Source organism: Salarias fasciatus, chromosome 5 (assembly GCF_902148845.1).
Source record: "Salarias fasciatus chromosome 5, fSalaFa1.1, whole genome shotgun sequence".
NCBI classification, from domain to species: Eukaryota; Metazoa; Chordata; class Actinopteri; order Blenniiformes; family Blenniidae; genus Salarias; species Salarias fasciatus.
In genome coordinates this window covers 14,770,033-14,835,806 of record NC_043749.1, presented here as the reverse complement: position 1 = coordinate 14,835,806, position 65,774 = coordinate 14,770,033, and the positions used below count along the sequence as shown (strand labels likewise).

The following is a 65,774-nucleotide window of genomic DNA, read 5'->3' as shown; positions in this document are numbered from 1 at the left end:
TCAGGCTCCATCACTACTGCTCTCCTTCAAGCAGCTCCACCAACTCTCTCTCTCTCTCTCTCTCTCTCTCTCTCTCTCTCTCTCTCTCTCTCTCTCTCTCTCTCTCTCTCTCTCACACAAACGCACACACACACACACACACATTCAAATGGACACACTATGCTCATAGACATGCAAAAGCACCAATTGTTGCATGATTGCACACGATGTGCTGCAGTAATGACCAGGTTTTATGTGCATGTTTGTCTCTAGATATTACACAGAAAGTCACATGCGTTCATTTTAAAGATGGATTTAAAACACTTTCTGAGCTGTGTTGCCATTCTGTGAAAGTATGAATAATAAAAATAAAAAAAATAGATTTTTGAAACCTATTCAGGCCAGAAAAAATCAGCCACTGAGCCCAAGACTGGAAAGAAAATAGCAGTTTTGCAGCTTGTGAGCCTGAGAGAACAGCTCATGTAGATTTATTGCAATCTGATTTAAAAAGAGCTGCAGAAAGTCGGGGAGGGAGGGTGTGAGTGGGTGATGCGGAGGGATAAAGGACATGGAGTAAAAACTAAGTGCATTCATGGAGCACTGAAAAAACACAACAGCTGTTCAATGTGAACTGTTGTCAAAAAAAAAAAAACCCTCCCGTCTTTATTGAGTCAACATATGACAATCCCTTTAGAGATTTTCCAACACATAACATTTACACTGGACCTGCACCAAAGCTGTGATAAGAGCCAAAGACCTGCCGAGCGCCATTTCACTTACACTTGGATTATAAACCATTTGTCACAGTGCACTTTGTAGGGTTTTTTTTTTTTTTTCAGAGGAAAACATTACTCAGACTTATCATTACTGTATGGATGTTTTAAAATTAGAATAATCCCAAAATGAGACGTATAGAGCGGGCGGGCAGATCAGAGCAGAGGGTGGCTGCAGACTGCTGCGCTGAGCCAAATGGCAACTATGGTCCCCGAGGGACTCTGCACCCTCTGTGTGTGTTTTCTCTTAATTTTCAGTCATTTTGAACTGCTTTGCACTTTTCTCCAGGGGACCAGTGGCTGGGCTGGGAAGGAGCAGACAGATGCAGCATTTGAACACAATCACACTAAAATGCACAAACAACACAGACGTGAAACACATCAGCTGATCCAGGTGGATGAGCACTCAAACATGAAATGGTTGTTTCCACCACCTTCACCACCAATCACTGGGGCTCGCAGGGAAATTGTCAGGACAACAAAACCAGGTCAATAAAGGTGGGCAGTGAACTTGTTTTGTTTTTTTTTTTTGATTGCAGGTTGTGCAAATCAAACTTAAGTTTCTGAATGATCATGGGAATCGGTATGACCACCAGCGTCTGGTTTCACTGTGATGCTTCTCCCCGCTCATCATTCATGAGCTGCTTTCATGACAGAACAAACAAGCAAAAAATAAGAGCAAATTCCTCTTAAGTACAAAAATTTACCTCAAATTTCTGTCTATAACCATCACAACCACTCTCAAATCTCACCGATTTACACCTTGAGGCATTTTTTTCTCTCCATGCGACAGTTTAAAGAAACAAGAAAATAAAAAAGAAAAATAGAAAAACAGCTATTGGAAACCAACACACACACACACACACACACACACACACACACACACACACATTCATCCATAAGTGAATAATTCAAGACGATTGCAGAAGATACCATTATCCCAGGTAAGCTGATACCTCGCCGTTGCCTCTCTACCTCTCAACAAAAGCCTCTGCATCATGTTCGATTGCTGATCAGCCCGTCAGAGAGGAATATGTGTATTTTCTACTCTTGATTAACGAGGACATCGAGGTGAAGCTGACATTTCAGTCAGCTACTTCGCTCTTTCCAGGTAAGATTTTCACAGCACTAATACTGGCGAATCCAGCTGGCTGAATATTGCTGAACTGTGCTCACGATGTTGTTTGAGCAAATGATAAGACTTCAGCTGTGACTGTGTTAATGCTGTTCTGTCCATAGATATAAGAAATTGAAATACATCTTAACTACACCCTATCTGAAGCACCTACACTTTTATCTAAGAATGCAAAATCAGCTGCTGTTTTGTTCAACCTGTTCCAAGAGTTTCCAGTGCATCAGAGCCATGGAATGAAATCCAGTGTGGTGTTTTTAAAGGGGTCTCTCAAAGGTGAAAGCTCTCAGTTGGTAATTACTTTTTTATAAGTGTGGGATTAAATGTGTAGAGGTACGCATGACAGATGTACAGCTGCTTCTTGATACTGCTGCTTTAGTGACAGTTTACTCTAAAAATCCATTTCGGCTTCACTTGTACAAGAGTTTAAGTGTAATGCCACAAAATGAATGACAGCATTTGAGATGAAAGGTTAATGAGATGACCTGGCGACACACTGAAAGATACAAAAGGAACAGGCCCATGTACACAAAGGAGAAGGAATGCTATAACCATTTTTAGAAAGAGAGAATTATGAGTATGCATGTGCGCATCAAACCCGTCATTTTGTCCCATTTCATGTGAAACATTTCAGAATTTGCTCACTTTAAGGGAGGGACTTTAAGTGAAGCAAGATCTTTGTTACACTTGGATCAGCTGACGTGGTGTTGACTTACTGTCTCATTATGAAGACATGCTAGCTGTCCGAGAAGGATGAGTTTTCAACAACTCTGGCAAGACAACCGTGACCACCATCACAGCTAACATAAGTCATGGACAGAGCAGCGAAATTACAATTAGATCCTCCAAATACAATGAAGAGATGGGCTGTACCAGTGAGATCTGAGTCATTTTAATTCAGGAGCTACATCAAGCCAAACTTGAACTCAGGAGGGCTGGATGACAAAAAACCTGTCTAGAATATGAAGTTAATTCATTTTAAAATCTGCATTAAATCTACCGTCTATTTACAGCATGTAGAAAACCTGAAAGCTGAAATGACTCCTGGTGCAGTTAACAGTGAAACTCTACGATGTAGAGTGAACTGTGTCACAACTAAAACTGCTACAAGTGACTTGACTCTGCGCTTCTTGTCCTCTTCACCATGACCTTTCTCTTGACCATTTCTACCACTTTCACTACACGTTTTCACAAATTTCCCCTCCCAGCATGGAACCGATGTTGAATGAAGCAAATAAGGTTCACCTTGAAATCAGGACCCCTGTTCAATGGCAGCCGCCGATCAGATTTGCGCCACTATAACATCACAATTCCCAGTGGACATAACAGGAACAGCAAATATCTACTATAACTGTGGTTTCTTTTATTCTTTGGTAATTATATAGAACGTTTTCAGTTAACAGCTACATTGTAATTTTAACACAATACCTGAGGGCAGTGTTCCCCCACAGGCAAAACAGTTTGACATCACAGAGTTTTACAGATGAGTGTGGTTAATGTGGTGACTTTAAACACCTGATTTTACACTGTGCTGGTGGTTTCTTGAGAGTTAATGCTAGCCTTTCAATACAAGTACAGCAGGTTTCTCCAAACATGTGTGGACTGTGAGTGGAGTCATAAATATAAGCCCGCTGTTGATGGGAGATGAAGGGATCACAGATTGCTTTGATTCGATGGTGTGAAATGTTGAGGCCCCGTACAGTCTACCTGCAAAGTAAACTCATTTTTTCCCGCACAGCTATCATTAAAACAAAATTTATCCAGAGCACATCTTAACCGGTTATACCGTTTGAGTTATAACTTCTCACTGCTGAGGCTGCCATTGTTTGCTTTCAGTCTTGTGTTTTGCAGAGAGAAGAAAATTGTTTTGGTGTACCCATTGCAACAAAACTCCAGATTTTCAATCGCAAAAACACTTTTACGGGCTAAAACATGTTTTTTTTCTGTCTAGTACTGCATGACTGTGAATTCATTCATAGGTTTGAGAATTTGTATTAAAATAAACTCGACATATTTAGACACATATTTGCACTTTGTACCATTAAGTCAATCATTGTACTATATCATTCTCTCTCTCTCTCTCCTGTCCTGTATATATATCCTCCTGAAAAGAGCCTAAATGTAGTTTTGTTGCTCTGATCATGACTCACATTTGCTGTGATGGTAATCATGGCTGTCCTGCCAGCTAGCGCGTCTTCGTAATGAGACAGTGAGTCAACAGCACCTCAGCTGATCCAGGTGTAACGAAGACATCGCTCCAATTAAAGCTGCTTCGTCAAGGCGAGCAAATTCTGAAATGTTACATATGCATGGAGATAAAATCGCTGTGCTAGTCACACATTTTAAAGCGTCCTGTTCTTTTGTGTCCTCGCCCATGAGGTTTAATTCCTTGGTTGTGCAGTGGATTCTAGTTTCATGTAATTTTTTAAATTTTTTTATTTTTTGCTTCATCCTTCTCAAAGCAACAGTCAATAAAATTGGGATGTTTTATAAATTAAAAAAAAAAATTGCAGTAAGAAATATTTTAAACTAACAGATTTTTTTAGGCTATAAATGGTCAATTTCTTTGGGCTTTTAAGTCTCTAAGACTTTAAATTTGCTGCCACGACTTGTAGTGCACTGTTCTGTGATGAGTGTGCTGCTGGAGGTGGTCCTGATCAGTCAGTACAAGCTAAGTTCGAAAACACTATTCAGAATGGACCTCTGGACGGACTGCATCTCTTTCCTAATGAATGCTTTATTTACGAGCCACAGAAAGGTTAATGGGCCGCGCAGTGGTGCGGTGGCTTGCACTCTCACCACAGCTAGAATGTCATGGGTTCAAATAGTGGCTGGGTCTTTCAATATGGAGTTTGCATGTTATCACTGTGTGCACATGGGCTTCATGAGTCCAAACATATGCATGCGTGGTTATCCGTCTTCTGTATTTGCCCTGTGATGGAATGATGACCGGTCCTCATGGTCAGGACTGGCTCAGTAATGTGGTATAGAAGATGAATGGATGGATGGAGAACACCTAATACCTGAGTTTTGTGAGATTATATCATCTATAGCCTGCTTTAATTATTTGTAGAAAAAAGGCAATAAATTATTGATGCATTATATTGACATCAAACCATGGAAAGACAATAACTAGCTGAAAATTTTGATCATCCATTAAAAAGAAGCCGTTTCAATATTTCTATACACAGCAGTTACGAAGATCTGAACTTAAAGCCACATTTATAGTCAGCATATTATTAAATAATGTAATCAGGCTTTGTCTGTGACTCTGTCCCACAACTTGTGTGAATAAGAGCTCAGAGGGATAACTTGACCTTTGCGTGGTCAATGGGCGCTGGATGTGATATTACATTTGAAAGGTGTCACTTGTTATTAAAGAAGCATGAGCAGGTGATGCTGGGCTCTGGGTGTGTGGTGTGTGTGTGTGTGTGTGTGTGTGTGTGTGTGTGTGTGTGTGTGTGTGTGTGCAGCAGCAGCAGCAGGAGGAGAGTGAGGGCCAGAAGGAGGGGAGCTCGCTCTCTCATGTTCTCTCGTTTCACTGTTGACTGGCGCCGTGACGATAAGCAGGCAGCGGACGGGCTGAGGCTGAGGCTGAGGATGAGGATGAGGATGAGGATGAGGATGAGGATGCTCTGTGGTCTGGTGCGCACTCTCCTCCTGTCTCCAGCTCCCCGCGATCATCACCACGGAGGAGCTCCATGAAGGCACAGCCTCGGTGTGTGTCTCCTCGCTCCTCGGAGCCGCTGCAGTTTGAGCCGGACCTGCCTGCTGGGTTTTTTTGTTTGGGTGTTTTGTTTTTTTCTGTCTCTCCCTGCGAAGCTCCGGATCCGTGTTACCGAGCGGAGAGGACCGCGGCTGAATTATAAAGTCTTCGGGAAATAAGGTACATGGCATGCACGGTGCACGGTGCGGGTTTCTGCTCCACAAAACTGAAGTTAGCCTCTTAGCATAGCTGCCCCCCCTCCTCCCCCCCTCCCAATCAATGCTGATGCATTTTCTGCATTATGCGAGCGGACGGCAGCTAATAATAATAATAATAATAATAGCCACTTTGCCGTCGGAGGGCTGAGAGCGGATCGACGCCGCTGTCAGGGGCTAAAGACAGAGCCGACGGCGGACTCGGACTCGGACCTGGGCTCCGGTCATGTGCGCCGTCCGTCCGGTGCATTGAGCCCCCCCGAGCGCGAGGCTGATTGAGGTTCGCTGTAACAGCAGCTGCTGGAGCCGGGCTGCGGGGACCATCTGACGGCGGTGCGATGCTCAGCTTTCACTCCTGGCGCCCGGAGTCAGCCTGTCAGTCCACAGCGGGGTTTTTTTCCTCTCGTGTTGGGGGGACTGAGCGTCTTACCTTGGTGCCGTCCAAGGAGAAACACGAGGACGCTTAATGATGGTTAATTTGTCACGAATCGCTCGTGGAAATGTCAGTTTTCATTGTCATCAGTGGGGAAAACGGTCGACGGTGTCGACGCAGCAGTGAAATTAATATTCCCGGAAAAAAAAAAAAGAAAAGAGAAAAGCAGGGTCTCTTGGTGCGCATTGTTCACTCTGAGCTTTTCGCTCGAGCTCTGGCTACATTAGCACAAAAGAGAGGCAGAGCTGGCAGTCTCAATTCTCCCCAATCCAGACCCCCCTGCATGACAATGACACCTATGCAACATTTTCTGTGCAATCAGGAGATGAATTCGTCTTGGGAGCGTGACAGCAATGTGACCTTTTCTCTTTCTTCCTCTGCGGGGCCTGCTGGCAGTTCAAGGACTTACACAACTGATGTGACCAAGTGATGGCTGAGGATGGGAGATCTAAACCCACATGCTTCTTTTGGTGCATTCTGGCTCATCCCGAGTGTCATCTGCTTTTGTGTTTGGCCTTGGTTTTACCTGGAACTAGACTTTGCTTATCTGAGATGATCCGGTCTGCCATATTTGTTGTTTTGAAAGGTGGTCAGCAGCATTCTGGCGTTTCAGCTTTCACTCCTCTGTCTCCTGTAAATGGTTTTGAAATGTTGAGTCTTTACCTAGATTGGATATTTTCTGGCGTCAAGTAAACTGATGTCTAAATGAAACACTTAAGAGGTAAACAAGGGCATTATATACAGAGCACCATATGAGCACCCAGTGTGTTGAATAGTTATTAACGCCACAAGGATAGTCATGCACTGTCTCATGTACAATGTTGGAATTTAAATTCCACTACAATAAGCTAAGCTTTTAGAAATGATCAATCGTTAAAAGAAATAGAAAGACAAGAGGGGAAACAGTGCAGTTGTGGAGAATCACATCAGTGATCATGATGTAAATATAGCATGCTCACTTCATCATTACTGGAAGGATAATAGGGATGAAAGATCAAGGACTGAAAATAGCTTCATCAGACTTGGAGGTGACTCTCAGTACAGCGGGAACATTCTAACCAGGTGATCTCTGAGGTCTGATGACTGTGTCCATCACATGTGAGGAAGCAGGGCCATTTAGGGTTTAGTAGACTGAGTGAGGAACTTTAAAATATTCTAATGTGCGCCGGGGCTGTTTTAAAGGCCACGTCTAATGTGACCAGCTCTCACTTAAAAGCAACATCAATTTTCTTTTTACCGTTGGACAAAATGTCAGAAACACTGGTGACATGTCTTCTCACCTCTTTCTTTCAGAGGCAAATTATGCCAGCAGCATCGGCATCGCTCGCCCTGGTGACGTGCCAGCTCGCCGGTCAGACTCCTCCGTCCTCCTCTCGTCTCCCCGTCTGCCCGGGCAGATCCATGCTGCTGGATGCTCCTCACAGAGCCACGCCCGCACCATGAGCGCCAACGGGCCTGCCCCAGACCCCGCCTCCGCCGCCGCTCCCGAAGCGCCCCCCGCCACAGCCCCGGCCCCGGCCCCCGCTCCGGCCCCGGCCCCAGCGCCGGCCCCCGCGGCGGCGGCGCCCGCCCCCGCCGCCCCGCCGCCCCGCCTGCCCCGGCGACCACCACCACCATCCCGGCAGGTGCGTTGGCACAGAAGAAGCGGCAGCAGTATGCCAAAAGCAAGAAGCAGGGCAGCAACGCCAACAGCAGGCCGCCCAGGGCTCTGTTCTGCCTCAACCTCAACAACCCCATACGCAGGGCCTGCATCAGCCTGGTGGAGTGGAAGTATCCTTCTCTGTGGTCCGCGCTTCACGCATCGCGTGATCAGGCCTCGATCGTTGAGATAATGTGATTAATGAGATCGTCCAGATCTTTCTATGGTACCCAAATGGAAAGTAGGCTCCACAGAGGTCTGTGTGGTTGGTGGATGAAACGCTGTGATTTCACTGTTCTAACCATCATTTCAACCTTTCATGATTTTTAATTAAAAAAACAAATTGATGCATTGTTTACAGAAATCCAAACTGACCGCATCTCTCAGTCGTGAAAATATTCATCATTAGTTGCAGCTCTGCCTGTTCGCAGCTGTTGTCTGTTTTCCAGTGTTGCATGTTGTGACTGTCCCATGTTATAATGACGACGACGATGATGATGATGATGATGATGATGATGATGCAAGCTTCAAAAGAGAGCGGAGCAGCCCAAACACAATGAATTAATCAGTTTCTCGCAGAAACAGATGCTCTCATCACGAAACCCGTCAGATGTTACGACATGCAAATACGATCTCTCTAAGAACTGCACTTATTACCATTGCATTCTGGGTAATGTGGATTTCGCTATATCAGACATGTTGCAAATCATTCTGATTAGGAGCGGCAGTTAAGAAAAGCTGCATGCAGCTCTGAAATAGGAACACCTGGAACACCTTTTCAGTTTACGTTCTGCTTCTGAGCAGTTTTAAATTACAGCTCTGTGATAGGTTTCATTTACACCTGTAAAAATGTGAAAATGAGTCAGTTATTATGTATTTTTCAGCTTCCATTTTCTTTTTTTGCTTTGTGCTTATTTGCTTTCTTTGTATGTCCTTGAAAAGTGTTTGTCCATCAAGGAGCACACTGGCGACGTGTCCTGGTGGTGAAGGCCTCCATGAGCCAACACCAGGGACTGTAACATCCAGTCCTTTCGCTGAATCTGAACCAGCTGAGGCAAATTACATCTCCGAGTACCAGTCCATAGGCATGCAGAAGTCTGAATTCAAGAAAAGTACTCAGTACTTTGCAGATAAACCAAAACTAAAATCAATAAAATCGCACATATGGCGAGTGCTGTGCGTGTTAAAAACAAGTAATTAAATAATAATTCAGTCTGAAGATGTTAAATTCTTTATTACTTACACCTTTATGTAATTATGTCATAGCGGGGGATTTGACATGGATTTTTCATCCGTAGTTTATTATTCATGATTGCTTATTTGTGTCATTTTCTTTTGAGTTCTCCTTAACGTCTTCCCTCAGGCCATTTGATATCTTTATATTAATTGCTATTTTTGCCAACTGTATGGCCTTAGCTGTCTACGTCCCCTTCCCCGAAGATGATTCCAACTCTACAAACCACGACCTGGTGAGTGCAACGTCATCTTTATATTTTGAATTTCTGTGGCGGCTCTTGTATCAGTCCGGTTTCAGTCATTCACTGACTTCTACTGTCTGGCTTTTTCAGTTCAGAGGCTTTATCATGTCTATTACTTAATAAGATATTCCTATATATTTACATTTTTGCCCTTTTTTTTGACGAAGAGAAGCAGGATTATCTCATCTGATGGCTGTTGTCATCTTGTTTTCTTAGCCTTCGTTCATTTCTATTATTGTGATGAGTTCCCAAAATGCATCACACAGAGTGTTGTCACCTAATAATCCTCCTTCTCTTGATAAAGTCTGATAACATCACTCTTCTCAGAAGACGCCGTGAGCGATGTTGCTTTGATAAACCCAGTGTTGCACACGGCGCCGTGTCTTCGCCGATAACGCGGAGCTGAAATATGCGCCGCACCGACAACGAGAAACACTTCTACTCTCGCTCCCGTGGCGCTTTATCATGTCATAGTTTTCTGGGCAGGGGTTTTTTTATTCCGCCTTCTATTTTTAGAATCTTCTCGTCATTGCACCACTCCATGCACCTTGTGCATTTATGTCTCTGTGATGAATTATGGGTGATGTAGTGTTGTAAGCATTGTTCCACAGCTGAGGATAAGTGCACTCTACAGAAGCCAGACAGACTCGCAGAGCGCGGCGCTCGCATGAACACAATTCAGCTGCTGTGTGCGGTGATTCACGAGTGGAATATACGCCGCGTCTGCAGACATTTGGGTGCTTTCAAAGCTTCGTTTCAGAGCAGGAACATGTTGGAGGGAGGCTACGCTGTTACGCTGCGAGGCTCGCTGTGAAAGATAAGCTGCGGCTTTGGTTAAAGTGTGCTCGGTCTACTTTCGTGAAGTAAGGTGCGCTGCTTGTCAGTTTGACCTCCTGGAGGGTGACCTCGGGGTGTTTATTTACTCACTGCTGCAGATGCAATAGAGAAAACTGGGCCATCTCAGACGTTACGGAGTCTGGTACAGTTTTTTTTTCCACAGTGTGATGTCGGATTTAGTTCAGAGAAAAGTTTGGAAAGCTGTTTCGATTGTCAAACCTGAAACAAAGTGTTTAAAAGAGTCAGAATACAGGCAGTATTATTCTGTGTCTTGGAACAATCATGGCAATTTGAAGACTTCTGTGGTGATCCGTTTTGTCTATACAGATCATACTAATCAAGGTGTTTGTTCTGATTAGTTTATATAGATGCACAAAGCTTTCACTGATATATCACACTGTCCCCTCCGTATTTATTGTCCATTTGTTTTCATCTGTAACATAGAAAACATGACAATTACAATATGGATTTATGCAGAGAGACTATTTAAAGTTGAAGCTAAGGTCAGTTTGATTGTTAGTTCTACAATCTACTCTGTGTGTTCTGTCCAGGCTTTACAGAGAGTTGAAACTGTCTTTCATCATTAAAAACATAAATTGCATTAATATATGATTAAGATGAGAAACTAAATTCTATCAACGTCCCCTATTTGGTAACTCTTTGATGTTTAATTTATATATAAAAAATCTAAATAGGAACCACTATGTATGTTAATCTTCAGTTTAGGACATATTTTTTTGAATGATCTCTTAATGCAGGTCTTTTTATTTGCTCCTGTCAATATATTCAAAGTCAAATCTTAGATACATGTCTATATTTGGAGCGTCACCCTTTTCAGATGTTTCCATATGAGAGTGCTTTGCAGAAAGCGAGTGCGTTAATATTGGTGTAAATAATGACTGAATGCTTCAGCTTTCCTCTACACGATGTCTCTTCCAATAAAACACAACCAAAGACTTGCAATTATGAGCCCAGCTTGGTACTTTTTAAGATGTCTTCGTCATATCTCTTGTTTGCACCTGCTGCGGAATATTTTTGACATTAGTCTCAAGGAGCTGCTGGGCTGAATGTAAGGGCCCAATTGGATGTTTTTATACAGTAAAAGTTGAAAAGATATTAGAATGGAAGCAATGCTGACTTGATGTGAAACTGCTTGTCATATATGACTTTCTTTTTAGCTTTTTCAGATTGATTGCTGTTGGAACAAAGACTGTTAAATGCTTATCTGCCACCCCTGATGTCTTCTTTAACCACATGCACCATGTAGTTGCACCATGTTTGTTGCTTACTGTTGAAGTGATTATTTTCCAGCGCATCGCGGCTTCACTTTGCTTGCACAGGACTTTAGTTTAATTCTGCAGCGTAAACATTAAATCAAATACCAGAGGGCGAATAATGCAATATTGCCCTTTTTTGCGTGAACAATAGATTCTTGCACGGCGCAGGTGTGCCAGCTCGGCCCCGAGTTGTTCGAGAACGCTCACGCTGGAGAAAGCACTAGAGGGAAAAACGCTGAGCTGGTTTCGCCGTAACGGCCGGCAGATAAGACAGTGGTGGAGGTTTCACGCCACTCTGCTCCGCAGCCTCACAGGGAGACGGAGGGCTGATATGAAACCGGAGTTGGGGGCGCTGAGCAGCCCGGTGTGTAAAGTGAGGATCAAATTATACCACAAGGCCGCTAAACCGTCCCCATTTTTACTCAGCGATGCGTTGAAATGTGGTGTAAGTTTCAGCACACGGAGACACGGAGGGCGGCGCCTCGATTCCTGGATGCTGTGCACTCTGTTTATAGTATGCAGCAGGTTAATGCACATTATGAGGTAAAATGCAGAATCGATTCTTTGTTCTGTGTCCACAGCGTCCAGATGCTGGGCAGCTGTTGAAGTTAGAGCGCCACATTGCTGCAAAGTCACGGAGGCCTCAGCCTGAGTCTTCCTGTCTTGTTAGTCAGGCTCTGTAAATGCAGCAGCTCATTATAAATAGAAAGCAATTTCCTCCTCAGGCAGCACAGAGGGCAAAGGACTGGGGTCCTGCTACCACCAGGAGGCACAAGTGAGTAACAGGATGTAGCCAGCGCACAAATACACACATGCATGTGGACTTGTGCACACAATAAGACAACAAGCGGAGTCAGAAACCTGCAGTGGTATTTCCACTGCTTTATTGCTTGCCCCCCCCCCATTACTTCACTGCTCCTCTTCGTTTAGTCATTTCTCTGCAATCGGATGTGGTTTGACTGACCGGTCCTGCACGTGACCGGCTCTCCTCTACAGCCACCTTGTGTGAGGGATAAACCAGGGGGCACAACGGCTAATGGGAAGAGCGGGACAGTTTCCAAGTGACCTGAGGGGCGATTTAACTCGCCACGATCACTGATCCCAACCAGCAAAAACATGGCGGGAAGGGATGAGTTAATGGACTCCTCAAACCAATGATACAGTGAGAGGAGACACTTTATTACCGCTGTTCTGAGCCCTTTCTCCAGCATTTGTGACAACAGTCAAATTTGTCAAACTACTGCTGGTCATATAGTAATATAGTCATATAGTAATATATAAATAGATCTGCATTTCTTGGAAACAAGTTCTTTTTTTTCAGTTTTTGTGTAGTTTCCAAATCAAAAATAAGTTTAATCATCAAATTCATCCATCATATAGACTTAACAACACTTCCTCTTGATTCTGATTATATTTATAATATTATTGAGTTTGTTACTCTTAAAATTGCCAAAATTCTGCTCACACCCTTAGTACAGTATCGGTTACCATGTGTATGTAGTAAAGACTTAAAACTATTTAACATTCATTTCTGAAATGCTGATGATTGTAGTTTCACATTGTAGAAATAAATTGATGAGATAACCTTTACAGTAATACCCGTGCAGCATCGGCAGTTTTCATGCAAGGACTCATTTTTTCCAAATTCAAATGCACTGAAAAACCCTGACAAGGACCATTTATTGTCTCTGAATCCCAACAGGCCTTAACCACAACATTTCACAGTGTGTAAAATATGCGGAAGCTTCACATTCAACCGGATGCTATGACTTGATGTGAAACAAAGCCAATAATTTCCCACTTGTTCTGTTAGTCTTTAGAGCATAGTTGACACCAGATAGTTACTGTTTTGTTTTTGAAAGAAAGAATGGACACGTTTTTACATAATCCTGAAACTGAAGATTTGTTGCAAATTCTTATTGACATGAACAAGATAATTTGATCATTTTTGATCATTTTATTCATTAAACTAATGATGTTTAAAGGTCTTAAAGGCCACTGTCTGCCTGGTTCGTTCAAAGTAAGCTTTCGTTTTTCTGACTAGAAAAGTGTAATATGAAATATTGAAATATTTATTGAAATTTTATGTTAAAAAAACATTGAAAAAATCAAAATCAAACAAAAATCTGGTAGAACAAAGAAAAACATGTCATCACATCGTGTTGGATCACATCACCATATAGATTAATACTCCTGTCTACAAACAAAAACATCAAATTAGAATTCAACAATCTAATTTTCATCATCATATCTGAACACAAAACTGTTAAATTTTAAAAATAAATAGCATTTGTTCCCTTCTGATTGACAGCTTTTGTTGATTGTTACAATTGTCTGCAAAAAAAAAAACCTTTTTATTACCCGGACTACCAAACATTACGCCAAGAAATATCCCACAAAAATGAGTTTTGCGGTGGTTTGTGGGAAGGAGGTGGCTGCAGGATGAGTGAACGCCTGAATTATTGTTTCAGTCTGCTTGTGGGACAAACAGTCAAAACCAGCCTGCCTCTGGTTTAAGGTCATTTCTGACTTATCTATCTGAGACTCGACACCACAGGCATCTTCTGCTGAAGGTAGCTGAGCAAAACAATGACCTTTTCCCGGCGAATGTGATTCATGCATCCTATCGTTTGCAAGGCATCATGCCGGGAATGGCGTCTGAGCTCAGGTAGTGTCCGCTCCCGCGTCGCCGTCATTGCGTAACTCAGGAGCCGCAGAGCTATTTATTTAACTGGGGACAAAAAGGACACGAACATGTAAAGACCGTTATGTCCACACACGGTCCGACAAAGAGGTCATTTGGACGCCAGCAGAGAACTCACAGCTTGAGTCAGTCTCACATTTGAGCGGCGAGAAAACCGAGCATGTCAGCATTTTTTGCGATTTATTGACGCAAAACGACCTCATTAAACACGCTCTGCATGCTGGTAGCACCTGACATTATGCACTTTATTTAATGTCTAGCTATTAAAAGTGTAATTACCATTTCGTTTAAAATCGAAGTATGATTTGCTCCAACTGAAAACCCAGAAGAAATACTGGTTGTGTTTTTTGCAAAAGGGAGGATTTATATGTTGATCAGTTGTCCTTCCTGTTAAATTAAAACCTGCTTTCAGGCCTGATGGTTACAGAGTAAATAATAGCAACAATTTATTGTCAGTTATCACTTGAAGATTAGATTTGCACAACTAAACCAACTTCAGTGAGCTTCAATACACACACAGCACAGCAGGTTAAAGCCAAACATCCACACAGTGAAGTGTGCACATCAATCACATGTGACCGATTCCTATGAAATGTGCATTCTTAGCACGACAAAATGAGCAAACTATCAGCAAAGAGGAAGGCATTTCTGATTTAAATATGTACCAACAACCATCATCGTGTCAAGTGGCTGACCCGGAGCCACAGCCTCTTGACTGATCAGTCATCAAGCACTTCAGCGTCACAACAAACCACACACCAGAGACGCATCCGGCGCTTCCTGTCACACTAAATCCGAGGCACAACAAAGCAAGCAAATTCATTTATGTTATCATTTATTATTATTTCACTGTATTTCAGTCTGACCTTGCACATTTAAGCATCTCATCTTTATCATAATCATCTTCCTCAGTTTCATACTCCCTAAATCAGTATCAACACAGTCATTAATACACTTTCTCAGGGGCGAATGGAAGCTTGCCGATGTGTGCAGTTTTGCTGGAAAAGTGTGTTGCTTCTGTTTGGCAGCCTCTTGTGAACCAACCCAATAAAATGTCTATTTTTTACCGCGTTGCCCAATGTTGGAGCATAAGTTCTGCTTCTGGAGTCTGTGTTTATTCCTCATCTTCAGTGTCAGCAAAATGAAAACAACCACAAACTGGCCAACGTGCATTTTTTATATTAGTCTCTTGACCCTGGTGGTTTAACAGGAAGTGATAAGTTAATTGATGACATGTAGACTTGTAGCGTCTGAGGAGTCAGCAAAGGTTCACATGTCATCGTTTTGGCGCCGTGTTTGGTTACAGAGGAGTGTGATGTGTTCATGTGTGTGGCAAATCAACCATCTGGCTCCGGGTGTGTGTGTGTGTGTGTGTGTGTGTGTGTGTGTGTGTGTGTGTGTGTGTGTGTGTGTGTGTGTGTAAGATGGCTGGCACAAGCAGCAAGCAGTAACGTCTGGACCGTGGACTCCCATAGAGATGATGGTAGAAGTATGTGTTTAGTCACTTAACGTAACTGCTCATTTGTGGCTCACACTCGCTCTGTCCCTGCTTGTTATCCAGAGTGTGTATTTCTGTGTGTGTGTGTGTGTGTGTGTGTGTGTGTGTGTGTGTGTGTGTGTGTGTGTGTGTGTGTGTCACAGACAGCAATAGAGAGTATAAACAGGGAGTCAGCGCTGTGTTAATACAATCTGAATGTGCAGCTATAATACGAATCAGACTGCAGGTGTATCAGGTGAGTCTTCCTATAAGAGAAGGAGCAGCAACACTCTTCAGCTCTTTCGTTCAGGGCGGTTCCTGCCACAATATAGGCACAAAGTACAACAAATAAAAAAACATGCTTTCTTGTGTGTTTGAGTTCCGTTATGTCAAGTATTTGGTTTTCTGTTAAACGTGGCTCGATTCATGACATTCATCAGAGATTTAATACACACAGTTAAAAAAATATTAGCCTTGGATCAATGGATTTCTGATGAGGTCACAAATAAATGACACAAAGGTATATGTTTTTATTAAAAACAAAGCAAAATATCAAAACAGTAAGAGTAGGGAATACACAATGTGTAATGTCATCATTAGAGACTCAAAAGATGAAATAATGCATATTTAAAAATTAGCAAAATTAAAAGGGATATAAACACTGTTATGTGATATTAATAGGTAATTTCTAGCACATACGTTGAAACAGCAAAGCTGATTAAAATCTTCCATTATTCTCTGATTCTCAATGGGAAATTTGCCAGTTAATGTATGTGAACTTTTCCAACAGGTTTTTGCTGCATCCTCTGCACCGCTGAGTTCTGCTGCACTCCAATTTGCATCCATTCATCCGTCTTCTGTGCTGCTTTATTTAGTCGAGGGCCGCAGGGAGCTGGAGCCAATCTCTGCTATCGATGTGTTCAAAATAGGACATTAATTTAAGAAGTAATCAAGATAGGACTCACTACACTCATTGTACATATGTTTAGCACATGCAAGCTGGGATTATGTGACTTTCATGACCATATTAATGTTAATTTGAAGGAATTCTGGAAGTTAAAATAACGCCACCTGTCAGGGTTAGGGTTAGCAGATCCTGTTGACGCCGGTGTGCAGATGAAATAATGAGGTGGACGGCCTCCACAGTTAGGAATTATGATTCCAACACAAAACACGCTCACACAGTGAGCTGAGAGTCAAAAGAACTCAATGGGAAATGTAAACTAAAGGAAAGACACTGAGGAAGCTCCACCCAGAATGCAGGTGATCACAGTGCTGTCAGTTTATATAGTCTGATGAATTAATTTTGAATATTCTCACGTTACACATTAACGGAGTCTGGCCTGGATAGTGTGTTTGAATTCCACACTTATAACTTACTTGACCTGTAACTGGTCCATTGAGGGTTTCAGGTGATAGATGAAGAAGGATTCAGTAGCTTATGGATGTACATATGTTAATTTGCTTTCCTGATATTGTGGTGCTTTGCTTGTTGTGCAGTATATGAGACCAAACCTGGAGGCTGATTTTAGATGAACTCATTACTTTTATAAAGAATATCTTCCGCTTGAGGCCACGCCTTCATAGAGCAGCATCAGATTGATGCAAACAGATACACAAACTTGTGAAATCAACATATGAATGAAGTACTTTTTCATAACGTGAAACCATTTTTTCTTCCACACTATTTTCTAATCTTCGCCTCACCACATTTGGTCGCTTAATTGGAATTTTTATGCACATCACCATAAATATGTCCTTCCAAGATGCAGACACTGCTGGATGATGCATATCTGCTGAAGATGCCAAGGAAAATTAACACTGCAGACACAACTGTTATATAGAAACTGTGTATTAGGTTCTCAGAACTTTCTGAACCTTCTAACATCGTCAGCAGAGTCACAGACTCACAGGCGCTCAGTACAGGTCAGCGTGTGTTGCACAAGTCTGCTAAAAACATCCCACTCTGATACTCTTCTCGCACTCAGCACACTCATGTAAAGCCAAACTTCCTGATCTCTGACAGCTGGAGCATTTCCTATAAAGAAAGTGACTAAATTTGTACCAGTGTGTGAAACACCTGCGCCTCACCTGACACTTGTGTGTGATGTTCCTGTGGAGACGTTCTCCTCCAGGAGAGTGAGTGTAGTAAAGATGACCTGCTGCTGCGTTTTACTTGGCAGTGACATCCTCACACAAATCTAGCCCACCTCCATAGTCCTTTACACACACACATGCACACATACACACACGTGAGCCGAGCTACAGCATGTAGGCAGATCAAGGACAGAGTATAAATACAGATGCATATCATCGTGTTTATCTGTTCTTGATGTTATTGTGCTTCACTTGATGAAAAAAGACAAAAGATCATGATTAAAGTGCTGAATTTGAATAAATAGATAATTATGCAAATCCATTTTTTTCTGTTTTGACTTAAATGCCAAAGTGCTGAACTGTTAGCATGTGTTGGAGCTCATAAAGAGATGCTGAGGATGAACACCAGCCCCATGCACGCCACACACACACTTGAGCAGCCGTCCCAATATAGACTGCACACTGAAGCACACTTATTTACTGTGCAAACCTGCAGGAGTAGGCGGTGAAGAAGCACTAAACGCTGGCTGCCCTCGCCCCTCTGGCCTGGCTGGACGGCACTGACTGATCCATCCAGACAAGGGAAGGAGAGAGACGTGGAGGGAGGATTGGTGGGGGGGGAGGGCGACAGCGGCGGAGTGAGAATATACGTCCGCTCGACGGGCGCAGAATCAGATCCAAAACGACAGTGTAATGTTTCTGTGACACTCTGGAGATGTCTGCTCTACAACTGTCCCATGGCGGGTAACTGGAGGGAGCGTGTGTTTGCGTGTGTGTGTGTGTCTATGTGTGTGTGTGTCGTGTCGGGGGCCGCACACAGCTCGGTGTTGTGGCTTGCAGTTTGTTGTGTTTGCTCTGCATGTAAGCGCTCTGGCCGCACACAAATATCAAACATGCATGATGTCACCGTGACTCATGTGACTCTGGGCTCGCCGCCGCACGCTCAGATGCTCACGCACGCACAGAGAGGAACAGTCAGGTGGTCATGGAGTCTGGAAAAACATGAAATCCGCTGAAAGACTTTGACTGTGGTGGTTTCTGCATATTGTTGGTGTCAGCGGATGAAGGCCAGAAATCTGAGAGGCTTGCGGTGACACCAAGCATAGAAGTTAAATGAGCTAAATTTTTGTTAAATGTCATTCTTTTATCCTTCTCTTGATCGCCTTTTTTACAGTGTGACCTGGTTACAGTAGTTGTTTTTTTTTTAAATGTATGTATTTATTCCTCCTTTTGGCTTTAAGACTTGATTAAGAGAGCAGAGTGACAGATTAAGGCTAACCTGCTGTGCTTTAGTTATGTTGGATCATTTTTATCTCATTAACTGCATAATATTTCGTAGTTCAATGGTTTGTTGTCTCAAGGTGAATCCGAAGTGATAACAATGGACCTTGTGACAGATTTCAAACCTTTTCAACGCTACAGATCGTTGAAAAAAATACAAAGAAGCTTGAAAAAGAGAGGTTGAAACAGAAGAAAATACTGTTTGGTGAAATATCCGCGCCTAATGTGGACGAGATCTCCATGTGGTGCCTCCGTCATGCGGCTTTCAGCGTTCGTGACTGTCAGTGTGAGCCGCTTTTATCCTTCTATTGCTAGAGAAACGTCTATAGTTTTGTACGGGCAGATTTCTATGGCTGTCGGACTTAAATCAGCTTTAGAAAACACGGAATCACAAATCATCACAAAAGCAGTGAGGCTGGAAACACTGAACAAATAACCATCAGGAGACTGACTGAGTGAATGAATGAAGGCAACACATTTTCCCAACATATGTCAATAATATTGCAATGAATCAAACTCCAAAGGTGAAAAAACACCGTGGGACATTCTGAACCCTCATTTTAAAACAATAAACAAAGAAATCTGAAAAATTTGACACTCAACATGTGATTCAGGGACACTTACATAAATGTTTATTGTCCCGTCGATCCTCGATCAGCTCCTTCAGCACACAAACACATCGTGCACTCAGTCAGCAGCAGTCTGTCTCTCTCCTTCACTCAACATTTACTAAAATAAGCTCCAGTCTCTGTTATTCTGTTATTTGTGGAGAGTTTTTCTAGTCAGATGATTTTTGTTTTTTTTTTGGAATGAAGTTAGCATACTGCTGTGAAAGGTTGCCGAAAGAAATTATCAATAAGAAAAAGATGAGTTTTTTTCGCTCCAAATGTCATGATACACTAGATCACAGTATTGTCAGTGTTTCCTGATATCAAAATCATATACTTTTATGTACCTTATTGCTCATTTCTGACTAATACTCAACACTGCAGTTTGTAAAATGTGAGGTTGAAACCCCGGATTAAAACAATCCAGGGTTGATCATCGATCCATTTCTTAGTTTATTCATCTCATAGTGTGTTGGAGCTGATCTCAGCTGACTGACAGGGCAAACACACAGTCTCACACACACTCGCATTCACAGCTACGATCATTTTAGAGCCGCCGATTAACCTGAAGCGCATGTTTCTTGCACTGTGGGCAGAAACTGCGTCATTATGTGAAAAGCCACACATGCACAGGGAGAACATGCAAAATAAACATGTCAGACTTTTTCACCTTGAGCAATGAGTGCTAACCACCAGTCGATTTGTTGTCTGCTTCATGTTTTCTTTTTCCTCTGATGTGAGTGTGTGTTCTTGATGAAAACTCTGTGATGCTAAAAAACGGGTTTTCTCAGCTACGAGGCTGACCGTACCGCTGCCCGCCTGTCTCTGCCGCACGGCGAGTTGTGTAGAGGAAATGCACGGCTCAGCGGTTTGGCATCCTCATATGGTGAACTGAGCCCTGTGAGGTGGACAGAGCTGAAGGTTTCCCCTGCGGAGGAGGAGGAGGAGGAGGAGGAGGAGGAGGAGGACCGTGGCGGCGGGGGTCGACCACGACACGGCGTGGTGTCCTGCTATGCACGGGTTTGATGTTGGCGTGCACGTTCGACCCTGAACATGTGCTGCGTGTGTCTGTGTGCGTGAGTGCCCAGTGCATCATGTCATACACCTTAAAGAACGGCATTGAAGCAAGGCAGCAAATTAAGTGGCGATAATGTTGGTACGCCGTGTGAAATGAGGGAACACATTACAGTAAGGCTCTTTACAGCACAAATAAACTAAGATGAGTCAGAGATATTTATCGCCGTCCCCAAGGCCGCTCTCCTCGCTCTCCGTCTCTCATTGTTTCTCTCCGTCTTTCTATTTCCGCTCGCAGTTTGGCCCGCTGATGAATGAATAAATTGCTGCTTAATTGCGAGGAAATGGTCATCATTTGTTATTATATTCAAGACGCTTTCATGAACTCGGAAGTGGCAATCCGTGCATAATTACTGTGGCTTGGGAAGCTAAAATTGTCCTGACAATGCTGTTTCCCAAGTCTTTACAATTAATACTCAATCGCTGCAGTGGAATATGTGGGAAAAAATCTGTAATCTGAATCCCCATTTCTGTGGCTCGTGGTTCTTTTCTCTGGCCGTCCTAAAAAAGTTCTCATTAAACTCCATCTGATAACTGCAGGAATTCACAGCCTGCGAAAGCCGCTGGACGTTTTTCACTCGTGCCTTTTTGCGACTTGTCCTCTCGTCCTCATCCGAGTCGTCCTGTCCTCTCTGCAGCCAGGCAGGAGCCGTAAGCTTCGCTCAACCTTTTACCTCGGTAACAAAGCGGCCCGCTCCTCTCATTCCGGGCTAAGTGCTCCTCACAATCTGCGGTAAACTGCTGGGAAAACAAGCCCCCCGGCCCGCAGCGCTCCTGCGTTTATGGAGTCCGCCGAGAACACGGAGCAGGCGGGGGGGGGATTACACAGTCCCTCAGGCGGACGGGGCTATTATGCGTAACATAACGCACGTGCGTGTGTGCATTTGCGTCCATTGTGTCACTCATAATAAAAGCTAAACTGTGACTTTCTCCTGTCGGGCGGGTTTTTCTGTGGAGAGTTCATTCTGCTCTGCCTCATGTATAAAGGATGAGTCCGGGGCCTCCTCGCTGCTCCTGCGTCTCAGGGGAGGTCCCACCGCTGTCCCGAACAGGCCGGGTCACCTTTAGTGCGTCCAGTTTGTCACACATCACGCCGCGCTAGAGCGCACGTAGCGCCTTCGTCTGGCTGAGCGAGCCTCCGTCGTCCGCTCCGCTCCCAGTCGACCTCGACCTGACGGCTTAATGTTCCCGTGTTCCCCGTGCCTTTGAAACACCGGGAGAAAGACGCGCCGCCGAGTTACATCACTGCTTCTAATCTCTCGGCACCCTCTAAAAACAGCCATTTTATTCAGAGTGTGTTTGTCCCTTTTTTAACCTCTGCGTCTCTCCGGCACATTCACCCTATCCTTGGTTGTTGGAGCTAATGAATCAGCTTCCATCTTTTTTTTTCTTTTCAGAACGACACCTGATGGCTACAGTTTCTTCACATTCACAATGCTAGAAAAAAGCATGCATGCAAATTGTATAGATTCCATTAATAATGCATCAAAAATTACATTGAAAAACGGCTGTTCTTACCTTATTCTCAGCTTTACTGATTGCTCTGAAATGCTCTTGTGCACTTCATCGACGTCTCTCATGCTGTCATGATTTTCACAGCACTCTGTGAGCACGTGTTAAGATAAGTGTTGGAAAGTGTGTGAGCTCAGATCAGACTGAGGTCAACACAAGGTGAATGTCTGACGCTCCGGTTAAACGTGTTCATGGAAAACTGGAGAAACTGCTGCACTGCTGGCTGCTTTTAGTTTGATTGTGCAGTGGAGTATCTGCAGCCATGTCAGTCTGCAGGATCAGACAGAGAATATCAAATATATCTATATTTGACTTGTATGCAAGTGCAGTACACCTGATGCTAACTTATACAGAAAATTAAGTGTGTGAGGTGTGTTAATGTGAGTTTAAAATTAACTCTGTAAGTTGACTTCTTAGTAAAACTGAATAAATACTCGCTACTGCACCCTTTCTTCAGTGTGACACTGAGCAGGAGTTTATTTTTTGTAAGCACATCGATACTTATTTTAAATAATTTTATGCAGGAATTTAACATTAGCTGAACTTTAGCATCTATGCAAGACAAGACTTTCCTCATTGGTATCCTGGTTGTTTCCTCCTGTTATCATCGTTGGCATTGGTGGTTCGACTCATTAGTGAGCTGATTTGAAAACTTCACTTTTTATCAAATCATTTTTTGTGTACTTTGTGTGAGTGGAACTTCTTATCAGTCAGCGTTTGTGTCCGACTGTGTGCTGCCAGAACTTGTGCCTCATTAATCCCACGCTCACACTGCCGTTTTCATTTCTATTATTATTAAATGTGTTTTTCCTTTTTCGTGCGTCCACAGGAAACCGTTGAGTATGCCTTCCTCATCATTTTCACAATCGAGACCTTTCTGAAGATCATTGCATATGGTTTGGTGATGCACCAGAACGCATATGTGAGAAACGGCTGGAACATGCTGGATTTCGTCATTGTTGTGATTGGGTAAGTCCCGAGTTTCAGTATGTATGTGTCGAAACTATTGCTGCTTCCATGAACGTCACCACCGACAGGACATGGCATCCGTGCCTCTTATGACTGTAAAATTTGAACCACCGATGTTCAAAATGTTACTAGCAGGCCAAAGCCGGCCCTCTGTTCCAGTCCGCAGGACAACACTGCAAATCGTAAAACGATTTATTCACTGGGGATTTCACTGTTTCAGTACGAGCAGCAGGCGTAACTCGACTCTGAGACGCGGGCCGAGAAATCAGTGGCGCAGCAACGAGAACTAACGCGTTGCTATTGAAGTAGCTTCAGCGCCGGCGCTCGACTGTCAGGGTGACTTTGGAATCACGTGCAAGTTGAAGGTTGAAAAAACACAGGGAATGGTTTTTTTTTTTCTTTGTTGTACAGAGCTTTATAGAGGCGGGAGTGTTAACCACTACAGCACCATGTGGCTCAAGTTTACACTCATTCTCGGCTTCAGGTTATTCCACTTGGCACTGAAAGGCAGGGAAAATGTTTTACACAATAATTGTATTTCAAGGTTATTATGCAACTAATTTACCCATTGAAGAATAAATTACCACCATAGAAAAAGAGGGACAAGCCGTTCCAGTGGCCCCCAAGACTAAAATAAATTGTTCAAAACAATTTGCCATTGAGATTTCTCTGTCAAAAAAAATGCCGCAACGTAATGTGTGACGGACAAAGACCTGGCATTTATTAGGAGTTCATGTCTTGAAAAAAACTGGGCAGAAGCACTCACTGCACATTTGCTGATGATTTCACTGCCTTGAAATCTAAATAAATTCAGGCAGCCTGAGTATAATCATCATCATAACAGGGTTTATTTATCAGCCGGTGTGTTTGATCGAATCCCACAAGACGTCTACAGCGCTGATGTTTTGATTCCTTTTTACATTATCGGCTTGTTAATTGTTAAAAATCCTATTTTAAAGAAATGTTCTCTGTCAAGAAATCCTTGGTGATGTTAAAGTTGCTGAAGCTTCTGCTCCTAGTGGCCAAGTGCTAATAGAGACCCTCGTACACCCACAGCATATGACCCAGAAAAGACACAGAGAATAAATCAGAGCTTTACCACCACTGGAATGAGTCACCATCTCTCCATACTTCGTCTCTTCTGCAACACTCCCGCCCATCTTTCCCTTTCTCCTCTCCTCTCCTCTCCTCTGTCTGACTGTCTTTTTGCTCACACTCTCACATCCTGCTCTGCTTTGTCTCTGCAGCTCGCTCTGATTACTGCCCTCTTTCATTTTCATATTTCCAGCGGTCCGTGGCTTCACACCTCCCCGCTTCACTCTGCCCTCTTTTCTCCCGCAGAATCTCCTTTATTTATCTTTACCCTTATCTTTCTCTCGATCTCCTTCCTCCTCTATCTCCCTCCTCTCCGTCACTCCCTCCCTCCAGCTCTCCTTCAATGCGCACAGTCCAGTGGGTAGCTGGGTCAAATCTCCATCTCGGTGCTGCATGCGGGGCTGATCTGCCAGGCAGTCAGATGCAGAGACGGCTGGCCCCGCTATGATGAGTGACTGTTGCTGCTAAATCACTGAGACCGCACACACACACACACACACACACACACACACACACACACACACACACACACACACACACACACACACACATACAATCCTGTCTGTGTGTGATGTTCAAACACAGCTAGAAAAGGGTCTCAAAATACCAAGTAAATCTGTCAAATGTCAGGGTTTACGCCCCCTTTCCACAAGCTTCAGTGTGTTTGTTGTGTTGTGTATTAATTGGCTTACGATAGGTCATGCAATGGATACACAGAATGTTAAAAAAGTAGTGCTCTTTTTAATTTTAGCAAAAAGAAAAAAAAAGGTTTCTTAAGAGGTTTGGCACAGTGTGAAATAATGAATTTGTGTGACCATATTTGTGCCTTCTATGACAGTGAGTCTTGAGAGGCGACAGCTCTAATGTGTGTTGTCTGGTCTGCAGCTTTAATCAGTAAATAGTTATAAGAATAAATATAGAATTCCTCAGAAGTAGGAAAACATTAATTACTGTAGATCCATGCTATTCATACACACAATGCCTCAGCTACATTATTTTGTTCCAAATACACCTGATCGTTTTTGTACAAATGAACATTTCATCACTACCGCTTCTATTATTACTACTACTAATAATATTAATGACAGAAAGTGCATGTTTATAGTTACATGTCTCGATCTATCAGGGTCATCCCTTCGAGCAAATATTACCTTTTCAGTATCAAAATAAATCTGTGACGGTGCTGACGTTGTTTCTCACAGGATGAGCATTATCCAAGATGCTCAGGAAACTCTGGTTTGCTAAATTCTGCCTCAGTTGGGAAAAGAAACCTGCTGAGCTACTTTAACCGAAGTGGTTCTTCTGAGAATGTGTGGATATGTGCAGGAGGGCCGTCTTCATGGCATGACCAGATGACTAATGAAACCCCCAGTGGCGGCTGGTCAGTCTTGCAGCTGTGACTCAGGATAGCATAAGTCAGAGCAGACTGTGTTTAAAGGCCATCAGAAGTCCTTCCAGCCCCGATCGGCAGCGTCGCTGGCTGCGTTGGGTCGGCGGCTCTGATGTGATGTGTTGGGATGATTTTCCCTCCTGGCTAGGTGAAGGATGTCTGACTGACCGCGGTGAAGCGTCCTCTTCCCCGGTGAGAGATTCCTTCGCTGCTGATTGCTGACCACAGTATGAAGCCAGCGTTGTGGGACGTGTGTGAGCTTAAAATACACTTAATTTGTACTGAGCTGATCAGTGCAAACATTCCCGGTGATGAACAGTCAATCTATTGATAAAAGCTATTGATTATATATTTATGTATAATTTTCTCTGTAAAAGTGTCTAGAAATGACTGTGTTGTAATTCACACTTTATAAATAAAGCAGAATTGAATTGAATTGAATCCCATAAATGTTTATTTTAGTGTTAAAACAATGATCCTGGTATCAAAATCTTTAAAGAGTTTTCGTATTTGTTTAAAACACTGAGTCCAATTAATGAGAGTTTATACTCTGAGGATTTAAAAAAGGACAAATTTAATCAGATGTGAAAAGGGGGTAGATCTTAAAAAACAATTACTATAATTCTCAGACTGAGGGTCACACCTGAGTAGCAGTGGCATGACGCAGCTCTCAAAAAAGTGTTAAGAAGGAAAAAAATGATTCGAGCTGCAATTATTTTTCTTTGCACAGCTATATTTGCACCATCAATAAATATAAATCAGCCGTTGCTGCTCTTGAAGTGATCTCTGAATATTTTCCTCCGTTTGTGATCATGGTGCTTTTCGTAAACAGTCGGCCTCCTTTCTCCCCCCTTCTCAGCAACATTTCTCTCTGGTCTTCCAGCAGTCCCTCTCAGGACACACAGAGACTCCAAATGTTCTTTCTGTGTCTCTGCTTCCATTTTCAGCACATTTTATCATTTCTGTGTTGAATACTGCCGTGCTGCCTTTTGTTTTTAGCGGCGATCTTCTTGCTCTGCCAGTCAAACATGGCAGAAACGGAGGTTTTTCAGCGATAGCGTCTTCCTGACGAACACCTGACTGTGGTTTTTCTTTGCCCTCTGAAACAGACTCTTCAGTGTTGTTTTGGAGCTTTTGACCAAAGATGAGAAGGGAGATGGCGGCGACGGACACAGTAGCCATCCGTCGATGCACGGGCATGGGGGGAAACCTGGTGGATTTGATGTTAAAGCCCTTCGAGCCTTCCGTGTGCTGCGACCCCTGCGGCTGGTCTCAGGAGTACCCAGTAAGTATCCGGAGTGAACCGCACAGCGCCCTCATCTCTGGATTTGCACACGTCGTATACTGATGTTAGTCCTTCTGTAGAATAAGGGGGTGCATATGGTAAGTCCAGATGGTCCGTGTGCAGACCTCCAGGAGCTTTAAAAAAAAAAAAAAAAAAAAAAAAAACATCCATGCAACATCAATATCAGCTCCCAGGGGCAATGGACTCTGGCTGTAACACTTCTGACACATTTATAAAATATATATGGTTCTAGTTATATCCAATTAACATAAAAAAAAAAACCACTGTTGAAGTATTTTTTATATTCAAGAATTCTATATTTAAAGAATTAATTATTTCATCAGCTAATTTTTACACTTAAAAACATTTGTTCAAATATCCAGTAGTAGGAAGATTTCATGGTGTTAAATAGAAGCTTTGGTTTGTATTTTGTTGTCTTGATCTGTGATTCGGAGTGAGCCGCGCTTCCCGTAAAGCGTTTCTTTCCCTCTCTGCCCAGGTTTACAGGTGGTGTTGAACTCCATCATTAAAGCCATGGTCCCTCTCCTGCACATCGCCCTCCTGGTCCTGTTTGTCATCATCATCTATGCTATTATCGGCCTGGAGCTTTTCATCGGTAAAATGCACGCGACCTGCTATCTACCTGGAGCAGGTGAGACCGCCGTCAGTCAAGTCCGTAACTCGTGGAACAAATCTCACAACCATCAAGCACAAACTGGGGGTCAAAGGTCTGAAAATAATGTTTCCCATACTGTATAAAATGGTGTTTGGTGACGAAGGTCATTTAAACACGTGTTTTTGATCTTTATCATAAATGCTGTCATACAAGCACACGTGTTGTTTTAATAAATTCAATGTACAGACAGACAAGTGATTCATCACATTGAAGACTTGGCCATAAATCTCATATATTTACGTGCTACTCCTGCTTATAGAAGATTGAATTTTTCCGGCCTTCACGGTAGTGAAAAACGCCCACTTTTCTTCTTCACCATAAAGTCGTGTCATTGAAAATATAATCCAGGGAAGGACTTTTTTTATCTCTGCACGTATATCAAGCAAATCAAAACAATTTAAATTCATTAAATTCAGTCAGTCTTCCTGGTTTACAAAGATGTGAAGGTTTTGGTAACTTTTGCAGTTTGCTTAAAGCTGAGTGAAGAAAACATAAGCAGGTTTTAAATTAGCGTTTCTTTTTTTTGTTGCATTCACACAAACAAGTGTGAGGATTTGAACCTCTCTGTCTGCAGACATGATAGCAGAGGAGGAACCGGCTCCGTGTGCGATCTCAGGGCATGGCCGCCAGTGCCCCAACGGCACAGATTGCAGGGAAGGCTGGCAAGGTCCCAACGGTGGCATCACCAACTTTGACAACTTTCTGTTTGCCATGCTGACAGTGTTTCAGTGCATCACCATGGAGGGCTGGACGGACGTGCTGTACTGGGTGAGTCTCTCTCTCTCTCTCTCTCTCTCTCTCTCTCTCTCTCTCTCTCTCTCTCTCTCGTCGGGGGGAAACCTGCGACTGTCGCACGCCCTCAGCTTGCACGTCTCCTCGAATCAGACGCACAACAAGGAGGCGAGGCTGACATTCTGATGAGGAAGTTGCTGACGAGCTCCCGAGGCGGCCCTCATCACTCTGATCAGATCGATCCACACACTGATTGAATGCATTGAACAGTTTTATCTGACAGAAATTTGCTAACTCAAGTAATCGTTAAACACGCCTTGTTTGTGATCTTGCGTTTCTCTTCTGACCGTTTCTGTCTTTAACGGCTTATTTCACTTTTTTTCTTCCTCTTCGTTCCTCCTTTCTTTCCCCTCCTCTCCTCCTCCTGTGGTGGTTGGGTGTTTTCCTCCAGATGAACGATGCTATGGGCTTTGAGCTTCCATGGGTGTACTTTGTCAGTCTTGTGATCTTCGGCTCCTTTTTCGTTCTTAACCTGGTTTTGGGTGTGTTGAGCGGGTAAGCACCTTCTTTTCTTCGCAGACAGAGAACTTCTGCTGAGCCTGCAGGCCCGGAGGTTCTCTGTTTTTAGACCTGTTTGTTTGTGTTAACCGGCTGCTTTCGGCTCCTGTAGGTCAATGACGCCATCGGATGGGAAACGCCGTGGATTTATTTTGTCAGCCTGATTATACTGGGCTCCTTTTTCGTGTTGAACCTTGTGTTAGGTGTGCTCAGTGGGTAAGAGGCAAATTGTGCGGTGGATTTGCTCTGCTGTGTGGACTGTAGAGTTTGCAGTGCACTCTGAAGCCGCTCTCTGTGTTCACTTTGATTTATGCTTTGCACCTCGCAACACCACTGATCCATTGATCTGGCACGTGCCCTGCAGAGTTCACGACTGGTGCCAAAATGTGCCCGAGAGTTCACCAGCATCACAAACACACAGATATTCACAATAATAATAATTAAAAAAAAAACCTTTTGAGACGAAAATATGTTTTTTCATTTGCTATTCTCGCTGACCTCTGTTGATGTAAAATAGTTACGTTCTCTTTACGGCGACCGCAGAGCGAGTTCTCCACCGCTATACACCCCAACCGCTTCCCACCCAACCTCCTGAGAGAGAAATTAATCTTATTCTTCGCCCTTCACTCCCTCGGCGCTCCTAAGCTCTCTCAAACCCCAGTTTGCTTTCCCAGCTCTGCGGAGCAGTGGGGGCTGGGTATTACAGGAGAATTAGCCCTGAATGGTTGACTAGCCAGGAGAGCTGGATTTCTAAACAGCCAGCGAGGTTCACACAATTGTTGGGTTCGGCACTTTTGCAGCCCGTATTGGCCGTTTGACAAAATCCATCAACATCAGCTGTCAGGATGCAGTTCGCTTCTTTACTGGCTCCTGACCATCAAGCCTCTTTACTTTTTTTTTTTTTTTGGCACGTATTCTTGACTCCCAAGAAACTGATACGACTACTCATTATTTTTAATAGCAGCATAAATTCATTATTTCTACAATAAGCCGTGTGTTTTCCTGCCGTCTACTGAACCCTCACATGTAGTAATTCCCATACTGGCTGTTTTGTGTATTTTCTATAAATTGAGATGCTGTGCAAATGTTGCATGTCTCTTCAAACCATCTGTCTGCCTAAATTGCCTTTTCTGTGTGATTAAGATCCTAGCCTGGAGGATATGCTACTGTACTGCAAAAATATACTCCAAATATAGCTCTGCCTGGTCTCTGAAAGGTGTACATCTCCCTCCAGTGGCTAGAGCTCAGAAAATCACACAAAGCAGCGGAAGGTTTTCATAGAAGCCTGAGAAAAAATGAAAATCCAATAAAATCAGAAAGAAAAGACAGAAAACTGTCCATAGATTATTATGATTTTATTTACTTGCTGTGGAAACTTTCTGTAATATAATTTATGTTCTTGTTTGTGTATTTGTGTGTGTGTGTGTGTGTGTGTGCTTTTTGTTCGTGCACGCCCTTGCACGTCTCAGAGAGTTCTCCAAAGAGAGAGAGAAGGCCAAAGCTCGCGGAGACTTCCAGAAGCTGCGCGAGAAGCAGCAGCTGGAGGAGGATCTGAAGGGTTACCTGGACTGGATCACTCAGGCCGAAGACATCGACCCCGACAACGAGGACGAGGCGGACGAGGAGAGCAAGCGCAACCGTAAGCGCCGCCACCGCCGCCGCCTCCCGTTTCCCCATCTCGTGTCCTGAAGAGCGATGCCGCAGTGAGATCAAGAGCCGCTCGCACACAAAGCTGAACGCCGTTTCAAGGGCGGAAAAGTCCAGCAGTGTGTTGTTGTTGACTGGAGAGCGTCATGATTCCAGCTGGTATAACTGCACCTTTTTTCTTTCTCTATATAATCATATAATAAAATACAATGTTACCTTTGAAGTGCCACAAAAAATGGAGGTGAAACAAGAGCTTTTCCTTGTGTACCTATTTGGGTATAAAGTGCTCTATTTTTCTTATTTGCCCCAGATAACCGCTCAATTATATTCAGTCATTTCTGGAACAGATAGAATATTAATTAGGAAAAAAAGAAGATCTTTTCCTGATTTGGTCTGAGAATTTTTTTTTATCAACCTTTAACAGTCATGCAGCAACCTATTTAACCAGAGAGTCGAATGTGTGTTCATGTGGAGCTAATCCAGGCTAAAATAAGCCTCGCAATTGTCTTTTTCCTCCTTCAGCTTCACTGAGGTCCTGTGAATTGTAGGAAACTGCAGGTTGATCAATTGCCGCGAAAGTAAAAACAGAAACTGCAACATATTTATCAACAGTGTTTGTTACAGATCGATTGAAACTGAAGCGACCTGAGTGTAAGCCACTGAAGCACACAGTGAGTTCATCTAAAAAGGAGAAAAGGGAGGAAAAAAAAAATAACACATTACTTCTGCAGGAGAGAAACTCTTAATCCAAATCCTCTTTATATAAGCGGCACGCATGACACAGAAAAGAGAACCTGCAGCGGATTCACCTTGTAGTTTGAGTTTCGGGTGTTTTCTTGTCTTGGCTCAGCGTCCACCATGATCTTCATCTTAGCTTTCCTTTGTCTGTACTCTCCCCCCCCCCCTCCACCCGTCTTGTCTTCAGATTATGTGCCACCCCGCAATATTCCGTTGCAACATTTCACCTTGTGTTTACAGTGAAATGACCAAATCCTGGATTAAAGGTTCTGTGTGAGCGAGACGACGGTCCATCCTGCTTCTCCTCAGTGTCCATCCTGGCTTTCGGTGTCTGTCGACAGTACAGGAGCCCCTACTAACATTATTACGTGTCAATGCCTTAATTCGCACTGTAACATGTTAGTACCGGCGCTTCCTCGGACTAACGGCTCTCCATGTTGTTCTTCTGCCCTCCTCAGTGTCTGCAGCCCATGTGCCTCCTGCCGCTCTTGTTATTGTCGGATATCGATGTTTTCTTGAATACTGTTGTTGTCCTGTGGTGCCCGTCTGCTCTGACCCATTTTGATAGCAGCCCATTCTCGCCCCCATGTCCCTCTGCTGTGCCGTTGTGTCTGAATGCATGGGCTTGCATGCATTACACATGAAGGGGTGACTCTGGCTGACCTCACCGAGAAGAAGAAAGGAAGGTTTGGGTGGTTCAGCCAGTCGTCCGACACTCATGGTAAATCCTGTGGTTTCCCTCCAGTCTTACTCTCACTTTTGTCTTTTGAATGTATTTGCCTGAATGATTGTGTGTGTGTGAGTGTGTGTGTGTGTGAATCTTTTTGGCTCAAATTCATCTAAAAAATGATTGAAGCAAAGTGATTTACTTGGTTTTTAGTAAAGATAAATAATCTGAGTGTGTGTGTGTGTGTGTGTGTGTGTGTGTGTGTGTGTGTGTGTGTGTGTGTGTGTGTGTGTGTGTGTGTGTGTGTGTGTGTGTGTGTGCAGCCTGTAGAAATATTCATTACTGTTGTGTTTTACCTGTTGTGTCCAAACATCACAGCCTTTTTGAGTTTTTCTGTTTCTTTGTTGTTACTTTTTTTTTTTTTAAACCTCCCTGATTTTCCTCCACAAATGCCCAAGGGACGGGTTCTGAATGAAATTTTTAGAAAAAAAAAAAAGCAATCCCGCCTCTTGAACGATGCTAACGTGGAACAGAAACGCAGCTGTGTTTGATCGCTGCCACACCCCTCTTCCTTCCAGCGTCCCGTTTCTAAAGGAAGGGCTCAGTCTGAATATAGGAAAGAGGGCTAAACCCAGATCACCACTCCAGTCAGCACTATTTCCAGAGCTGAGAGCTGTCCAACCACTCAGGAATCTGAGAAAACACGTCTGCGTAAGCCAGGCTGCGGCACACGCGCGAAGCCCTGCCTCGTGCGAGTTTAAAAAGCACTGAGACGCTTCGCGCAGTTAATCATCACCCGTCTGCACAGACGGTCTTTGCAGAGCGCCGGCACCACTCGAGCCTCACATTTCAGAGACGGGTTGAAGAGCCACGTCCCCCCCCTCTCTCTCTCTCGCTCTCAGCTCCCTCGCTTCCCTCTGCTCCTCATTGTCTGCATCAGTCAGCCCTCACGGAGCAGCTGTCCACTCGCCTGTCCCGTGTCAGCTCCCTTTCAGCACATTGTAAGCGATACTAATGATGACAGTGATGCACAGCCGCCGCACTTAGCTCCTTCCTCTCCACGAGCTCCTTTTGTGTTTTCGGTTTGGCCCACCAGATTCAAATCAGCTTTTAGTGATTAATTATCAGCATCTTCTTTGATGTAGACAGGCTCTGCTTTATCTGCTTTGATGCTCCTGAACAGCATTGAAGTCTGTCTTCCTGAAGAGTCATCTACCGTCTGCAGAGAGCACGTGATTTTATTTTTTTGTAAATGTTTCTTTGCTTCGTTTGCTGCTGCAGCGAGCGTTCCGGCCAGCGAAACGGAGTCTGTAAACACGGAGAACCAGAACGGAGAGGATGAGAAGACGCCATGCTGTGGACCTCTGTGGTGAGGATCTGCAGCGCTTTGCACAGCAAATCCCGTCAGAACGCAGGGACCACTCCTTCATCGTTAGATATCCACTGCTACGCTCGCTTCATAAACAATTCCACTGACTTTTATTCTATTTCAGCTCACTTGTGCTTTAACTGATGAACTGATGCTGATATTAATATATACTAACTGATCCTAACTTTCCCTTCTTATTTCTTTCAGTCAGAAGATTTCAAAGTCAAAGTTCAGGTCAGTGTGTTCTTGTCTCTGAAGTTTTTCACACCAAGGTCTGTTCCCGCATTAGGATTTTGCGTCCTTGGCGTTCATTTTACTGTATTTTTAATGAAACTTTCCCAGGGATGATAAATCAACAACTTTTCTAACGTCAGCATGTACCGTAAGGTATTTTTAGAGAACAGCCTTACGCTGTATTTTTCAGCTCATTTACTCCACAGCATGACATTGCAAAAAATATATTGATGCAGTTCCCCCGTGGTTCCTCTCCCGTACCTCACCGCGTCGTTGCTACTCGCCACAAACTTTGAAGACTCATTTATTGTTATTATTCAGTAATTCAGCTCTCCTCCTGCAGCCGGCGCTGGCGCCGCTGGAACAGATTCTGCCGCAGGAAGTGCCGGTTGGCCGTCAAGTCGGTGCCTTTCTACTGGCTCGTCATCATCCTGGTGTTCCTCAACACGCTCACCATATCGTCGGAGCACTACAACCAGCCGCTGTGGCTGACGCAAGTGCAGGGTAGGAGAAGATAACGCGCCAAGATTTATAGTTTTTACAGCTGAATTTATCTCTTGTAGTTAATCTAAAATTGTACTCATCTTTGTTATTTTTGCTCAGACGTGGCCAACAAGGTGCTCCTGGCGCTGTTCACCTGTGAGATGCTGGTGAAGATGTACAGTCTGGGACTGCAGGCTTACTTCGTGTCGCTGTTCAACCGCTTCGACTGCTTCGTGGTGTGCGGCGGAATCACCGAGACCATCCTGGTGGAGCTGGAGATCATGTCGCCCCTCGGCATCTCCGTTTTCCGCTGCGTCCGCCTGCTGAGGATCTTCAAGGTCACACGGTGAGACCGCCGGCGTGCCGCGCCCGTGCAGCACGTGATGGATTCAGTGATTGTCCCCGTCGCTCCTGACCGCTGCTGGACACCCTGTCTCTGCAGACACTGGCAGTCGCTGAGTAACCTGGTGGCGTCTCTTCTGAACTCCATGAAATCCATCGCTTCCCTGCTGCTGCTGCTCTTCCTCTTCATCATCATCTTCTCCCTGCTGGGCATGCAAGTGTTTGGCGGGAAGTTCAACTTCGATGAAACGCAGACCAAGAGGAGCACCTTCGACAACTTTCCCCAGGCCCTCCTCACCGTGTTCCAGGTACCAGCAGCTGCTGTCACAATTTAGTTACTTTCAGGTAAATATGTTACTCTGGATTTAGATTTAGACATTTTCGGTAATTCAGAAAGTATCGTATGTTGTATAAAATATTGTTATCTCATGATTTATTCTGCTGAGAGTTTCTGAAATTATACATTATATCACCCTCTTTGTTAACACAAAACAAAACAGAAAAAAAAAATAAAATCTAGTGTTTAATACAGAAGTTTTATATAAGTTTTATTGTATTGTATTAAAAGTACAAAAATTCAAAAGTACAGAACCAAATACAAAGTCATCAGGTTGGTGGAAAAATAGTGTTTTTTTTTCTGTCAGATGTGTTGCTTTTGGCTTCTTTGGGATAAATCTTGTGATCCGTCTAGATCCTGACTGGAGAAGACTGGAACGCTGTCATGTACGATGGGATCATGGCCTACGGAGGCCCGTCCTCCTCCGGGATGATCGTCTGCTTTTACTTCATCATCCTCTTCATCTGTGGAAACTGTATCCTGCCTCATCCCGACACATTTCACCACTACTGAGATAAACATTTGATCTCATTTCCATGAGTCTTTTCTATTAGGCCTGTTTGATTATATGATTACTGCCGATATTGAGAGTTGTGCTTTACTGAGCTCTGCGGTCAGACATCCTCCTGAATGTCTTCTTGGCTATCGCAGTGGACAACTTGGCCGATGCAGAGTCTCTCAACACAGACGAAGGAGACAAGAAAGGGTGATTTTTCTGAGTTTCTGTGATCTCCTCATCTCCCATACTGCTTTCTCCTGTGGAAATTCTCTCAGAAAACATACAGACAGCGTGGAGCTCATTTTCTATCCACTGCATGGTGAAAGTTTGGATGAATGCTGAGCTGTAACTTCATAATGTCTTTGTTTAATGCAGGGACAAAAAGGAGGATGACAAAGATGAGAAGGTACTTTAACTTTATCATTTAACATCGATAAACCTCATCTGGAGAGTTTGAGAACTGATGAATGAAGACCTGCTTTAGGACGAGGAGGAGGACAACGACGACACCGCGGGGGAGGAGGAGGATCCGGAGGTTCCTTCAGGGCCTCGTCCGGTCATCTCCGACCTGGTAAAGAAGGAGAAGATCACGCCGATCCCGGAGGGAAGTGCCTTCTTCATCTTCAGCAACACAAACCCGTAAGACGCGTTTTGCATTGCAAGCCATTCCCGCGCACAGACCAGCTCAGGTTGCATCAAAGTGTGTGTGTGGTTTCCCCCTCTTTCCCCTCCAGGGTCCGCGTGTTCTGCCACAAACTCATCAATCATCACATCTTCACCAACCTCATCCTGGTCTTCATCATGCTCAGCTCCGTCTCGCTCGCCGCTGAGGATCCCATCCGGAACTTCTCCGCTCGCAACATTGTAAGTGTACACTCCTCCCCCTGACATTTTTACCGTGTCGTAGACACACACAGGTAATGTAGCACCAATCATAAATCCTTGTTTTCTTAACGATATTTGATTATCACTTTGACATTCCGCTAATTGACCTTACTCTTGATTTTGCATGTTTTAGCCTATTGACTGTAGTTATTGACTTAAAGTAACTAAAAGTGTTGAGTCCGATCATTTTTATTTGAGATTTTATAGTCTATTGACTGGTATTTTGATAACATAATTTTACTGACGTGAAAGAGACATTTTTTGTGCATGAAGATTGTTCCTGTTCATGTCAAAGGAGGGTCGGAGGTACAGGAGGGAAAGAGACTTAGCAAATGACTTGAGGATGAAAAAAAAGTACCGTATTGGCCCGAATGTAAGACGATATTTTTTTGCAGAAACTGTATTCTCCAAAATGGGGTCGTACTATAGTCAAGGACTAGATTGTCGTTACACATCCGTACCACTAGATGGAGCCAAAGTACCGGTGACCAAAAAGTGAATGAAGCGTCACCGTCATATGATGTCTGTGGCCACAGTGATCTGATCAAAAATGAAGGAATGTGACCGTCTGGAACGAAGGAGCTTGAACGCTTGAGGAGTGAGCAAACAACAGAGGCAAAGTTTTGATGACAACTTTAAACTGATGGTTCAACGCAGCAGAGTCAACAAACAACTGCCAAGCCGCCAAGATATATTAGACTGAATTATTAATGCTCATGAAGTTGAATAGAACTTGAATTTAGTTATAAAGTTATTTACATCATTAGTGCAGTCATTGAACCTTTGAGGTTCTTATTTGTTGCTGATTCACTGAGTCAGAACCTCAGATTTTGAGAAAGGGAATATAGCTTTTTATTTAACACTGCAGTGATATTTCTTGATCTTAAGTCACATGAAATGTTATCTCTGTTGTGAGTTTTCCGGGGATAATTGTACAATAAAACATTGTTTTATGAGTAACCTTATTGTCTTCAACATATTTTTATTTTCACAAAATGATATTTGTAAAATCGGGATCGTCTTATAATCTGAGTCGTCTTATATTCGGGCCAATACGGTAGCTTCCTCCTCCTCCTATTCTGTCCTTTCCTTTCCATTGAATCTGTCTTGACAGTAAAGTATTACTTCATGGATATATTCAGTGTTAGTGTCTCAGCAGAGATCATTTCTATCTTGACACCAGGATTAAAGCTTTTAAAGGTGCGTTAAGGAATTTGCACGTTTTATGTGAAACAACGGCCCCTGCAGGCCTTGGGCGTAACTGCAGCTTAGTGAAACGCTTGTGTCTGTGGCTTGCGTCCATGTACGTGCACGGAAGAGAGGAACTCCTTCCTCGCTCTTTTAGTAGCGCTCGAGTAAAATGTAAGTTTCTTCTGCCTGGTGGGGTCTGTGCTGGAGTTGTGGCAGAGCTAGAAGCTGGTCTTTTCTTACTTTTTGGAAGCTCCATCCTCAATACTGCTCAGTTGCTGCTTGCTAAGCATCTGACGGAGTAATGGTGGACAAAACGAAAGCTAAAGAAATCAGGCCAGCGGGAGCGCGCATTACGTCACATTCTCTCAAATTCTCAGCAAAAAAAATTCTGGTGCCGGACCGGCACTGCAACTTTCAAGTGACAATTTAACGCTGTTAGTGGTACTTACAATGAATATATCAGGGCACATTGTACACATCATTGAATATTTGTAACATATTTATGGTGGAAAATAAGTATTTTTAAAGTTGAAAAACTCCTTAATGCACCTTTAAATATCAGGTGTCCAAATAAAAAAGTGGTGACTTAGTTAATGTTTATCATAGATTATCTCCCATATAGTGCTGTTTGTCTTTTCCTTTTCCTGCAGTTCAGCCTGTGATTGTCATCATCTACCGGCTAAAATTCTATTTATTTAATTAGTTTTAATTATTATTGGAGTTTGCATGACTTCACCTTGGATTTATTTACTTTCCATGCAGGGTAACATACTTTATCCCTAACAAGGGACCACTTTTTTCACATAGATTTTTTGTTCTGAACATTTTGTCGCTCCTTCAACATTTGATTTATGATCTAAAACAACTAAAAACACACCAGTACAGTGTGTTTCAACAGTTTCAGTTCAAAAATTTGTCAAATCATTTTTTTGGTAGTGATTAAGATTAACTTGGAGAGTTTTAATTTGAAAAAAAAAAAACAAATAATTTTTTCCACTTTTCATTGTGTGAACCTATGATGTGTGAATCTGCACAATGAACTGTCTTTGTTAAACATCTACGTTGCTTTTTGCAGATACTTGGTTACTTTGACTATGCTTTCACGGCTATCTTTACTGTTGAGATCGTTTTGAAGGTAAATGCTCTGTGTCCCCTGTCCGTGCTGTGACTAACCACACCCCAATAACACTCCAAACGTCTTATTGCCTTCCAGGTCCTAGGCTATGCAGATTATGTCTTCACTAGTATGTTTACATTTGAGATCATATTGAAGGTAACCCCTTAAATGACAACGAGAGCCTTGCTGCATTTTCTCCTTGTGTGTCACCTGCCACTCAGTACAACCTGGCTTGTTTGTTTCCTTTCTCTTATTTACTTTCTATCTTTATGGCACCTCTTTTAAAAGAAAAAAACGAAAAAAAAAAAAACAACAACAGATATTGGAGTTGTTAGTTGCACACACTAACGTGAAAACACAAGATTTGTCAAAATTGCACTAATGGAAGAACTCCTGTTGGGGGAAGGAAACATCACATCGACATTACATCCTACTCACGTGGGTGTCACGTCATCCGGGCAGTCATCGCTGAAATGATTTTGATGATGCAGATATGAATAAGAAAAAAAAAAAAAAAAAAGATGCAACCCTTTGTGCAATGCAACGAAATTCAATGGGCTGTTCAGACATCGTCGAGGCATTGGCTGAAGTTGAGTTTAAGGTCATGTTTAGGATGGGGGGGGGAGAGGTGCTCAAAAATGTAAAGTCAACTCCAGCCAAAGCTGCCGCCATGCCTACTCGTTACTGACTGCTCTTCAGATAGACCCCATAAAAGAGGGGGCAAAACCAACCATGTTCCTGCAGAGCATGGTTCAGTCTGCTTTCCCCGGCCGGGTGCATTGAAATGTGGAGTCGCCTCTGCAGCCGTTTGGCCCGAAAGCTGCCAAGTTCACTGCTGTTTGGCTCCAAATCCTCCAGTGCTCTGCGTTAGCGCCGTCTTCTCTCTGCCTTCCTGCTGGGCTCCACATTTACATGCACCCCATAAAGAAATCCTTTACTTTTATGATTTGAGGAAGCATTATTTTTGGCTGGTTTTTCTTCTCTGCCTGCTGAAACTCAGAAGTTTTAACCGGGGAGCTGCTTTTTCCCCTGAATCTGAACTATTAAAGAACATAATGGAATGTGCTTTAAGATGACGGTCCACATGAATGTGACAGTAAGGCCATTTCCACTTTCCAATCACTATAGCCCGAGCTCTTGCAGGTGGTAAATATTCCTGACTTCATGGCAACAAAATGCATGTTTTATTGCCTCATTCCATAGTGGATTGTGAAATGAATGACTTACTACTACATTCATGTAGCTGAGGGCCGTGGGGGTGGCGAGAATAGATTTAGTCTCCTCTTTCACCGGTTTGAGCTCGCCACCCCGAATCAGAGTGATCTACAAGAGTGTGAAGAAGTGTGTTTGACTACAAGCTGACGAATGTTGAGATAATATTTGAGAATAATTTCTATTTAAAGATGTCATTAGTGTGTATGAGTGTGTGTGTGTGTGTGTGTGTGTGTGTGTGTGTGTGTGTGTGTGTGTGTGTGTGTGTGTTGGGGTGTGTGTGCGTGTGTATGAGTAGCGTAGCTTGTTATTTGTGGATTTATTGTGTGCAGTGGATGAAGTTTGCCTGTTTGTTTTCCGGCGGCTCCTCTGAGTCCCTCTCTTCTCTCCTCAGATGACGACATATGGAGCTTTTCTCCATAAAGGGGCTTTCTGTCGAAATTACTTCAATCTGCTGGACCTGCTGGTGGTGGGAGTCTCTCTTGTTTCTTTCGGCATTCAGTGAGTAAATAAAAGAAAAACCTGGTTTGATCCCAGAAGAGTGAGTGTTTGCGTTCTTCGCCATCTCTGTGTGTTCGCTCGCTGACTGAACGCCGTCAACACATCAGCAGGTCTGTCGTCAGAGCGGAGGACTTCCTGCCTGCTCTCACTTCACCGTGTTTTCTGCATCCCGACACAAACCGCTGCTGCGCTGCTCCTTTCTCCGTCTTCTCTCACATTTCAGCGACTGTCCAGCCGTCCAGACAGAAAGCAGCTTTGCTTTGTAACGTCTTCCAGTTCCAGTTCCCACAGCGGCCGATGAAGGAGCTCATATTTTAATTTTTATCTTTTCTTTAATACTGATTCACCTCCATTTTTCCGCTCTGCTCAGGTCCTCAGCCATCTCTGTGGTGAAGATTCTTCGGGTCCTTCGAGTTCTCCGGCCCCTGAGGGCCATCAACAGGGCTAAAGGCCTGAAGGTAGGAAACCTGGCGCTTATTGTGTGTTTTTTCTTTTAATTACAGCCTCAGAGTTTGTCCCTGAACTCTTCCCTGCCTCTGTCCTGCAGCACGTGGTGCAGTGTGTGTTTGTGGCCATCAGAACTATTGGAAACATCATGATCGTCACCACTTTGCTCCAGTTCATGTTTGCCTGTATCGGAGTGCAGCTCTTCAAGGTGAGCAGCGCAGAGACCTGAAAGAAAAAATCAGTTTTGAGCCAATTTTACACAAATCGCTTTCAATTGTTTCTGTTTTGTATCAAAAGGGGAAATTTTATCGCTGCTCAGATGAGGCTAAATCCAGCCCAGAAGAGTGCAAGTTAGTTTCACTTCTCAACATTTCTGTCTGTTTATCAGTGAAAATCAGCTTTAATCTTAACACAACTCCTCATTTTCTCGCAGAGGCACCTACATACTGTATAAGGACGGAGACGTGAACCAGCCCACCCTCCACAAACGCCTCTGGCACAACAGCGACTTCAACTTTGACAACGTCCTCATGGCCATGATGGCTCTCTTCACCGTCTCCACCTTTGAAGGCTGGCCTGCGTAAGATGAATCTTCTCTGTCTTGTAACTCGCAGACTGAGCACCGGTGGAAACCGATGACGGCCGTGCGGCAGGAAGCGTTTCTGCCGCGCCCGAGTCACCCGCCGCTTTTCTTCACGCCCCTCCAGGTTGCTGTACAAGGCCATCGACTCCAACCGGGAGAACCTGGGACCCATCTACAACTACCGCGTGGAGATCTCCATCTTCTTCATCATCTACATCATCATCATCGCCTTCTTCATGATGAACATCTTCGTGGGTTTTGTGATCGTCACGTTTCAGGAGCAGGGAGAGAAAGAGTACAAGAACTGTGAGCTGGACAAGAACCAGGTCAGAATCACAGAGACGGGGTTCTTCTCATCTGATGACTGATAAAATGTTTTTGTCTTAACATAAACAGATAAATGTTTGTTTTTTTTTTTGTTATTTCTTCACAGCGTCAGTGTGTGGAGTACGCTCTCAAGGCGCGTCCGCTGAGAAGATACATCCCCAAGAACCCGTACCAGTACAAGTTCTGGTACGTGGTGAACTCCACGGGCTTCGAGTACATCATGTTCGTGCTCATCATGCTCAACACGCTCTGCCTGGCCGTGCAGGTGAGAACTCACGTCAATACAAGCCTCCGACAAAACCACTTTGATGAGGAAAAGTTACGTTTAATAAAACAGCAGACAGCCGTTAACGGCTGGACTCGACTTAAAAGTAACAAAGGAAATATCTTTAAAATGAAAAAAGCTGTTTGAAAAAAAATGTACAAATACTCCTTCAAAGATAAAAGCTTGTGTCTTTGGGCTCCTCTCTGCAGCACTACGGCCAGTCGGCACTCTTCAACTATGTGATGGACATTCTCAACATGGTCTTCACCGCGGTGTTCACTGTGGAAATGGTTCTCAAGCTCATCGCTTTCAAACCCAGGGTGAGCCGCGCACAAACACTGAGAAGCATCAGATTTCCAAAATATCGAACATGTGGAGAAAAATCTACAAATTGACTTTCATAACTGGTTACTTTCCAGTCCATTAAGGAAACCGATGTGTGAAGATGTCAGATTATTGCTAAGTTTTTGAATTTATTTCCTTTTATTGTCTGTTCCACCCGACAGCTGTGTGTTGCGAAGAAGGACAGGATGCTAGTAAGAGAGCGTGGAGTGGAGTGCAGTGCTAATGCTCTTTCACTAGAATTTATTCTGACTTATTTTTGAAGTTATTTGCAGTAAAATCAGCATTAATAAGTTTTTTTGCAGCTCAAATACAGCGTGCATACTGTATGTTAGCGCCGAATGTTATGAGTTTCAGCCTTTTTGTTCTGCTGGTGTTTCATTTGGCTCGCTCCACCTCACTCAGGGATATTTTGGGGACGCCTGGAATGTGTTCGACGCCCTGGTTGTGATTGGCAGCATAGTAGACATTGTTCTCAGTGAGATCGATGTAAGTACGCACAGTGATCACGGGTCCAGCTGATCTTTGACCTCTGTCCGTTCAGGGCACCTTGGCTGTCGGTTTCCGAGGCAGGGCTTCAATTTCTGACCTTTTCATTCGATCTGTCTTAATGCTTAGTTTCCTTTTCTCTCCCTTTTTGTCTTCCCTCGATCCTGCCATTATTTTCTTTCTTTTAAAAACCCTTTTCCTCCTCTTCTGATCATTATCTTGATCCTCCTCATCCATCCCTCTCTCTTTTGTTGACACCCTTTCTTGTAACGTCATGCCCTGACAGCATTATTTCGCTGATGCTTGGAACACATTTGATGCCTTAATTGTTGTTGGTAGCGTCGTCGATATTGCGATCACTGAAGTGAACGTAAGTACTCCTTTTTTACCGCTCTCCAGTTGAATTGAAAACTTGCAGAAGAAGCCATGTGGCAACTACTGGGATGAATAACTTGTGACCTCCGCTTCCTTTTCATGTGGTAAATAAACTTTTAAAACCAAATTTTATTTAATTCGTTTCGCAAGATGGCCGTAAACTGAGAACTGCTGTAATGATTATTAAATAATCGTATCAACATGTTAATGATGATTTTCAAAACATCTTAATGGACGTTTTGAAAGAATACATTAAAAGGGTATAAACACATTAAAGCGGTGAGGATAGACGAGCCTCTAAAACCTCAGATAACTGAGGTTGATGTTTTCGGTCCAGCTCTAACGTTCAGGATAGAAGCGTTTCAAAATGGACTGATGCTGATTGACTGTGACCAGTGGAATGGGTCGAATTCAGTCTTCAGCAAGGTTAAACACAGAAACGCCGCCACACATGATATGCAACTAAAATGAACATTTCTTTTTGAGGATATTGAAACTTCAGAAGCAAATTTTCAAATGTTTTATTTCGTATGTTTTTGGTCCATTCTGGTGTCAATTTAATAAAAGGAAAAACCTTGGTTAGTAGTTTGCTTTTGGCTTTTTATTTTGCAAGGCTTCAATTTGACTGTCGTGTTCACGCTGCATTTATCTAATTCACATATGTCTTATTGGAGAATTGCTTCTTGTGTCTGTGTTGTTCCTCTGTTGCATTGCTTTTGCAGGAAACCATGACGAAGGTTTTAATAAAACTGATTATTGTTCACACTTCGACATTAAAAAAAATGTGAAAAACAGGAGTCACTCACTCTTCTGAGTGAACTGACGCCTGTATTTCACCCAGGGCAGGATTGTTCATGATGCGGTTGTCTAATTCATGCTCTTGTTCATTTTGTTTCCATAGAAACTTGTAGAGGCAAGTATGGCAATGACCAAAAATGTTGTTTGTGTGTAACCTGTTGTTGATGACAACTTTATCTTTGGGACCCCCTTACAGTGGACCGAAAACAGTTTTCTTTGTAAACAGCAGCAGGAAGAACTTGATTTTATTGCTACTAATAAGCTCTATGAAATTGTGACTCTTGACTTTAAAGAAAGAAAAACAACCTGATGCCTCTTTATCATTTTCTCCACAAAAAAACCTCAGATTGAAGACTTTTTATTTACTGGTGCTTGAGTTTAAACAAAAAGAAAATATAAAGATCTTGAAATTAGCTGCACACAATGTCCGGGACAGCTCTGAGAACAGATTTGATATAACTGAGGGACAGCTACGATGCTGATGGTGCTTGCTATCGGGGCAGTGTACCACAGACTGGACCTGGACCTGACCCTTGACCCCTCTCATATCTGAGCTGCAGTGCTGTTTTTCTGGAGTGATGTCTCATATTTTTCAGTGTTTCCTCCAGTTTGTGTTCCAAAACGTGTGTCTGCATGAGTGTTTAAGCAATCACTAACCTTGTGTGAAACATAAAGTGGTGGTGTTTGTATTTTAGATTGTTTATTGTGATGCATGTGTGTTTCATGTGTATACAGTCCTTACGTGTACTTTAGGTTTTGTGTATGAATGGGTGCAGAAGGTGCGTGTGTGTGTGGGTGTGTGTTTCTGATATCACATTGTGGCGATTTGACGCACCTTCCATGACGTTTGTTTCTGATTTGCGCTGCATGCGTGTGTTGCTGTTGAGACCGCCACATGTGTTCATAGCAGCTGCTCTGTTATGAACTCCTCCTCCCAGTCAGTGACTTGCTCGTCATTTCACTCACGAGTCGTGCGATCGTTCAGGTTCTCGCTCGACACGTCATGACTCCTCCAAATGCATGCTGGGAAGTCAAGCGGCCATCTCATTCGCTAACATCCTTTCCATGTCCCACCCCTCGCAGATGGCGCTTGGCCACCCGCTCCATTCCCCTCCGGTCAGTTGTTTTCCCATAGAGCCGTGTGAAGTTTGCCTTTTTTTCCACTTGCTATTCCTTCAACGTTTACTCCCAGACAGAATGGCCCTGGAGCTCAGAGCTTGGAAACTCTACACAACATTTAAGGACTGTTTAGCACTAAAGTTTTTTTTCTCTCCCTTTTTTAAATCTAAAACCGGTGTTGCTCACGTCCCTTAAAGTTGTGTACGACGCTCCAGCTTCACATGATGCTGTGCTGCACTAATCAGGGACCGATCAAGTCATGTAGTGTCCTCAAAGTAAAAACATTTTCAGCAACTAAAACCGAAGTCTCAGTCAAATGAAAGCAAAGTTTTAAGCCTCCTTTTCACCAGCAGAAACAGTGAACTGTAATCAGGTAAGACTGTGTGAACTAAAAATGCATTTGGCACGTCAGAAGACACTAAATTAGCTCTGTGTTCTTGTACAGTGACACTGGTGGTTTAATGCAGCTGAGTCTGAGGTTCTTTGATGATCTTGTGTTTGTCTCTGTGAGTGATTGTCTCTGTGTTTTGTTCTGTCTTCCTGTAGTGAGCTCTTAAAGCTCAGAATGGAGCTCATGTGTAGCGCAGGTGTGTAGACTCCAGTCAGGTGCATGAACACCCCCGCAGTGACTCTCGACTCTCTCCCTCCTCTCCACCTTTTCTCCTGTTACTTTTTTCAATAAGACTCAATCTGTCTGGTTAAAATTTCTGTCCCAGGATCGGTCTCTATCCCTGGCTTTCCTCCTCTCTCTCCTTCCCTTTGTTTCATCCTTCCTGTCTTTCCTCTCCCTGTCTCTGCTCTGTCGTTCATTTACGTCTCTCTGCACCGGACTGTGAGAGCGCCCTGCTGTGGCAGTTTTTTTTTTTTGTTTTTTTTTTTTTTTGCAGGGCACTACATGGCATGCATGAGTTGCTGCATTGCTATGAGTTCACCTCTGGCTCCAACATCATCTGAATGTCTTTTTTGCGTGTGCGTGCAGTGCTTCCCCAGCAACGTGGCAATGCTGAACGCATGCTCCATCAGCGCTGCGGCCAGGATTACCTAAAGAACCTCCTCAGGCTAATTCTATGTTGTTGTTGTTTTCATCATTTCTGCTCATTCTGCACCTTATACTGACCTTTTGTCCAGTATTGTGCTGAGGGATTTGAATGAAGCCATATCTGTCTGGAGTATTTCTTGTGTTTTCAGTGCTGAGGCTTCTGATATTTTGCAGCATTAACTTTTCTTTTTTGCTGAAAATCATATGATCATGAAACGGACTCAGTCTGACCACCAGCCACTCTGACTGATGATCCTTTCTTTTTCATTTTGCACATGGTCTTTCTCTGTGCACAAACGCTCGCTGAACACTGCTGATCGCTCATAATTTATCGTCGGTGGCATACACCGAAAACAACAAATGCGTGTGTGAGTGTGGACTTGTGTGAGAGACTGCATATTAAATTTGTTCATAACGCTCAAGCTCTTTTGGCTCAGCAAGCATTTTCTCTGCAGTTACTAAATATGTTTTCAAAATATGAACAGACCTGATGAGAGTGAGCGCCCTGCGTGTTTTCCAGCCTCCTAGAAGTGGCATTAAAGATGCACCATCAACGCAATGTATGATTATTGTCCGCCATATGTTGATGTCTCTTTGAAGCCTTCGGATATTCTGAAGCCATGTAGCAGGAGGCTTTGTAATCCCAGTAGATAGTGCTTTTATCACAACATGACTTCATGACACTCATTATGTCAGTTAGTCATTAAACGTCATGTAAAGCTTGCCGAACGCATCTTCATTTTAAATCCATCGAACCCCATTAGTGGCGACCATTACAGCAGGGGAGGGATAAAGTTGTGTGAAGTCCTCCATGTTGATTTGTAGTTCAGTAAACTCCATGTTGTTTGTCAGTCTGACATGCCACCGTTCCCATGTAGGAATGCAAACCTGTTCTGTAACAGCCCCTTAAAGTACTAAGATCATGTCTAATGTCTGTTATCACATCCAGTGTTAATCGATAGTGAAAAATAAATGTCTGTTCTCGTCACAGTGAAACCTTAAGACGGTTTTGTCTTGTCTCTGAGACGCGTAGTGACTTTGTTCTGTCTTGGTCTGGACTGGTTTGTGCTGGCCTTGTGTGAGAAAAAAAAAAACATTTTAAATGTTGTGTCTGGCCCAATGTGTGTGAGACGGATGGGCTCTGTGCAAGTCATTAATGCAGGTCTTTGATTTTAAAGCCAACGGAGACTCCTCAGGTGGATGAGATGGGGGTAAGACAATCCAACCCCCCACCCCCCACCCCATCAGGGCCCTGCCATGTTTGGATTTGCTTTTCTGTTTTTTCCTTTTTTTGTTTGTTCGGTTTCCTTTTTTCTACTATATCTTTTATAACTTATTGCTTATTTCTAGTCCATTTAGGTTCTCATATTAAGGTTTCCATTCTCATTTTTTTTTCTTAATTTTCTCCTTGTTTTGTCCGCTCATTTAAAAAAAAAAAAAAGAAATCTTTCCTCAAAACATTTGCTCTTCGTTTTACTAAATGTTTGAAGTTATTCCGAAGGAGGGGTGTGTGTCACTCAAACGTGGCGCTCGTGTCCTGTCAGGGAGAGCGGTTTCTGAGCTGCTCTTCACGTTTGTGCTGTCGACACTGCTACATGGTCTCTGCCGCCATTCTTTAGTGGGGGTAGCGATCCATGGACGACCCCTCTCTCCTCCCCCCGCCCCTCCCCCCGTGGGACCGGGTCGCTCTGAGCTGACCCGTGAACCTCCCGGCTGACCCGACGGGGTTGGTCCCACTGTGACTCCGCATGCAGTGACTCTGGACTGAGGGTGCCATGCTTGTGCAGATGTGTCCTGTCAAGTATGGCAAGGTTTTTTGTTTTCCTTTTCTTTTCCAGCATGCTCGCCTCCTTGCTTCCTTCCCTTTAGGTCTGTACAGCGACAGGGAAACTGGCCGTGCTTTGGACATAGGCAGACAGAAACATATCAGCTGTGGCTACACCGCATTAATCGCACATATCGATTGCTCTGTACTTATGGAGTTGCGTTAAAATCAGCTTTCTGTTTTTTGCCAGCTCATATGTTTCTATTACTGACGCCTCATCATCCCTCAAAGCACAGCCAGGGACTCTGCGTTCACTTTATGGCGTCTCTCTTCTCTTGACTGACTGTAAATTCTGACTCCGCAGAACACCGAGGACAGCGCTCGCATCTCCATCACCTTCTTTCGTCTGTTTCGAGTCATGCGGCTGGTGAAGCTGCTCAGCAGAGGGGAGGGCATTCGCACCCTGCTGTGGACTTTTATCAAATCCTTCCAGGTGGGGTGCAGTACACTCATCTGCTCTGTAACTGAGAGGCAGATTAATGTCGTATATTCATCTGTTTCTCTTCTACTTTGCTTCTTTTCGCCCAAAGGCTCTGCCATATGTTGCTCTGCTGATAGCCATGCTGTTCTTCATCTACGCCGTCATTGGCATGCAGGTTGGTAATTAAATGTGACTGAAAGTAGCATTTTTTTTTTTCCCCACCGGATCGGCCACAGTTGTATTCATTCATGTGAGCGACGTGTCTGCTGCAGGTGTTTGGAAAGATTGCCATGGTGGACGGCACCCACATCAACAGGAACAACAACTTCCAGACCTTTCCGCAGGCTGTGCTGCTCCTCTTCAGGTCCGTAAGAGTCCGGGCACGGACGTCCTCAGGAAAAGCATCTTGGTGATTAATTTGTGTCTGTCACATGTTTTTTCCACAGATGTGCCACTGGCGAGGCGTGGCAGGAGATCATGTTGGCGTGTATGCCGGGGAAACTGTGCGACCCGGAGTCCGACTACAACCCCGGAGAGGAGATGACGTGCGGCAGCGGATTCGCAATCGTTTACTTCATCACCTTCTACATGCTCTGTGCTTTCCTGGTACGACTGATCTGAGACAGTGTTTGGTTTTCCTGTGTCTGTTGGACATACAGTAGTTGAGGATTGATTTATGTGAAATGGTACTTTGTTTGCACACTCTTTCTTGTTGCATCTTTAGAATAATTCCTCCTAATCTCTACTGAAGTCATACTTTTCTCAGACTGGCAAAAACATATCCTCAACTGTGAATGATTCAATTTTTTTTCCATCTTCTCCAGATTATCAACCTGTTTGTGGCTGTCATCATGGACAACTTCGATTATCTGACCCGTGATTGGTCCATTCTCGGGCCTCACCACCTCGACGAATTCAAGAGGATTTGGTCAGAATATGACCCCGAAGCAAAGTACGTCTGTTTATCTCCTATCTGAAGACAGCTCAAGATTAGATACGTTTTATGTTTCTTACCTTTATTTTTATCTATACAGAGGCAGAATCAAGCACCTGGATGTTGTCACCCTTCTCCGGCGTATTCAGCCTCCTCTTGGTTTCGGCAAACTGTGTCCTCACAGAGTGGCTTGCAAGGTCTCTCCTCCCTCGTCCCTTCAGACATTCCTGTATCTCCTCATTTCAGACAGATATCCTTCTCTTTTGAACTCTATTAAAAACCCTGTTGTTGCTGTCTTCCTCCAGAGGCTCGTGGCCATGAACATGCCTCTGAACAGCGACGGTACGGTCATGTTCAACGCCACCTTGTTTGCGCTGGTGCGAACAGCCCTGAAGATTAAAACAGAAGGTACTTTATGACACACACTCTTTTGTCCGGTGTAATTATGATCTTGCGTGGATTTGAAACACTTGCGAACAGACGAGGCCCTCAGGTGTGTTTGTTTCACGGTAATGCAGGTAATCTAGAACAAGCCAACGAGGAGCTGAGAGCTGTCATCAAGAAGATCTGGAAGAGGACCAGCATGAAGCTGCTGGATCAAGTGGTGCCTCCTGCTGGTGGTTAGTGAAAAAAACATACACGCCTCACTCTCACCACAAAATAAACCAAAATGATCCACAATATTCTCCAGTGCTGCTCACAAATACTGTGAAAACTACAGCCGCCTCAGTAAAAACTGTGTTCTATGATAGAAACGTATTTTTTAACACCAGTGTCATGCCATAGTAAAGATGTATTGTGTTGTTTCTTCTCTGCTCATAACCTCCTGGTTGTGCCCTCTGCAGTGTGTTTCTCTATGTGTGTGTGTGTGTGTGTGTGTTGGGTCCACCCTCCAGCCCAGGATGCTGATGGAGGCCTCTGACTCTCTGCTGGGCTTTGGGCTTGCATGGCCTTCTAGACCACAGTGCAAGTGCATGCTTTGTCTCTTTTTTTTCTCTGTCTTTCTTTCTCTCTCTCTCTCTCCTGTCATTTGTCTCTTCTTCTCTCCTTTTTCTCCGTCACTTCAAACTGTCTTTGCTTGCTGAGCTTTTTTTCAGCTTTATTCTTCTCACATTTTGTTTCAATATATATTTCTGTCTCCAAAACTCTGAAGCACTTCAGAATATTCTGAAGCAGTTCTGTTTTAGGGTGGTGGCATGGAACTAGTGTTGCCTCTCTCTCTCTGATCTCTGTCCCCAGCGTGCTTGTTCAAAGTGACTCAGACCCCTGCTTCAGAATGATTCTCACACACTCTTGCACACACTCATCAGATTTTGTATTAAAAAAAAAAGAGAGAGAAAAAGAAAAGAAAAAGTCCATATGCTTATGCAAGTACATTTCCATACTTGGCTTTAAGTACAGTATTTATTGACAAGCATACATGATGTAAATAATGGACATACGTAGGAAGAAAACAGACAAATCTACACAAATATATTGACATGTATGATGTAGGTCTGCTTGCTTGCATGTGCTAAGTTGAGAAGTAAGATTTTTTTTGGTGAAAAAAAATATAATTCAGATACCCTGTGACCTCCTCGTAAAACTCTTAATGAATTTTTAAAACACTAATCACAGTTTAAATTGATTTTAATCTGTAAAATGTGTCACGGTTGCTTGAACACATTCAAAACTAGCCACATTTTTCATGATTTCTATCTCTCCGGGTCTATTTCACGTCACTTCTGCTTATTCTGTCCTCTCCATCATCTTTTAAACGAAGATTTAACACCGAGGGCATGGTTCATGTTAAACCTGAAGGTGTTTCAGCATCAAGTCCATCCATCCATTTTCTACACCTCTTTATATCCTGTTCAGGGTAGCAGGTCGTTCGACCAATCCCAGCTAACTCTGGCTGAGGGCGGGATGCAGCCTGGAAAGGCCTCCGGTCAAATCACCGGACAAACAGAGACACACAACCACACACACTCACGTCCACGCCTCTGGACATGCATGTGTTTGGAGTGTGGGCGTAAACCTGAGTACAAAAAAAAACCTGAGGCCAGAGCGCCACGGTGTGACACGTCAAACATGTACCGGTACTGTATTTTTACATATAATTCTCACTTTTATGAACTGAAGCTCTCTTTTCTTCATTGTATTCAAGCAAAGTGAGGACATTTTATTGCAAATATTCATTTTCTGTCCTTTGCAAATACAGCAGGACTGAGGTACAGTATATACGCCATCAAGATGGATGTATATCACTCAGATATGAGTCTCTAACGGGGATAAAGCCGCTCTGTCCGCGGTCCTGTAGTGACTCTCGCGGAGGGAATGTCTCCGCCGGGGTGCTGTGTGTAGTGACCTGCTGACACAGGAAGCATTTGTGTGGTCTGTTCACTCAGATGATGAGGTAACCGTGGGGAAGTTCTATGCCACCTTCCTGATACAGGACTACTTTAGGAAATTCAAGAAACGTAAAGAGGAAGGCCTGGTGGGAGCACACCCCTCCCAGAACAACACAGCCATCGCTCTACAGGTGAGGCCCCCGCACACAGTCCGGCGTGCGAGCGAGCGGTGAGAGGCGCTTTGTGACGACGGATGTATGAGCATTCCGATTTCGTTAAGTCTGTCTCTGTGCATCTCATTCAAATATCATCGACTGTGCTAATGTTATTGGTTTATGATCCAGCAGGACGTTCATGATCTTGGTGCACAGTATGAATCTGTTACTGTGATCTCTGTGTGGATTTGGTGTTCGTGTCACTGTGTCTTTAAATATCATGAGTGTTGATGTTAAGCATGTGCCATCGTCTCCAGCCACCACTTCACGTGTTCATCACAGTTCACAACCCATGAGACTCACATTGCAAAGTTTGCCATTTCTGTTACCTTCTGATGTGCGATATATGGCTCCAGGGTATCCCCATATATCAACTTCAAGCCGTAAACATAATCAACTTCTACTTTCTTTGTAGTAAATGTTTTCTGTGTATGTTTAATTTGAGTATTTAGATCTAAACGAGCGAGCAAGGAGAACAATAAGCGGCCGACAGGGCGCGTAGCGCCCCCCGCAGGCTGCATTCAGGACAGCACATCTGTCTGTCTCTGTGTTCTCATCTCCCACAGTCTGTCAGTACCGTAAATGTCAGGTGTTGCGCAGCCCAGGTGTGTGTCTGTACAGAGTGTGTGTTGGCCGTGGCTGTGTGATGTCGGATTTTTATTTATTTATTTTTTTTCTCTCCTGTGAGTTGTAAGATGAAGGTCCCAGCCAGCAGCGTTTAGCCCTCTTGTTGTCATGGTTACAGGCTGGCCTTCGCACGCTGCATGATATTGGGCCCGAAATTCGCCGAGCGATATCATGCGATCTGCAGGATGATGAGCTAGTAGACTTTATTCCAGAAGAAGACGAGGAAATTTATAGGGTAACTTGTTTAAATTCACACGGAGGGGAATGTTTTTGGGGGGAATACACATGTGTCAATAACAAATAACATATTTTATTGTGATTTATGCATCAAAAAACGCAATCTTTAGAGGAGATTCAACACACAATACTCAGCTTAATCTTCAATAGAAGTAATAAACACCACAGCTACAGAGTTTAGGCTTCTCTTCTCATTTAGTTTGTTCTGTTATCCTTTGTTTTTCTCCATTTCGATTCCAAATAAGTAACAATTGCTTTATTTTGCTCACATTTATCATGCCATAAACCAGCTTCTGAACTTGTTTTTGCTCATTTAATCTTTTATAAAGTATCAGTCTCCAGTCTTAACATCAATAGCACTTGTGGCTGTTTCTCGAGCGTGAGAGGCGCTGGTGGTTTTACTGTGAACGTTCCTCCGCAGCGTAACGGCGGACTCTTCGGGAACCACCTCATGAACGGCGGCCACCGGCGGTCCAACGGCCACCAGACCAACGCCACCCAGCGGCCCCTGCAGGTGCAGCCGCCGCCGCACTACGCCCACATGGAGCAGCCGGTGGGACGCTTGTCCCGAGCCAACGCCATGTCCCACCCTAACCACCACCACCACCACCACCACCACCATCACCACCGCCACCACAACTCCTACGGCAAGTCCCCCAAGTCCACCAACATCAACCTCAACAACGCCAACGTGTCCAGCCTGCCCAACGGAGGACACCACCGCTACTACGAGCACGCCCCTCCCAACGGATACCCGGGTCTGCGCAGCCCCTATTACGACTACGACAAGCCGCGGACGCCCCAGGGTCAAAGGTACCCACACCCGGATCACCAGAAACGGCGATCTGTCAGATAGAATATCTCAGGAAATGTTAACTTCAGTCTGAAAACTGGAAACCATCCATCGGTCTCCCCTTCGTCTATGAATGTATGTTACGTTGTTCTGTTCTTCACCAAGTGTTTAAATGACAGATTGAGGTACAACCGTTGTTTTTTAATTGATCAGTTGGAGTCATCCATTAGAGAAAAAGTCTTTATAGAGCGTATCGTCATCAACACGGCTCTCTCTCTGTGTTCCAGGATACAATCACCCCTCATCTTCCCTGGCAAATCTTTCAAAAAGACATTAAATGTTAATACAATTTCTTTTTATTGTATAGTTTTATGTATTTCAAGGAATTGCACTAATTCATCAAAATACAAAGTGAAGTGCAAAATCCCTGATTCTATTTTTATCTTGTAGACAATAATTGAAATGCTGTGAATAAAAAACAGTTAACTAATCATAAAATGAAATGACGATTAAAAAGAGAGCAGATTGAAAAAAAAGATATATTGAATTACTTTAAATAATGACAAGGGAAAACATAAATGCAGACAATCATATTGGGAGGACAGATGTATTTTGCTTCCCCAAATCAAATGAAACCCGTAGATTTACTTGGGGGGGAAAAAAAAAAAAAAAAAAGTCACTCATACTCTTTCTTGGAAAGGGTCTTGATTAAAAAGTCTCCGTCCGGGACTTCCCATACTGAGACGAATAACTTTTCTTAACCCTGCTTCCTTCTCCATTGTTTATTTCAGACATTTTCTCATTGATTTCCTGCAGATATCAGAGGTTGTGAGATAATGTTCACTGGCCTTCTCCATGCAGCCTGAGATCTCTTTATGCTGCATCCGTATCAAACCGTTCAACGGTCCTGACAGTTAATTTCATAAGTGACAGTATTTCATCTCTGCTCCTTGTCCTGCGTCAGGACTCGGTCTGTTGTTTAGTGTCCGATTGATTTGGAGGGCCATTTCAATGTTGCTTCCTTCCCCACGGAGAAATGATTGTGAGCTTGTTTCTTATCTGGAGAAAAGTAAATGAGATTGTCAGCAGACGCCGGGGTCATCTGCCATCACACACTCTCTCCTTCATACATATATATGAGAATGCTGTATATGTTTCATATACTGTATGATATATATGTCAACCTGTCTCCGCCCTGTCCTCTGTGTTCTGTCCTCTTCTCGTTCTCCTCCCTAACTAAAATGCTTTCTCTCAACCATCCCTCTGCTCTCTTGGACAGAAGGCGCTACTATGAGACCTATGTTAGGTATGTTGTTTCTGCAGGTCCCAGCTCTTTGATCCTCAGCAGCAAAAACAAAGAAAACCCTGTTTTCGTGTTGATTTCTTTCATTTTGATCCGCTGTTGACTGGTGAATCGTTGCATCCCTGCTCAGTCGACAGTACGCGCTACATGCTGGCCACCGTCATTTGTTTAGTGATTGTTTTGGTTATTTACACTGTTGTTTCAGTGCTTAGGACTAAATGTAGAGATAAGGTAAATGTGAGTGGCCAGCATATTGCTGAGAGCAGCTCTGCTTTATGCATGTGTCAAAGTGACGCGCTTGCTTTGAAGAAGGGCCCACATGCTTGAAAACGAGGACACGTAAGAGATTGTTTTTAACGACAAACCGCTGTTGCTGTATATTGTTTATTCCCTCAAAAATGCACACAGTCCTACATTTAATTAACGTAACCGTCAGAAATGCTCACTGTTGCTGCCTGAAGATGGGCGTCAGAATGGATGAGATCTTCAGATCGTGCCCATCAGCCCACACATTTTGCCTGCTGTCTCGGGTTTGGCTGTGGCAAACTTTCTTAAGGGTGGTCGTTTGCATTGCTGCCCCCTGGAGGCTTGTGTCTGCATGGCAGTGCATGGCCCTGTTCCAATGAGCCCCCCTCCCCCTTTGAACAGCAGCCCGGTGCATGAACTGAGCGAGTGCCCTGACTGTCCTGCAGGTCCCACAGAGGGGACGGCCGCCACCCAACCATCCGCAGGGAGGAGGAGTTCGATGAAGACCGCTTCTCTGGGGAGTATTTCAGCGGAGAGGAGTTCTATGAAGATGACAGTATGCTGTCAGGGGACAGGTACGACCTCACCGTTTAAGACGCTGGTTAAATATGATCAGAGGAATAATGTGTGACACGTTGTTTTCACCTCCTCCACAGGTATCAGAACAGTGACACAGAGTATGAGACCCCCAAAGGCTACCACCACCCTGACAGCTACTACGACGATGACGAGCAGCCTTTGTACCGCGACTCACGAAGGTCACCAAAGAGAAGGCTGCTTCCTGCCACACCTCAAGGTAACGCCAAGCCTTCACACATACCCACTAGAGACGTTCCGATACCATTTTTTGCCTCCCGATACGATACTTTTACTGTGGGTATCGGCCGATACCGAGTACCAATCCGATACCAGTAGTTTATAAAATAATATCATGCCACGCCTGCATGACTGTCACATCATTATTTTGGTAAGGCCTGTCTCAGGTTAAACCCTTTGTCAAACATGAATCAATACAGCAAATTCGAGCCATTTGTTTTTAAATAGAACAGTATAAAAACAGTAGTGCAAATCCAATTGAACTAAATCAATATAGGAATAATTATTTTCAATTGTTAAAGTGCAGCTACAATATTTTTAAATTAAAAGGGAATTTAAATAGAACAATATAAAACAGTAGTGCAATGACAACAAATAAATCTAGGAATATATGTTGTTGCATTTTTAAATTACAGTGCAGACAATATTGTAAAATGAAGGCATTTAGATAAAACAGTATAAATATCAGTAGTGCAACAGTAACTTAATAAACACATTTTTTTTAATTAAGGTGCAAACATGATATAGTAAAATGAACAGGGCATTTAAATACAACAGTAAAAAAAAATGTTCAACAGCAGCTTAAAAAATTTCTTTCCAAAATGTTATGGTCCAAAACCAACCTATAAAGTAACATGAAAAAAAAAAAAATCCAAAGAGCAGAAACTGCACACTAAACAAAAAACAGGCGTCTTTAAGGGGCACTGTTGGTCTGTCACATGAGCTGTTCTTCTTCATAGGTCAAAAACAGCAAGCTGCAGCACAGCGGCACCGTTCTAGATCGGCCAATAACTGTGTCAGAGCCAACGACCAGCAGATGGCAGCAATGCAACCAACGGGATGCAAGCTGCCATAAAACATCACAAAAGAAGAAGATGTGTCAGAGCTAACAAAGCTAACCAGTAAATAGACTACTAATTTAATAAATGACGTGGTAAGAGATCGGTGCCCGGACTCGAGTACTCGCCAATACCGATGCCAGCATTTTCGGCAGTATTGTTCCTATTCCGATACTGGTATTGGAATAGGAACAACTCTAATACCCACAAACACACATTCAAAGATAGTAAGGCTCCATCTGATTGACCGAGCATTCAGACAAGTCTTTCCTGATACACACATGGGTAGAATTGTTGGTACCCTTGGTTTAATGAAAGAAAATTTCACAGTGGTCAGAGAAACAACCTGAATCTGACAAAAGTAGTAATAAATAAAAATTCTATGAAATTTAACCAATGAAGGTCAGGCATTGCTTTTTAACCATGCTTCAACAGAATTATTTAAAAAAATAAACTCATGAAACAAGCCTGGACAAAAATTATGGTACTCTTAAAGGAATACTCCGAACATTTTGGACCCACGCCCTATCCCTATCATTGACAAAGTGAGATAAGCTCATAAATACCTTTTTTGTGTCTCTGCATCCAGTGGCTGGATCCCAGCTGTTAGCATTGTAGTTAGCTTAGCTCAATTGCTGGAGGTGAATAGGAGACAGCGCCGGACTGACGAAAGTGGACAAAATACTCCTTCCAGTGGTCCAGGGGATGGCGCATTAGCACGTGAAGTAAATCCGAATGGTTATGAAACATTTTAAAAGTGTCTTTTTTCAATCCGTTAAAATAACGTTTTGATACACACAGACCTGCGCATGCACAGTGCTCCACGGAAGGGTATACGGGACCACAGCAGTAGAAGCCATAGACTCAGCTGCTGTGCGCTGGTATATCCGTCCACGGATCTGCACGGCTTGTGCAGATCCGCTGCTTAGAGATGGTCTTATAGCCTTTACTTTTAACATGCTTGTCTATAATTTTCTTTCTAATCTCCTGAGACAACTCTATCCTTTGCTTCCTCTGGTCCATGTTGCGTTTGGTTCACTTCATGTGACTCCCTGTCGCCCTCTATATGAGCCACTGACTGATTACTAGATTGGAGACACCTGTGATGCTAATTAGTGGACACACCTGGACTGCCATGTCCCTTTGGTCACATCATTTTCACTTTTTTCTAGGGGTGCCGTCATTTTTGTCCAGGCCTGTTTCTTGAGTTTGTTTTTTTAAATAGTTCTGTTGAAGCATGGTTGAAAAGCAATGCCTGACTGTCACTGGTTAAATTTAATACCATTTTTATTTATTACTACTTTTGTCAGATTCTAGTTGTTTCTCTGACCATTGTGAATTTTTCTTTCATTAAACGAAGTTGATGACATGCATGACGTGCATATTGATGACATGTTAACAGTAAGTTTGCAATAAACAAGCAGCCCTGATCCAAGGTGACACACATACATTTTTTATTATAGCAGGAATACAGATGTGTTATTCTGCAAGGCCATGCTCACAGTTGTTGAAATGTTGCTTGGTATGAATCAACAGAGAATCAAGAGATAAAGATTTGTATTCAACTCGGGTTCAACAGATTGATTCAGTAGTTTTTTTTAGTGTCAAACAAAATGACCCACACATTGTACATATTGTACAGTAACTCATTTTCTGTGACAGCAGCTCTGTTTGTACGGCTGAATGGAACAAAATTCAAGTTGAATTTTTTTTTTGTTGAGACAATTCTTATCAGAAAAGAACCAACCGACAGCCGATAAGAATTGTCCCCAGTGGGATGAATGAACTGAAGATGTTTAACGGAGTCTGAACAGTGTGAAGTTTGTCACGTCCTGCATCTGGTTTGCTTACAGCTCTCTGGCAGCTGTGCTACTTTCAAACTTCTGCTCGACTTTAATCGGTTCACCAGAGGTCGTTCTCGAGTACACCGAGACCTGATTTCCAAGCAAACTCACATCTCTTGTTTGGTGTGTGTGTGTGTGTGTGCAGTGTGTGCACTTCCACAAATGGTCAAGAAAAAAAATCATACAAGGTTTTGTTTTAACCAAAGCAAACTTAACAAATGTGAAGTACTGATACTTTAGGTGAAAGTGAAGAAGCAGCCCTTACAAGCAGATTTCTCTTTCTTTAATATTTTTCATTAATGACAAATATGTTGTTCCGCTTAATTTAGTTTTTCACCTCTGGAAAACACTGTTAACATTGGGAAAAATGTTATTTCACAATTACATGACTAACACTGTCTTCACTGTTTGGTTTCTCCCTGAAAAACAAAACGCTCCCCTCACTGGCGTCGGCTCCACCCGCTCAGGCCACAGAAGGCCGTCCTTCAACTTTGAGTGTCTGCGCAGACAAAGTAGCCAGGACGAGCTTCCACATCAGCGTACTGCTCTTCCACTGCACCTTATGCAGCACCAGGTAACTGACACTCATTTTCAACGTTTATCTCAAACCCGTATCGGCAGGTTTCTATCAAACTGAAGACAGCTGAGCTGTTTCCAGCAGTGTGAAAGTAACAGTCAGTTTCTTCCCTCGCCCGTCAGGTCATGGCTGTAGCAGGTCTGGACTCCAGCAGAGCCCACCGCCTCTCCCCGACCCGCTCCACCCGCTCCTGGGCCACGCCCCCCGCCACCCCGGCCAGTAAGGACCAGTCGCCGTACTACACCCCGCTGATCCGCGTGGACCACCCGCACCGGGAGAGCATCGGCGGCAGCCAGGTGTCCGTGCGGAAGAGCTCGTGGTACACGGACGACCCCGAGTTCTCCCAGAGGACGTACTCGCCCGTCCACCTGCAGGTGCCGCCCGAGTACCACAGCCAGTACCACCAGAAGAGAGGCAGCGCCACCAGCCTGGTGGAAGCGGTGAGTCTGAGGACGTCTGGCATATCAGCACGTAAACAGGTTAGGTAAACAAAGCACAGGACAGTAAGATCTTTTTGTCTTCTTCTGTCAAAAAGGTTTTGATATCTGAAGGGCTTGGGAGATACGCCAAGGATCCCAAGTTCGTCGCCGCGACGAAGCACGAGATAGCCGACGCGTGCGAGATGACGATAGACGAGATGGAGAGCGCCGCCAGCCACCTGCTGAACGGGGGAATGGCGCCGAGCATCAACGGAGTCAGCGTGTTTCCCATCCTCGCCCCGAGGGACTACGAGATGCAGGACGCCGGCGCCAGCTACAGCGACGAGGAGCCCGAGACGGAACCCAGGGTTCCCTACGAGGAGGACCTGGCAGACGAGATGATCTGCATCACGACTTTATAGCAGTGGCTGCAGAAATCCGCAAAACAGAACTCCGATAGACTACATCGAAGAAAATTATTTAAAAAAAAAAAAACAAAAGAAATGCATCTGTTGGCTTTGACCAAAAGAAGTGCCTTTTACACTGAAGAGAAAAGGCATAAATAGAGAGAGACTCACTAGTCCCCTTCATTTTAATTGTTCTCCACCTGCCTGCAGCACAGACGGACAGACTGGACGCTCCGTTCTGGACGTGTTGACCGACCCGGATAAATAACACAGGCAGCGATAGACGACGGACACTGATCCCGGCGAGGGAGGCGGACTGAGCGGCAGAGGCGTGGAGACCCTCCGAGGGGGCCGGTTTCTAAGGGTGATGACAATCAGATGTACGATGTCATTACCTCAGTCACTTTATTAAAGGTTTGGCATATCATGCAAGTTTTCAATGCAAGCGTAGGAAGGCATATCTTGTCGTGTAGTCGTTAGATTAACTTATCTCCTTGTGGTTAGGACAGGTCGCGCTCGGGTCACTGACGGAGAGGGCGAGAACGTGAACAGCACCAGATTATGCAGGAACAAACTGTCCCACTTATAGCATCCCTCAACTTGAGATATGTACTTTTGAAGCAACAAAAGCATTTGTGATAAAATGCACTAGCAAGCAGGTTATTTTAAGGTTTTAGAATAGCCTGGTTAATATTTCATAGTTGATATGCTGTAAATTGTATAATATTACAAAAGAAACTTTGTAAAGAGATTCTATATTTTGTAATTATGTATCATTTAAAAGATCAGCAATATGGATCCTTTTGACTCCTGTTATGCTATAAAAGCAAACTTGCATTCTTTTGAGGTACGTTACTCTGAGATTGATAAGATTTTTTTTTTTTTTTTTTACTTTTGCTCAAAGGCACCTTTTATTTTGCATCTGACAACAACCTGTTTTAGTGCTTGTGTGAACACACTCTTTGTTGGCAGAAAGATAAAACAGCAAGCGTTGGGAGGAAAATTATAGAAAATCTGAACATGTTCTTTTGCGTATTTCTGTTGCGGGGTGTGTGCACACAAGTTCAAAATGCATCGTGCATTATTAAATGCTGCTTTCATTTGGTTTCCGAGTCAAACGTAGGTTTTGTCAGCCCCTACTGAAATGCCTTTTTGCTGCTGAAAAGATCGAAACATGGTTGATGGTACAAACAGGGATTTAAAAAAAAAACTCATACTGTATTTCTCCAAGCTTGTCAAGGCTCGTGGTGTGATTTCATTCAAACCTTTGTACTGAACCTTGGCACTCACGTCTCGGCCTTCATGTCGTGTGCGAGGGCTCGGAGCCTGTGGCGGCGGGAGACACATGCACGCATCCAAAGGTTAAAAAAACAAAACTAACAGCCCGACAGGTTCTATAAGTGGGCAGACAGAGGGCGTCCTGGCGTTAGGATGCTGGAGAGAGGCAAAGCAATACGAACCCCCCGAACCCCCCTCCTCTCTCCGCCTGCCCGGTTCCTGCATAGAGAATACCTCGTAAGGAAACGGTGACAACAACTCATTGTCTCAGTGTTCGTGTTTGTCACAATGTCCCAGAGTGAAGCGTTCAAAAGAGATTTAGAAGGGTCAAACTCCAACATTGTTTTTTTCTTCTAATAGGATAATGTTTTAAGGAGTTTGGAGGGATAAACTCCCTCAGTATGCATTAAAAAAGAGCAACTGAAGCCCACAAGTTCCAACAAACAAAAAACAAAAAAGAAATCTTTGACCGTTTTCACCAGATGTTTTTCATTAATGTGTTACGCATTTTCCATGGGGCATCAGAGTGACCACCGAGGATATTGAAAGCTAACGTGATGTGTCATTCATCAGCGCTTGACTTGTAGGCGAGTGCAAACCGTACTCCGATTCAACCGAATACTGTCATGAAAATGTAGGTTTTCCATTTTGTGTGCACATTGAAAGGGCTCTTTGAATTGTTTGTGAGTTAAAAATAAAATGTGTTCAAGTCCTTTTTGTTGATGACTGTCATATGAAAAGGACCAATGCACATAAAAGGCACATTGTACTATTCGTAGCAATTACAGTACTGATGAACTGAAGATATGCATTATTTTGTAAAACACTTTTCAAAAGTTGTGTTAAACTAAAGATAAAAAGAACTTACTTTTACCTCATGTCAGGGATTCCTGAAAAAAAAGAACATGATTTGGTTGAGTCTATACCAATGTTATTTAAATATTAGCACATAGCTGTTTGTCTTTGCACAAGTAACTGTATAGTGCTTTGGTTTCTCTTTTTTCTAAAACAGATTTGTGTATTAAGGTGAGACAATTTTGTACTTTTTGTGACTGTGTGTATGGTTTAGTGGAATCTATATTTGTCATTTACACCTCACCTTACAATGCTGGGAATGAAAGAGTACTAAAAAAAAAAAAATATTTTCAAGGTGCACTGTTCCTGTTCCACAGGTAGGGAAAAAAATAAAAAGGTAAAGTACCAGTTTACAGAGTAACTCATATTTATTTGAACGTTTCTATTAGTTTTCTTCATCATGTTATAATTATAATTACTATTACAACTATTAATGTTCAGAAAGCTGTATTAAAATAGAAGATAATGTAAAATATGTACAAAGGTATGGAAAGATCCATGGTAATGTTCTCTACTTGAAAGTCTTGATATTTGCTCCTTAATGTTTTTATTCTGTAAAACATCATTTCTCTTAGTAGCAAATGCTTTACTATAACCCTCTAGGTTTTGTACCAATACATTTTTTGTATTTTTCTTTTTATTTTGGCCTTGAATTTCTTTAAATCGATACTGATATTTTATTTTCTATCGATTATCATTGAATAAAATTATGCTGAATTACTGCTCTCATTTCTTTGTTTTCTGCACTGCAAGATCTTAATATACAGTATGTACCAGAACAAAGACTTACACTTCACTGATACTCCATATAAAAGCAGAAAAAAACATTCTGGGAAGTTAAATAAACAAAATTGGGGATTAAAAAAGCATTTTATTGTGAAGGAGTAAACATTTCTACATTTCAGGAGGGAGATACTTTGGCCGTCTCCACCATGGTTGCCGCCTCCGATTCTTCATCGTCCAGCCGCGGCTCTCTCCCACACAGCAGGAAGGGCACGGCATATTTACGAAACTGCAGAAAACGCGCATTATGGTCAGTCAAGATAACGTCCCAATAATAAACGACAAGACTAAAATGCTGACAAAGCCTGCAGAAAGAAATGCTCTGATTGTGCATCCACATAGAAAACAACTATCGCTACAACTATCCCAGCTGTGATACAAAGGTGGGAGTATTTATAAATTTGTAAATTTAATTTACTTTCTAATGTTTTTAGATTGTAAGGGTAAAACGGGAAACCCAGAGAAGATCCACACACAAAGGTCCCTGAGCTTCACCTGGATTCGAACAGGGTTCCTTCTCACAGTGACATGACAGTGCTGTAAAACTGACCCTGATCATGAGTATTTTGGAGAAATTAAACGTTCCTTTTAACACTGCATTCATGTCAGTGCTGCCTTAATGATCTAGATATGCAGAGTGCAAACATGTAGTGAAGCAGGAACAAGTGCGATCAAAATGTTCATATAGAAAGACTATAAACCCCCAAGAAAGCCCAAATTTTTGGTTGATGAATACAAAAAAATAAACTCGGTTTAGTAAAACATTACTTTAACATTAGAAATATCTTTAATGCTGAAGGTCAGCTTTAAAAACATTATGAAATACGTACAATAAATGATTAAAATGGCCTTATACCTGCTCACAACTGCACCGTACATCCCAGATTAACGCTTCATGAGCAGGTGTAGCTTCTCAGAAGAAACCAACATATTTACAGCTTTTTAATGGGAAATTCCCTGTAAAAAAATTACACTGAACTGCTGTCCCTGTTTAGATGTTCAATAATACTTTGTCTTTATCTGCAGGAGCAAACCAATCTAGGCCTGATTTTATGTTTGTGAAAAACCACCAGGTGGTGCTAAATTCAGAGAAAAAAACAGAACATTAGGAGCTGACTCTTGCTCCTAATGTTCTGTCCGTTCTCTTACTGCTGATCTCATCATTGTGTGTTTTGTGTGACGGTACCTGATTGTTGAGGTAAATATAGATGACGGGGTTGTACACCGTGCTGCTCTTGGCCAGGTAAACCGGCACCGTGCCGACCAGCGGGTGGATCTTCACATCCGGCCTGAAGGCCACGAACAGGGCCAGGCTGGCGTACGGCAACCAGCTGACGAGAAACGTCAGCACCATGAGGATGACCATGGACGCCACCTTCATCTCTCCTTTAGCCACCGCGCCTCCCTCCACACAGGCCATCTTTGACACCTGAGAACCAGACATGAACAGAAAGGACTTCATAACTTCAACACGGTCGAGTGTATTTTCGCTTCGTTTGAGCAGTCGCCTCCTCCGAATGTTTCTACATTATGAGAGTTCACGGCTCACCTGGTGCAGCGTCCACATCAGCTTCACATAGGACGCCACAATGACGAGGAAAGGGACGGCGAAGCACACTGCGAAGTAGGCCAAGATGTAAGACACATTTCCAGGGTCGCTGTTGTGCCAGTCCGGAGCGCAGGACGTCCCGACGCCCTCCAGCTCATACCTGCCCCATCCAAACAGCGGAGGCAGGTTCCAGGACAGGGACCAGAGCCAGGACAGGGCGATGCCCCCCACAGCGTGCTTCTTCTGAAAGGCTATCTGCCCCAGGGGCTTACACACCACAAACATCCTCTCCACTGCGATCAGGGCCACCGTGCACAGAGACGTGATGCCTGGAGACGAGACAGGAAAAGACATGAGCGAAGATTAGAGGAAGATCATCAACAAGGAATTTACAGAATGTCATCTAAAGGTTTATCACAGTAAAAATAAAACAGGCTGTATGCAGGTCAAATATAACCCGTTTTCACTCACCGAACAGGGACACCGCGAAGCCCTCCATCACGCAGCCTGTCCTTCCCAGGGAGAAGTACCCCTGGGCGTTGTTGACCACGGACAGCACTCCTCCGGTCATGGCGGTGCCCAGGTCTGCCACGGCCATGTTCACCAGAGCGTAGTTGAGCGGCTGCCGAAGCGTCTTATGCATGAGGGACACGATGATCACCGTGGCGTTGAGCACGATGGCCGGACCTGTGAAGGCGGCCATGACGACGGACAGGACGACGTAGCCCGCGGGGGACAGGGGGGGCTCCCTCTGCGGACCGTAATAGTGGGAAGCATTCGGCGAAAATTCAGAGGGCTGCATTGATGAAGAGCCGGAACAAAAACGCAAGTCAGGTCGTCCTTCCTTCACCTGGAGCTTCTGCTGGTTGGGCGTCTCACTACTCGAGTGTCTGAGATTAGATGCCACAGGTCCCAGAATAAATCCTCCGGGTCTGGAATTAACAAAGAGTAATTCCTCCAAATGATAATCCCTGATCTTTCACCTTTTGCTTGATTGCAAAAGGTACTTAAACAGGATGAATGCTCGCCGCTCCTGGTCGGGATAAGCAGCCCATCGGGCGCAAAACATAAAAATAAAACCAATAAACTGTTGGACTGCTTTACGCTCACAGAGGACTAAGGAGAGTTCAGATTTAGCTTCCAAGGAGGTGTGTCTGCATATTACATCTGCAGTAAACACAGGAGAAGGCTGCTTATCTGGCACCTTCTGCAGCCTCCCGCCTTTTCTTATTCTGACACAAATCAGGGGTCATCGGACGTTCACTCAGCAGCACTAAGATTATTTATAGACAAATGAAGAAAAACGCGTCACAATTCATGTTGACATGAAAAAAAAATTACTACAAAGTCTCAGAGGAGATTCAGTGATGAACTCAATGTGACAGATCTGCTGTGGTCATAATTCTGGTGATTCCAGTGGGATCCACTTCACTGTAGATCCGTTTCTCTCATGAAGTTACGTTTATTAAGAAACAGGGAGATAATAAAGCACCACATGTGTAGAGAAACACACTGAGTTACCATAATTATTATGTATTTGTTT

General features: G+C 43.6%; 2 protein-coding genes across 2 annotated transcripts; one reads left to right on the top strand and one right to left on the bottom strand.

Annotated features, from left to right (window-relative positions):
* The first annotated feature begins 5,676 nt into the window (after positions 1 to 5,676).
* Positions 5,677 to 59,863, top strand: LOC115389089 (voltage-dependent L-type calcium channel subunit alpha-1D-like). The gene is given in 51 exon segments (XM_030092481.1): positions 5,677 to 5,770; positions 7,532 to 7,815; positions 7,818 to 8,008; positions 9,241 to 9,346; positions 23,052 to 23,191; positions 26,786 to 26,961; positions 27,461 to 27,613; positions 28,212 to 28,405; positions 28,821 to 28,924; positions 30,397 to 30,566; positions 31,959 to 32,033; positions 33,261 to 33,348; positions 33,556 to 33,582; positions 33,926 to 34,086; positions 34,186 to 34,411; positions 34,508 to 34,715; positions 35,099 to 35,219; positions 35,363 to 35,450; positions 35,619 to 35,649; positions 35,728 to 35,882; positions 35,978 to 36,107; positions 38,395 to 38,454; positions 38,533 to 38,592; positions 40,043 to 40,149; positions 40,520 to 40,607; positions 40,697 to 40,804; positions 40,894 to 40,946; positions 41,030 to 41,176; positions 41,304 to 41,505; positions 41,613 to 41,771; positions 41,981 to 42,091; positions 42,889 to 42,972; positions 43,879 to 43,890; positions 47,112 to 47,144; positions 48,063 to 48,191; positions 48,289 to 48,354; positions 48,452 to 48,543; positions 48,626 to 48,785; positions 49,004 to 49,131; positions 49,214 to 49,310; positions 49,419 to 49,521; positions 49,632 to 49,733; positions 51,501 to 51,634; positions 52,404 to 52,520; positions 52,944 to 53,335; positions 54,595 to 54,621; positions 55,311 to 55,439; positions 55,521 to 55,660; positions 58,831 to 58,937; positions 59,063 to 59,380; positions 59,476 to 59,863. Coding segments are annotated over 50 exon segments (6,453 nt in total). The 5' UTR covers positions 5,677 to 5,770; positions 7,532 to 7,677; the 3' UTR covers positions 59,782 to 59,863.
* A 2,937-nt stretch (positions 59,864 to 62,800) lies between these two features.
* Positions 62,801 to 65,033, bottom strand: LOC115389090 (parapinopsin-like). Its single transcript, XM_030092482.1, has 4 exons — positions 64,703 to 65,033; positions 64,232 to 64,560; positions 63,869 to 64,111; positions 62,801 to 62,911 (listed from the first exon to the last, which is right to left on the bottom strand). Exons 1-4 carry the CDS (start codon positions 65,031 to 65,033, stop codon positions 62,801 to 62,803), a joined length of 1,014 nt encoding a protein of 337 aa, XP_029948342.1.
* Between the last annotated feature and the right edge of the window lie 741 nt (positions 65,034 to 65,774).

Bases quoted from the DNA above. Each gene is read 5' to 3' on its own strand.
- LOC115389090 (XM_030092482.1), bottom strand. From the start codon at position 65,033: ATGCAGCCCTCTGAATTTTCGCCGAATGCTTCCCACTATTACGGTCCG. The intron at 64,112-64,231 runs GTGAGCCGTGAA...TCTGGTTCTCAG, and splicing joins TGATGTGGACGCTGCACCAG to GTGTCAAAGATGGCCTGTGT. The intron at 62,912-63,868 runs GTACCGTCACAC...CGTTTTCTGCAG, and splicing joins ATATTTACCTCAACAATCAG to TTTCGTAAATATGCCGTGCC.